Source organism: Chelonia mydas, chromosome 2, assembly GCF_015237465.2.
Source record: "Chelonia mydas isolate rCheMyd1 chromosome 2, rCheMyd1.pri.v2, whole genome shotgun sequence".
In the NCBI taxonomy this organism is placed as follows: Eukaryota; Metazoa; Chordata; order Testudines; family Cheloniidae; genus Chelonia; species Chelonia mydas.
The window spans coordinates 238541256-238613344 of record NC_057850.1 but is presented as its reverse complement, the minus strand read 5'-3'; positions in this window follow the sequence as shown (position 1 = coordinate 238613344).

Genomic DNA, 72089 nt, shown 5'->3' with positions numbered 1-72089 from the left:
GGGCTTGCCACTTCTGGACAGAAAGTTTGCTGATGTCTCTGAGCTCCTGCGCATTTAGCACTGAGCAGCTGCAGCATTAGTCAGTGGAAGGGCAAGACTCAGAAGCAGGATGAAGGAGGAGCAGAAGTACCTGGCTGTGTGGGACTGGCTCCACCCAGAAGCCCCGCTGTGGCATCTCTTCATCTCAGTCTCTTCTCAGGGTAGTGCACCTTTATAGGTCCCTCCAAACTCCAGGGAGATGTTCCGAAGGCCTAAATCATCTCAAGATTAGTCAGATTTTTTAAAGGATTGAAATACAGTCAAATGTGTGGACGATTATTCTTGTTAGACAGCTCCCAGTCTTAAGAGACTACATCATGTAAGTCAGGATAAGCATATATACCCAGTGTATGCAGTTATCTCCCAAGTTTATTAGCACACAGCCATTAAGCATCAGATGTTATTTGTCCTGAGTGGTCACTTTGAGGTTTTGCTGTACTACACCAGAAAGTTAGAATTTCTGATACTGAAAGGTAAATGGTGGGACATAACTTATTTGAATACACAGTGCAACTCATTATGCAAAATCTAATTTATCCATCTTAATGTCCAGTTTTAAGTGGGACATTCCTGGGCAGGACTGCAAAAGCAGTCTTTGTCTTAGTTGTTCAGTTCCCATAAGCCATGTCTGTCCAAAATAACCACTGTATATTTTAGGATATTTAAGTTGAACTTAGTCATATCATTGTATTGTTATTGATTGATTAATCTCTTAGATCGCAATGGTCAATAAGGGTTTCCTAAGGACTACGGCATAAGAAATATTATCAGTATCATTAGAATGAAAGACCCAAAGAGCATACGAAAAGCAATTGCAATTATTCACAAGGTCCTTTATTAATTCACTAAGCAGATAAACAGCTGATACAAAGTGAGTGCAAAATGCTTAGCCCTGGCATCACTCAGATCTCACATTTCCTGCTGGGGAACCCTGGAGTGTCAGTCATTATCCTCCTCATTGTCATCTTCACCATCACCACCAGCGGTTGTCTTGCTACCATATCACTGTGCATTTCCCCCAGCACACAGGCTGGACAACACCTTTTATCCTGAGTTCCGTTTACACCCACTAAGGCTCATACATATGCATAAGGTTTCCAACCCTTTTTTCCTAATCCATACTTCCATACCCCCTAATTAAGGGGTAACCTGTTTTTCATAGGGAATCTCATTAGTTCCTTTTTACTCAGTTACCATAGCAACTTGTGGTCAATTTAGAATTCTCCAAGATGTTATAATCTGTCATCTTGTGGTATTAACTGATAGATTCACGGAAGATAGGCATAAAGGGGCCTTAAGACAGAAGAGAATCAGGCTAAACTGCTGAACATGAACTTTTACTAATGCTGCGTTCTAAAAACAACTGGCATTTAAGATATACTATGAAATAAGTAGATTTAGCTAAGCTTCCACCCTCCTGTCCCCATCTCCCGCCAAGTACCAACTAAAACTTAATAGTCTGCAGTAGATTTTCATTCCCGGGAAGATTCTATTTTCCATGGCTGCAGTGGCAACATCACGAATCTTTGCATTCATTATCTCCCCACAGCAAGCTGACTTGTGTACGGTGACTCACTGACGCCTCAGGTCACTGAGTAGGAAGGTTTCAAAGACCTGCTAAGGAAGCACAGTCTCTGTCAGGAATTTTTGATATAGATTATCTCTACCTTGTGCAGCTGAGCTGCTGACAAAGTGATTTCACAGGAGATCTCTCTATATATTTAGAAAGTGATTCACTCAGCCCTTGGTGACAACAAGCATTGAAGGCACTCATTTTTGTGGTGCTCTCTATTCCCTGGTCATGCAATCAGCCATTAGCTAAAGATTTTCTAACTTAAAAATCTCTAATAGATGGCACTGTGAAATTCGAGCTGCCAGGATAACAATTAGAGTATGTCTACACTGCTATTAGACAGCCATGGCTGGCCCGTGCCAGTTGACTCGGGCTTGCGGGGCTGTTTAATTGTGGTGTAGAAGTTCAGGCTCTGGCTGCAGCCTGCGCTCTGGGACCCTCCCACCAATGAGGATCCTAGAAACCAGGCTCCAGCCAAGCCCTTTAGCATGAAACCCATGAACCTGAGTCAGCTGTCACGGGCCAGCTCCAGGTTTTTAATTGCAGTGTAGACGTACCCTCAGAGGTCCTCCAAAAGGCTTGAGGGTATTGCTTGGATGTTCATCTAAAGCTTTTTGGTTTTTTCCACATCACTTTGATTTAGAAATCAGGCTCCAAATCTCACAATATCAGATTTTAATTTGCAGTATTGCCTGGCTCCAGTCTAGCCCAATACGTTACAGAAACAGTTTCTCTCTTATGCTACTTTGTTACTTCCGCTCCAGGAGTAAGCTGAAACGAGGAAGTGCAGAGGTACCTGAAGTTTTGTTGGTTTGTTTTTTAAGATGTGCTGGTAATCTCCAATACTACCTAAGAGACTGCCCTTCTCCCTATACAGCATGACAGCTCTTGGGTAATATTTTCAGACGTCCCTAAATGACTTAGGAGTGGAGTTGCTCAGAAATTCTCCACATTTTTCTGTTGGTGAATGCTGCTTTGCTGAAACTGAAATGTTCCAGTAAGATGGTTTGACTTTGATGAAAGTCTGACAGAAAGCGAGCATGCTTTGAAACCTGCCTGGTTTCCTGCCCTCCTGGATCTACTGCAACTCACCTGGCAGGCTGCTGTTGTACTGGGAGCACAAAAGTTCTATACCACGTTATACTTGTATAATCACAGCAGTACAATCCACCCTAGTGTGAACACAGTTATACCCAGTATTAGTGAGCTTATAGCAGTATAGCTATTTCCACAGGGGATGGGGAATAAACTGTGTGGTATAAGGAACCTTTACAGTGGTATAACTATATTAACTTGTAATGTATGCAGGTGCCCACACACAGCATCTGATTGGCACAAGCCTGTAACCAATTTTTTTCAAGCACTTCGCTGAGGAAATATGGGTACATAACTGCCATCCAGTCATTAGAAAGGCTAAAAACTCCTTTGTAATGACGTACTACGATGCTGTATATTTAAGGGACTTCCATGACCTCCCTTACTGTAGTATCTGAGCCCTGTGAGGAAGGAAAGTTCTATTATCCATATTTTACAGAGTGGGAACTGAGGCACAGAGAGAGTAAGTAACTTGCCTAAGTAGAGTAGTTGTAGTCATGTTGGTTTTCCCAGACTTGAAGAAGAGCTCTGTGTGGCTCAAAAGCTTGTCTCCCTCACCAACAGGAGTTGGTCCAGTAAAAGATATTACCTCACCTTAGGTCTCTAGGTTGCCCATTGTCACATGGGGAGTCTGTAACAGAACAGAGAATTGCACATGGGACTCCTGAGTTTCAATTTAGTACTCTAACCACTGGACCATCCTTGCTCTCCGTTCAACAAACTGATAAGAAGTTAACTACAGTGGGTACTTACAGACATGTTTTTCCTTGTGAAGGCTTGTTTCAGTGCTTCAGCAAAACTTTCTGGTAATCCTTGGTAGCTGTATGTTATGATGTTGATCTAATTGAGCATTAACATCATTATTGTAGTTTTGAGGTCCACTGTTTCATACCAATGGTTCTGGCATGATCTGTTTTTGTTCCTGGTCTGTTTGATGGCATGAGACAGCATAAAGGGGTGGAATGTTTACCATCCATCATGCTCAGAGGGAGGATACAGGCAAACCACCGATACAGTGTTTGCTGCTGCAAAATATTCAGGAGCGCCACAGTCTCATCAAAATGACCCAGAAGGTCTTTGCCATAATTATGATTGTTATTTCAGTCATCATCTTCAGCAGTGACCTAGAACCACTTATCCACAGCCAATAGATGTGTTTCAGAATCTGTTCATCTGTTACTAAATAGCGTTTCCTTGCACAGCACATTTTCCTGTCAGTAGACAGCAGTTTGTTTCCCTTTTCTTCAAGCAAGTGCTACATCCTTTCCTCTCTGTTGGGAACATTTTCTTCCCTAAAAAACTTCTGTTGCTAACTCTCTCTTTCTCTCTCTGGGAGGCTTTAGGACTACATACAGTCCAACAAAGTAAGTGGATTTGACACACCAAATCCTCCTGAAGCTAGAAAATTACTTCTTTATACTTCAGTTTACTCAGTTTCTTTCTGAATCAACTGTCCAACTTCTGTAAGGTTCTGTTTTAGATGGCAGTGTTAGAGTAGAATATAAATAGATCCTTAAAATAGATTCATTTTAAAATTAATACACCAGTTGCATGCCAGCAATAAACTTTTTTATACTATGTTGTTTCCTATTGAAAGGTTTGAGATACTTGCTGAAATAAACCATTTTTTAATATAGATTGCAGGACGGACATATCATATAGGCTTAGATCATACTATAGGTGTGACAGGTTCCCTTTGGGTTGCCACTTAGAACTGGGGTATCAATGAGCCCGCCTGGCCCACCAACCTGGGTTCCCTTTACATTGTACTGCTATGCAGCCTGTCGAGTCCTTCCCCAGGATTCAGATTGCACTTAACCAGCACACACACAGGTAGGGACACATCCAGCTGCAGTTATACACACAGATGCTGAGATCAGCTCTGCATGGGCAGGCTCAGCTAAGGCACCTGCCAGTTGCTAAGGCACAGCCCTCCCCCTGGAGTGTAAATCCAAAATTATAACATCTTGTGCTGCACAGGGAACCGTAAAGCATAAGCTCATGAAATCTGCCCCCTCCCTCAGTGTGGAGAGAGAGATGCAACAGCTTTCTGCCCCAAGTTATAATTTCCACACACTGGTTTTAGACAAAACAAAAACAAGTTTATTAACTACAAAAGATAGATTTTCAGTGATTACAAATGATAGCAAACAGATCAAAGCAGATTACCTTAGTAAATAAACAAAATCGCAAACTGAGCTTAACATACAAAATAGGTAGGATATGAATTAGCAAATTCTCACCCTGAGTGATAAACAGGCTGACAGATTCTTAGGGCACAAGCTGCCTTGGCTTTCCCAGGTTTTCATACACAGGCTAAAAATCCCTCTAGCCTGGGACCAGCACTTCCCACAGTTAAGTCCTTGCCCCTCAGGTGTTTCCAGGTATGGTGTTGTAGGACGATTGAGGTACCAACATCATTTCCCCCTTTTTATATCTTCTTCCCACTTGCTGGAAAGCTCTTTTGCTGTGATCTGGGTCAAACAGTTCTCACTGTGTAGTGCTATCTCTGAGAGATTTCTATTGTATACAGTTCCTGGGGTAATCCTTGTGTTTGTGTGCTTTTCCTCAATGAGCCATTAACATTGTTTGGCTTTTTTTTTTACTGTTGTACCTGAAAGGCTGCTTGTGGGTGTTTTCAACCTCAGAACATGTTTCAGTAACACATACATAGCCAAACTTCATAACTTCACATACAATGATAGCACATACAATCCAATGAGATATTAATGTCTAGCAGATCAAGACTTTTAGAATGATACCTCACAGGCATACTTTGTACAAAGCATATCCTAATTACATGATAGTGGTGAATATTGGGGTGCCAGAGTGTCACAGTAGGTACATCTACATTTACAGTGGTGTGTAGAGTAGATCAGCACAACAGCCAGGCAACAGGAGGGGCTCAATAAGTGAGTTGCATCCTGCCCCCAGTCACAGAGAGAAAACATAACTTGAAGTTACCTGATATGCACATCAGGTTTCTAATGCAAAATAAAATTAAATAGACTTGTTATTTTAAAAAAAAATAGAGAGGTATATTGCATGACCTCTGTATCATAATGGGTAACCTAAACATGTACTTGTCAACACAGAAAGTGGAGGTGTAAGCAATTGATGTCATTCTGGACCAAATTTTACTGTCAGTCACATCTACTCACATGTGAAATTGACAGCAGAATTTGACCTTATGTGCAATATAGAGTTGGGATTACTTACTTTGTAAGCAATTCTGGGACAAGGACCATCTTTCCATTATGTGTGTGCACAGTGCCTAGTATAACTGGATCCTGATTCTTGACTGGTGGTCCCTAAGCACTACTCCAGTGCAAATAAATATGTTGAAAATAAATGAATCATTCAATAAATAAAGCCAAAGATATAATTGAAAAATGGAGAGAAGCAGTTTACTGAAGTCTACGGGTCTGCAATTTCTACTTAGTGTTTCTGGTCTCAAATTTCCCAGACAACAATTTGAGATAATGCATTTGAAAATTGTAGAACCTCTTTTTCGTGAGGCTGCTAAAGACTCTGAAAAATAAAACTCTCATTTTGGAGGGTCTAAATAGAATGCAATTACTGCACATACACATGAAGCAGTAAACAGAATCAAGAAGTAGAAACTAAAAAAATATACATTGTGATAGAATGATTGTAGTAAATTGATGGATATTTTGATTTTACCATTGTTTAGCTCTTAAGACTATCATGAAGCCAAGTGCTATTCACAGAAAGCTGGGGTACCATGTAAATAGACAAAGCAGACTATGGCCAGGGTTCCATTTCAAATGGCATATAGTGCAATAAAACAAGTCAACACAGTGCTGTATATATTTTGTTTTCTGCACTACTTTTACTGGAGGAAGAATACATTTGACTGCTATTATTATTTTAGGAATAAACAAAAAAAATATGCCATCAAATTATTATTCTGTATAGTGGAAATAAAGCTATTTGAGGGAAAAGTAAGTGACTTGCCAGTGATCAACTGGTACACATGATATTAATTAAAATATTTTGTCTTGGACTTAAAAGGTTTCTTCAAAAGTGTATAACTTATTAATTTTCCCCCAAGATAGATTCCAAGGCCAGATGGGACTGTTATGATCATCTACTCTGACCTCCTGTATAACACAGGCCATAGAACTTCCTCACAATAATTTCTAGAGCAGATATTTTAGGGAAAAAAAATCTAATAACGATTTAAAAGTGGTCAGTGATGGAAAATCCACCACAAACATTGGTAAGCTGTTCTAAAGGTTAATTACACTCATCATTAAAAATATACACCTTATTTCCAATCTGAATTTATCCAACTTCATTTTCCAGCTGTTGCATCATGTTATACCTTTTTCTGCTAGGATTGAAGAGCTCATTATTAAATATTTCTTTCCCATGTAGGTATTTATAGATTGTAATCAAATCACCCCTTAGCATGTTCTTTATTCAGCTAAATAGATTGAACTCCTTGAGTCTATCACTATAAGAAATCTTTTCTAATCTTTTAATTCCCGTGGCTCTTCTCTGAACCCTTGCCAATTTATCAGACATCTTTCTTGAACAGTGGATGCCAGAACTGGACGCACTGTTCCAGAAGTGTTTTAAACAGAGGAGTAAAATAATTTCTCTACTACTAATTACTATTCCCCTGTTTATCCATTCAAGGACTGCATTAGCCCTTTTGGCCACAGCATCACCCTGGGAGCTCATGTTTCGCTATTATCTGCCACTACCCCAATTTTTGTGTCATCTGAAAACTTTAACAGTTGTTGTGGAAAACGAGTCACACCATCTGTTTGGTTCAAACAGTCTGAGGTCCTTTCATCTGAATACAAGCATGCAGGGAGAAGGAGACAGAGATGGCCACATGCAGGTGCCACCCTGGTCTCTCTCTGTCCTGCCCCTATAATACCAGTCTTACATAGTTTTTTACATTCAAGTCAAATGATACATTTCCTTAATTTTTTATCACTCAAGCATTGTTAATAAAGCCTTATAAGGAGCCAAAGTAAACAGTTTCATAATTAGCACTGTGCTGACACGCTTTGTTATTGACAAGATCTGCGGTTTGCTTGTGGCAGCGTTTTGTCTAGGGGCTTTTGCAGGTTTGGTGGGGGCGGGGGTTGCATATCCTGGACATCTAGGGACTTGAGCTAGGCTAGAGGTTGGCCTAGTTCATTATCTGGGTCAAAATACCATGGCCCAGATTATGCAAATGCTCTTAGCTTAAGCTAAGTCTTACAGGATGCCGGCCTGTAGGCCTCTTGCGTTACTGCTCTTGCCTATGCTGCATATAGTGCATAGATCTTGTCACAGGGTGGGGTGGGGTCAGGTTCAACACCAAGGTTAACAGCAACTTCCCCCACAATTCCCGTTTTGTGCTTTTAGCACAACTATTAGTTGTAAACCTTCATTTTTATCAAACCTTGTATTTTTTTATTTTAAATTAAATGGCTTAGCCTTTGCGGTTTTAGTTGCATGCAACGACAATGCATGGTTAGGATGAATATGGAAGGTGCTAGTTTTATTACATCCTTTACAATAACGATAACATAATCCTAAACTAAACAACAACACTAAAAGCATTAATATTCCCACTGTAACAATATGATGGGGTTGTTGTATAGCCTTAATCACAGAACACAGTACATTATACTTAGTACATAAAGTAGACACTTTATAGTCTGTATGGAAAGCATGCTTCTTAATTTGATATATATTTTTGGAGCATATGAATTTTTTCTTGTAATTCAGAATATTTTTAACCTCTGGTAGAATTGAAAGCAAATTTTGGAATCTGTCAGGTACTAAATTAGTCCAGTTAAAGGGTATTTGGAACCTAAGGGCTAATTGTAGAATTTTATCCACAGGCCAATGAATGATATGATTGCCTGCGGCTGTAGTGAGATTAAAGTGTACATCATTCAAGGTAGTGGTCTTAACATGCACACAGCTATTATTAGCTTGGAAAAGTAGGTGTCCTGTCAGGGTAGTCCCGTGTCCCATACCCTCCCAACAAATGTTGTCATGAACAGTGACAACCTCTCCTGGTTTTAGTTTACGTGCACAGTGAAGTTGAGGGGGTTCTAACGGCCAGAGTGTCCACTGGCTTCCAATCCATACCCAAATGTCGGGCGTTATTCCGGGAGCACTGACTACAAATTGGTTGGGCATACCAGGTAGTTCAAGTTCCCAAATGTCTCGGTGAATTATCCAATCCCACATGCATCCTCCCTACGGACCTGGCAGGATTCGGTAGGTGGGAGCCCATACCGCTCTGACTGGCCCGTATGCTTGGAAGGAGCACTGAGAATGTCTGCATTTCCACTTAGAAAATCTCCAAGTATGTCTCCACAGCCACAGATCAGATGGTACTCCCGAGGTGACTGTAAGGGCAGAGGGCCACACCTGATGTTCAAGATCCCTCTGAATGGCCGTGAGCTGGTCATTCAGAAAATCCTGAACCTCTGAACGAGCCTGATCCCACTGCAATGCCTTTCCAGCGTTGGTGATACCCAGTACCATCTCTGTTAACAGCTTTTGGGGTCATTGAACTAAGGGCTGAGATAACGTATAATTCACCAACACCAGCCTAAACCTGGGCTAGCTGTGCTCCAGTAATAAGGCCCATGGCTTTTTCCAACTGTCCCAATTTTTTCCTCATGTTGCTGGCCTTTATGGATATTCCAGATTGCAGCTATACTATTTGCACCAACCCATAGGTATCCAGCCAAGTCCCTCTTCTTTCTAGCAGAAACTCAGGTCCGTTGCTGTGCCAACCAAATGGCAGCTCCTTTTGAGCAATTAGGATATATAGAGGTAATCTGAAAACTAGATAAGGGTAGAGTAAATTTTATCGTCCCTAGTGTAGCATTAATTACAGTCCATTGAAACTCCAACCCATTTCTCTTTGATGAAGTATTATACCACATTTGATGGCTGAACACCCTTATATACTCTTGAGAGGCCTCAGCATCAATAGCATAGGATGGGGTGTACTGCAATATGGTACAGTTTAAATTATTAGTTATTGGGACATTTTCAGTACAGGTAATCTTTTCAGCAGCAGAACAAACTTTTTTGGGTATTTGTTAGATTATTCAACAGTATTATTTGTTCCCCCCCCCCCCCCGGTCATTGATAAAAGTTATATAGCATAGGGCCAAGAACCAATCCATGCAGGACCCACTAGAAATACACTCATTCAATGATGATTCCTCATTTACATTTTGTGACCTGTCAGTTAGCCATCTTTTAATCCATTCAATATATGCCACATTAATTTTATATCATTCTAATTCTTAAATCAAAGTGTTGTGCTGTAACAAGTCAAACACCTTGCAGAAGTCTTAAGTATATTATATCAACACTATTACCTTTATCAATCAAACTTGTAATCTCATCAACAAAGATAGGTTTATAGAAAACAGATTCTGTCGAACTATATTTATTGGCATTAGTTATATTACCCTCCTTTAATTATGTATTAATTGAGTCCTGTATTAGCCACTCTATTATCTTGCCTGGGATTGGTGTCAGATTGACAGGCCTATAATTAGCTGAGTCATCCCACTTACCCTTTTTTAAGTATTGGCATAACATTAGCTTTCTTCTATTCTTCTGAAACTCTCCCAGTGTTCCGAGACTTATTGAAAATCAACATTAACAGTCTAGCAAGCTCTTCAGCCAACTCTTTTAAAACTCTTGGATGCAAGTTATTGTGACCTGCTAATTTAAAAATGTCTCACTTTATTAGCTGCTGTTTAACATCCTCATGATATACTCATGGAATGAAAAGAGTATTATGATATGACTACATCATCTGTGTTTTTCCCCTTCAAGTACAGAATGGAATTATTTATTGAACACTTCTGCCTTTTTTACGTTATTGATATTTCCACCATTTCCATCTAGTAACAGACCAATAAAAATGCTAGGATTTATTCCTAATATACTTAAACTCCTTCTTATTGTTCTTAACACTTCTGGCCATAGAGGTCACCTTGTGTCCCTCTGTTTTCCTTATCATTTTTCTAGAATTCCTAGCTTCTGATTTATATTAATTACTATCAATAGCCCCCTTTTCCCATTAGTTTTTATAATAAAATCGCTGCCTTCACTTATCTTGTAAATCAAGTTGTTTTTTTTTTAATCAATACAGCCCTCTTCCTTGATTGTGGCATTCTAAATTCCCAATTATCATTCATATTTATCTGTTTAAGTTCTTCCTCCCAGGTGATTTGGCTCATAATTGTTTTCAGCTTTGTGAAAATGGCCCTTTTAAAGATATGAATATAATAATCTCACTGGTCTGGAATGTATTCTGTTTTCACATTATAAATATGATCATGACTTGATTACTTGTACCTAAGTTACCATTAATTTTTAGTTCTGTGATCAGTTCCTCTATCTGTTAAGACAGTGTCTAATATAGAATTCCTCCATGTTGCAACACATTTAGAGTTAGGAAATTGTTACCTATAATATTAGGAATTCCAAGGGTGCTTTAGTACTGGCACCATGAGACCTCCAGCATGTGTCACTCAGGCTGAAGTGCCCTATGATCATGCAGGTTTTTTTCCTACATACTATGGATAGGTGCATAAGGAGCCAGTGATCCTGTTTCTAGTGTGATTTGGTGATCTGTAGGAGACACCAACTAATATCCCATCTTGTGGTTTATCTGTTAGGACATTGAGTCATAAGAATTCAAGATGAAGACGAATAAGAAGTGTGTAGGAGTAGAGGTATATTAAGATGTTGCTGTCTAACATTTATGGCAATTTTGGCTCCTTAACTAGAGAAAAGGCAGGAATGGCATTTTAGCCATGTCTGTTGGTTTAACCAACAATTTGTTGTGTTCACTAACAACTGTATTGGTTTTACTGACTACATCTACTGTATATTTAATTAAGTGAAAATGTATAATGTTGGGCCATTAAATAGGTATTGTTCAGGCATCCCTTAGGGTCTTGGTTTAAGATCCCTCCATGATTTCTAGAAGGAGAACACAAGACAAAAGCTATGCTCGAAGGGGAAGATATCGAATTCTTAGTCTTAATGAATAAATTATTTATAAAATACTATATGTTGTAAAATTGAATATTTTGCAAGTTTTATTGAGCTATTTTAAGTTTGAGTTACTTAAAAATTCCTGTGAAATTAATTATTTATCTTCAACGAAGGACCTTGGGTTTGCCGAATATCTGTTTTCTTTCAACCACTATGTTTTCACTAAAAAATGTTTCATTTGCAGTGGTACAAGCAGTGTTTTACTGAATTCACAAAAAAAGCCATGGGAACAAATGTGTTTCTTCAGATTCATCATTGCCAAACTAATTTGTATAAAACCAGAACAAGCCCTAACCTTTGTCCTTCCCTCAAACAAGCCAAAACTAATCTGTTTTGAATGGTCAGAAATTCCTGTGAAATTAATTATTTATCTTCAACGAAGGAACTTGGCTTTGCCAAATATCTGTTTTCTTTCAACCACTATGTTTTCACTAAAAAATGTTTCATTTGCAGTGGTACAAGCAGTGTTTTACTGAATTCACAAAAAAAGCCATGGGAACAAATGTGTTTCTTCGGATTCATCATTGCCAAACTAATTTGTATAAAACCAGAACAAGCCCTAACCTTTGTCCTTCCCTCAAACAACCCAAAACTAATCTGTTTTGAATGGTCAAGATCCAGGCCAGATTTTTAAAGATATTTAGGTGCCTCAAGAAGTAGATAAGTGTCTAGTAGGCTTTTCAAAACCCCCCTAGGTGCTAAATCCCATTGATTTATATGCATCGTTACGTACCTAAAGATCTTAAATTCTAGCCCCCAGCCTGCAAAGACCCATCACTTGTCAATAGCTGAGAATTTTCTCTGTAATGTGCTTGAGTGGTCGAGCTTTTCTTTTTCAGAATAAGTCTTCAAGGTGTGGCTGGGCGCCCACTGGCTTTATTTGATAAAGGATACAGGAATCCCATCACTGGGACCCGCTGAATTGTATTTTTATGGTTGGTTCCGTTCAGGTGTTTTGCAGTATGGTGTGTCCATTTTACAACAAGAATAAGAGGAAAATACAGCACATAGGAAATAAAAATCTTAAACGCAAGGATAACAGGGAAAAGCAGTTGTTGGAAGTATAAGACTTTAGTTGAAATCAGTGGCCCTCCTTAGGTTGTAAGATTGGAATCACAACCAAAGGTATAATGGGTGATACGAAGGACAGCACTACAGCTGAGAAAAAAATCATGTGATATCTGAAAGAAAAAATGTCATTTTCAGTTTATGTTTGAGGGGGAAAGTTTAAAAAAAACAATTAGTTTTGATCTGAATTTTTAATTTGACCGTTTTTGAAAGATAAACATTTCAATTTTATTTTTTATCCCTTCCTATTTTCTTTTTTCAATACTGGATGCAATAGAATGAATGAATGTTTTCCACCTTCCTTTTATTTCCCTTTTCCCTTTCCCACCCAAAGATTTGCGAAGTTACAGTGGGCGGGGAGAGGAAAGAAAAATGTCAGGGAAACCCCATGGACACGATTAAATTTTATAGCATTCCGTGCTAAAAATGGAAAAAAAGGAGGGAGGGGGAGAATGAAAATTCAAAAATTTCACATTTTGATTCGTAAAAGCCAAAGCTAAACTTGCATTTACCCAAATGTATATTCTGCCGTGAAAAAAATGTGTATTGGGGAAACTCCATTTTTCAGCAAGAAATTTGATCGACAAATTTTCACCACCTCTACCTGTCACAAATTTACTGGCTCTTTCAGGGCCCTTTCCTGCCACATTGAAATCAATGGGCATTTTGTTATTGCATTCCCTCAGAGCAGAATTCAGCTCATAGATTAATTGACTCCAAACAATTATATATCCCCAATCTGGAATTGGAAATGTTCATACAGACACACTTTGGAAGGGTTTAATTGCAAAATTGATTTTTCTTCAGTTGAACTGCGTTGTGGGGAGTTGGTTCTATTGCTAAAGAGGGATCTGGGATGAAGGACTCTTGGATTCTGACCCGTAGCTCTGATGCCAATTCACTATGCTGAACATTCAATCTTGGTAGAAGGCCAATGCAAGACGTGTTTTGAAGCCTATGAGAATTTAAGTGGTGCATAGTCTCTGTGCTCTCCTTCTTTGCTATAGTGAGTTTTAACCTGTGTGACTGTGGGCAAATCACCTTAATGTTCCTGTCTATTATTTTACCCATGTAGCTATAATGCACAATTGTAAAACTACTATTATTAATTTGTGTTTGCAAAGCATTGTAAAATTCTTGGGTAAAAGGAAAGTACTATTCATTTTAACAATGGCTGTTTTAGAAGTTTCCCTTTTAGCGGACGTTGTTCACTAGGTTAACCTTAAAAGCAATGTTTTACTCTGTGTTCAGAATCAGAAAATGCTCCTACCTCCATCAAGGGCAACTTTTAATATGGTCCTAAAGAAGCAGCTAAAAGGCTGTGATATTTTGATACTTAAAAAAAAAAAAAAAGCTAGAAGAACAAATGAAGAAGAGATCAGCAAACTTCCCTTATCCAGCAGAAAGGATAAGGTTATTCAAGCTTTCCTATCTACAGCAGAAGACGATTCTTTGCTTTGAAGTCTAGAGAGCATAAGAAAGAAAAGAAGCATCTGCTCTCCAAGCAACCGCACTTCCAATAAAAAATCAAAGAAACTAAGATTGCAAGTATCCACTACGGGTTTAGAGACGATAATTCTCACCCTGAGAGCACTGGCAGATTTTGCTTTTCTTGTTCTATTTGTATTTTGGAATCAACTAAATGTAAGGTGTCAAATTCATCCCTAGTAGATCGCCAAATGTGGCTTCACTGGAGTTACACTAAGGACAGATTTGGCCCACTAACTCAAAAATTATACCTAATTATACTGAGTGCCCACTGATGTAGCCTAGTTCATTCCAAAGGTCTTTTCAGACTGGATATGGATGTTCACAATGCACAGATTATAAAGTCAGAAAAGACCATTGTGATCATCCAGGCCAGGGATTGGCAACCTTTGGCACCCAGCCCATCACGTAAAGCCACTGGCGGGCCGGAACAGTTTGTTTACCTGCAGCGTCTGCAGGTTCGGCTGATTGCAGCTCCCACTGGCTGTGGTTCACCATTCCAGGCCAATAGGGGCTGTGGGAAGTGGCGTGGGCTGAGGGATGTGCTGGCCGCCACTTCCCGCAGCCCCCATTGGGCTGGAACGGTGAACTGCAGCCAGTGGGAGCTGCGATCGGCCGAACCTGTGGACGCTGCAGGTAAACACACCATCCCGGCTCGCCAGTGGCTTTCCCTGGTGGGCCGTGTGCCAAAGGTTGCCAATCCCTGATCTAGGCTGACCTCCTGCATAATTCAGGGAAGCCGATGACCAGTGATAATTCCTGTTTGAAGTAGATCAGATCTTCTAGAAAGACATCTAACCTTGAATTAAATTACCAGTGAATGAGACTCTATCACCACCCTCGGTAAACTGTTCCAATGCCTAATTGCTTTCACTGTTAAAAATCTGCACCTTATTGTACCTAATTTAAATTTGTCTGCTTCAACTTCCAGTCATTGGATTTTGTTATGTTTTTTTTCTGCTAGATTAAAGACCCTTCTACCAAATTTTTGTTCCCTCATGTAGGTACTTACAGACTGATCAAGTCACCCCTTGACCTTTTCTTTGATAAGCTAAATAGACTTGGCTCCTTGGGTCTCTTACTATAAGGCATGTTTTCCAAACCTTAAATCATTCGTATGGCTTCTTCTGGACCCTCTCCAATTTTTCAACATCCCTCTTGAATTGTTGACACCAGATCTGGACACAGAATTCCAGTATTCACACCTGTGCCAATCACACAGGTAATATAACATCTTGATATTCCCCTGGTTATACACCCAAAGATCACATGAGCCCTTTTAGACACAGCATTTTAGCATTTTGGCTACAGTGAAAACAAAATTCTACATAAAAGGTTAGACAGGAAGTGAAGAATACTGTAGAATATCCAAATGAAATTGCAGAGGGAAGTTAAGTAGGTAAAATGCAATTTTCCAAGAACACATTTCAGACAGTTCAGCTGTTCTAACACACCCTGGTTCTTATACAAGTGCCATAGAATCTTTAATGAGCTCAATTTGTCAGATGTAAGTCTTTCCTCTGAAAGACAGCGCTAGTAAAAATAACCCACAGAACAGACAAGAAGATTATCTTCATCCCTTTGCCTTCTTTTCTCATCCCTTCCCATGCACCTTTGTGTTTCCCTCTTCAAAGCTCTTTCTTACTTTTTGGCTTCTCATTTTTTCACTTCCCTGCAACATCAGCAATTGCAGATGTTACTTCTGCTCCTGCTGTGAGAACAGATGATACCATAAATTATCAGATTGTAGGAGAAGGGGAAGCAGAATAGCTGAGAGGTAGCCTAAGGTTCTTCTCTGATTGATGATAATGCTACAACTCCTTCCTACTGCCCTCCCTTCCTAGCGAGCATGGGGCAATCATCAAGGCATATGGCAGTCCTATCTATGCCTACAGCACCTAGACTTTGGTAGTAATGCTGAGGCATAGGCTCACTACTGACAACTTATTGAATCAAGAAAACCTCTTTTTGTCACTCTCCATGAAGTGTTCCTTGGATATCTCCTGTGGAAGTATTAGCTTCGCCTAATCCAGTTTAATTTGTGAGATTAGAAAGACAACACTACAGCTGGAAAAAATTCATGTGATATCTGAAAGAAAAAAAGTCATTTTTAGTTTATGTTTGAGGGGGAACGTTTAAAAAAACAATTAGTTTTGATCTGAATTTTTAATTTGACCATTTTTGAAAGATAAAAATTTCAATTTTGTTTTTTATCCCTTCCTATTTTCTTTTTTCAATACTGGATGCAATAGAATGAATGAATGTTTTCCACCTTCCTTTTATTTCCCTTTTCTGGGAGGAACTAACGTAACAGGTGGGGCTATAAGTTTGCCTGTGGGTGAGATTTCAGTTACCCCATTTTATAAATATTTATCAATACTGTTTTACTTGTTATATTTCTATTAGCTCTAGGGAAAGGCATTGAATTGACAACTCTGGGGAGTCTCCTGTGCTGGTTTTGCTTTGATGTTTGTTATTGTTTGATTCTCTTCTTTTAAGTCTTTTCTCTTATTCTTGTTTCCTAAAGTTAAAGTTTGTCACTAAAACAACTGACACATGCATATAGCTTGATTTTGGAGCACAGAACTCAGACAGATGCCACGTACGACAAGTGTTGGGCATTTTACCCTATATTGTTCACTGAAGCTAGTTTATCTGAGCCAAAGTTAATACATTTCCATTCAGACTAACACATAAATCACGTAATAAAGTTTGCTAAAGCAAATAAGGCGTAGTTGTGTATTTTAACTTGATTACTCTGGGAAGTACATAAATTGGCTCACCCAAACTAGTGATGTCTTCATTCTATTTAATTCACTGGTAGATTTATGCTTTCTGAAAGAGGCTTGTGGGATAAGGAAGTGAGTATCTTGGTGGGAGAGCATATCAGTCCTGAGTTGCTAACTGCCATCAGCTTTCATCAATCTCATAGGATAGGGCCCTGAGCTGCTTTGAACGCATCATAGGACAGTGAATGACTTAATGGGCAAATTACATTAGCACATGACTAGCCTGGGCCTAGTTCCTTGTTCCTAGTTCTCTTGTTCCTTTTCCTTTATCTCATCTCTCCATTCTCTTCTTATCTTAAATACAGTTATCTAGTACCAGCAGCTGAAAGGGGGGAAATGGACTTGCCTCATGCTCTGTTAAACTGGGAAGGTCCATTTCAGAGAAAGTGTTTCTAATCAGGGCCATGATTTGAATCTATTTTACAAGGAGTGAAATATCTAGAGCATTTAGACTACCAATTTCTCTCTCAAGAATGAATAATTTTCATAACTGTATTACTAGAGCAGTGAAGTCAGATCTAAATCCCTTCCTACCATGGAATTGGAAGATGTAGCCACCAGGCTTTAACTTCCCATCAGGGGCTCTTTTTCTGCTACAGAACAGAGAGTGCAAATACATATTAGAGCATCAGGTAGGATGTTACCCAAATCCAGAGTGGCGTGGAGTGGCACATGGACAGAATAGTGTAAAAAATGACTTGTAATTAGCTAACTGAATCAAGGGGTAACAGAGAAGGGTGCCCCAGGGGTATTTTACAGAGTATTAATTCTTCAGTTGGAGCTTACATATCATGGTGATGGGTGCACTAATATTGTCTAGCTAGAGAAGGCCAGACACACATCCAATGACAATCGATGCCATTCCACTGACCTCACCTGAGCTGTGCTAGTTTACACCAGCTGAGGACCAGGCCCCTAACTAGATAGAGAGAAAAAATAATATGACTAGTACAGCTGAGCAAAACCTGGATTTTCCACCCAGCAGGAAATTCCACTGTTTTGAAGTTGGCTAGTTCTGAATCTAAATGAATTATCAACATCTTGGAATTTCCTAGGAAACAAAGTATTCTGACATAATTGGTTTTTGGTCAATCAAAGTTTAAACTAAAAACTTGTTTCAGTTTTTCAACCTTATCAAACCGAATGATTTCAATCTTATTATGAATCATTTCAATGTTTTTGCTAAAACAAATTAGCCAAAATTGACACATTGCTGCAGAAAGTTTTGATTTAGTTGTATCAGCATTTTCTGATATAAAATGATTGCACTGAAAAACTTTTGACCAGCTTTAATAAATGGGGGAAAATTTTATTTCACTTTTGCTACTTTGCTAGGAAGTTCTTCCTAAAAAATCTCCAAAAATAATATTAGATATGAATAAAAACCAGAAGGGAACATAAACAGTATAGCAATTCATTACTATTACTAGGTGAAATATTCATACCTAGCCATATAATTCCAGATAAGCTCTCTTCTTCTGTATTAGAAGAATAAACTATCATTTGTACAGGTAATTGAAACTGCAGATAGTCTACGATGAAGTTTGATTGAACAATGCCAATGAAGATAAAGGAAAGGTTTACCACCTACCCATCTGTGGCAGGCCAAACCAAACAAATTGGTTGAAACCATAGTAAAGAACAGAATGATCAGACACATAGATGGACATGATATGTTGGGGAAGAGTTGTGATGGCTTTTGTAAAGAAAAATCATGCCTCAACAATCTATTAGAATTCTTTGAAGGGCTCAACAAACAAGAGGCCATGGGTGATATAGTGTACCTGGACTTTAAGAAAGCCTTTGACAAGGTCCCTCACCAGAGTAAGCACTCATGGGATAAGAGGGAAGGTCCTCTCATGGATCAGTAACTGGATAAAAGATAGGGAAAAAAGGATAGGAATAAATGGTCCAGTTTCACAGTGGAGAGAGAGGTACATAATGGGGTCCCCCAAGGATCTGTACTGAGACCAGTGCTGTTCACCATATTCAGAAATGATCTGGAAAATGTGTAGAACAGTGAAGTGGCAACATTTGCAGATGATACAAAATTACTCACGATAGTTAAGTCCAAAGCTGACTGCGAAGAGTTACAAAGGGATTCCACAAAACTGGGTGCCTGTGCCACAAAATGACAGATGAAATTCAGTGTAGATAAATGTAAAGTAATGCACACTGGAAAACATAATTCTAGCTATACATATGTTAGGATATAGATTTTCAGGCCTGTCTCTAAAGGCCTATTCTTTAAGAATGTAGGTATATGTTTATCATTTAGCTAGTTATAGATGTATAAAAGAAAGAATCAAAATTACTGTCTGCCTGTGTAAGGGCCTTCTCTCACTGTGACAGTCTGAGGCCCTATTATTAAGCTAAGGCCTTTGGCTAAGCAGTGGGAGCAGCCATAAACTGGGAAGCGACTGGGCACATCCTCACATTCCAAACTAGTCATATTGAAATAAGGCAATCTGGGGCTGTCAGAAAGGTGATCTGATCTATCACCTCCAGAGAAAGGGAAGAGCCTAGAAGATGTAAAAGGAAATTTAGGTTGATAGTTTTCTTTTTTGGAAGAACTCACTTATCAATAGACATAGTTGGGAAACCCTTATGTCTTTATAGATGTAGTTGTGAAATCCTCACTTCTGTATTGTTGTGTCATTATAGTTCCCACTTTGCTATTGTTTATTTGCATGGTCTCTGTCTGGTTCTGTGATTGTTTCTATCTGCTGTATAATTAATTTTGCTGGGTGTAAACTAATTAAGGTGGTGGGATATAATTGGTTAGCTAATCATGTTACAATATGTTAGGATTGGTTAGATAAATTTCAGTAAAATGATTGGTGATGGTATAGCTGAGAATATTACTGTATAAATTAGGGGCAAACAGGAAGTAAGTTGGGATTTGAAAATAAGGAAAAAGGAACTTGTATTTAAGCTTGCTGGAAGTTTACCCCAATAAACAACAAATTGTTTGCACCTTCGGACTTTGTGTATTGTTGCTCTCTGTTCATGCGAGAAGGACCAGGGAAGTGGGAGGGTGAAGGAATAAGCCCTCTAACAACATACAAAATGATGGAGTCTAAATTAGTTGTTACCACTCAAGAAAGATCTTGGTGTCATAGTGGATGGTTCTCTGAAAACATCTACTGAATGTACAGTGGCAGTCAAAATAGCTAACAGAATGCTAGGACCCGCTAGGAAAGGGATAAAGAATAAGACAGAAAATCTCATAATGCCACTATATTAATCCATGGTATGCTCTCACTTTGAATACTGCATGCAGTTCTGGTCGCCCCATCTCAAAAAAGGCACATTAGAATAGGAAAAAGTAGAGAGCAGAGCAACAAAGATGATTAGAGGTATAGAACATCTTTCTTATGAAGAGAAATTAAAAAGACTGGGACTCTTCAGCTTGGACAAGAGATGACGGAGGAGTGATATGATAGAGATCTATGAAATTATTAATGGTGTGGAGAAAGTAATAAGGAAGTCTTATTTAGCCTTCAGCTAACACATGAACCAAGATTCACCAAATGAAATTAATAGGCAACAAGTTTAAAACAAACATAAGGAAATACTCATTGCCAGGGAATGTTAGGAAGGCCAAAAGTATAACTGGGTCCAAATAAGAACTAGATAAGTTCATGGAGGATAGGTCCATCAATGACTATTAGCCAAGATGGTCATGGATGCAACTCCATGTTCCAGATGTCTCTAAATGTCTGACTGCTAGAAGCTGGAACTGGACAACAGGGGATGGATGACTTGATAAACTACCATGTTCTGGTCATTCCCTCTGAAGCATCTGGCACTGGCCACTGTCTGAAGACAGGATACTGGGCTAAGTGGATCATTGGTCTGACCCTGTGTTGCCATTTTTATGTTCTTATTATGTTAACAGTAAGCTATGACAATAGAGCTTTCTTCCCAAAAATAATCAAAAATTGCTAACAGGGCTTTCTCCTTCCCAAGTTCTTTCATGAATTAATGCATCCCCTCCACAGAGGGTCAACTTTAATGTCCCTTTTCTGATAAAATAGTAACTTTAGTGTGCCCCTCATCCCTCGAGGAGTCTTCTTCAGTCTTTTCCAGTTCAAAAACAACCAGGCCAAGACAAACTTAGTTCCTTGTCCCTCTTCTTGGATAGGCCATCAGTCCCACAAGCTCCCACCAAGATTTTTGCCTCAGCTGCAGTTGACCTGGTGAAATATAGGAAAGAGTTTCATGAAAATTTTGTCCCTCTTCTTTTTTAATAAATTTGGAAATTAGAAAAATTTCAATGCGTTCCATAGCTGGTCAACAAACAGAATGAAGTGTTTGTGATAATTTTGGTAAAAAACTGTCCGTTTTTTCATTGGAAAAGTTTGAATTTTGAAAGTTTTTGACTAGTTCTAATTTGCAGAAGGCAGAGTTTATGTAGCCCCTTCTCCCAGAATGCCTTCCCTATTCCAGGACAGCATGCTGGCTGCTCTGGAACAACATTTCCTAGAAATGCCTCAATCCTGAGGAGAAAAGGGGAGCCCACCCTACTCTTGGAACTCTGGTGTCAGGCACAAAGCAAAGTTAGTAACTGGGGTGTCTCTCCCAAACCACAGACTATAATTTGAAGACAATGTCTCCCTCAGCAACCATATCTCTGTGCCACAGGGAGTCCCCAAAGGAAAACTCTGGAACAGAACTGTGCTGGCCCTAAAGAATTTCCTCATTAACCTTCAGGGGCTAATTCATGACATCGTCTAACTATTGAGACAAGAGAGTTGAGATGCAACATATGTTAACAGCTTAGATAATGCTTATACCCATCCTTACTAAAGAATGCAATTGAAATAATCATACACCCAAAAATACTTTGTTAAAATGACATCTTTATAACAGGGCATATAGCAAACTTGCTTCTACAACAGTTTCTTAAAGGTCATCTCTATTACTGCAAATTTCTGAAGTGTGAATACAGTAAATATGTTTTGGTGGGTTTCCCTGAGAGTATGCAGCATTTCAGAATTACTGTACAATGTGTTAAGATTTATGTTCTCCATTTAAAAAGGACTCCTGATTTCCTGAATTCTTGTATGAATACAACAAAAGTCATCAATCTAATTAAACAACAGCACCTTAGGGGGCCATGCTAACCAGAGTGAAATGGATAGCATAGCAAAAGGATCCTTCAGGGAGTGAGTATAGTTGTCAATATTACAAAGATAATTAGCTCCAGATATATGCCAGAGTAAGTCTTATTTTGTCTTAATCTGTCAAATTAGGCTACTAAAGTCAAGTCATCTACTAATATGCGTAAAGGTACCATTGCAAGAAATAGGTATATCAAGAATGTCCAAGTTATGACACTGAGATCATGGGTCAAATCTAATCCCTTTTGCAAGCCTATGGAAAGTTATTTTTCAAATAATGTATGTCCCAACCTTCACTTTATAACACTGTAGAAGGAATTCAAATATAAGCATGTATATGTTTAGCATTGTTCCAAAATCATTTTTGGAAGTCTCTGGATAATCTCAACCACTGACACAAATTTAACTACTGCTTCTATGCCACTGATTCATAAAACTATCTCTCTAGTCCAGACACACAGGCTATCCCCACTCTACTCATCATTTCTCACTGATTATCAGGGTGTTGACTTCCATTTTTGATAGGCCCATGGTGCCAGCCTCCATCGCCCACTTGTTAAATTTTCAAGCAAATACCTTTGTGCTTTCTCCCTGGCTGCTTCTCATGCTTGGGAGAAGCTCCCAGTAAACATCTGCAAAGGTTCTTTATTATCCTCCTTCAAATTCTTCCTTAGAACTCCCCATAGGCATGATGCCAATCAAAAAAAAAAAAACTGGCCAAAAAAAATTTGTCACATCATGCTGACTGATATTGTTTCACGATTTCTTTGTCATTCCTTGGCTGTCTGTATCCATCTGTTGCATCATTTTATACTTAGACTTGAAGCTCTTTATGGCAGGGGCCCACTTTTTTGTTCTGTGTTTGTACAGTATCTAGCACAGTGGGGTTCTGGCGCAGGACTGGGGCTACCAGGTACGATGGTAATATAAATAATAAATAATATTTTCAGGAAGACAGGTGAGAAGTCAGAAGCCCCATATTCTCTATCATCCTGTTTAAACACCATCTTTCTCTTCATAGGCCAAAGCCAGTACTCCATCTGACTCCGCTTGTCCTGTGATAGGCTGGTTGACTTGCCTTTTTTCAAGACACTTATTCTTAACAGCCAACAGACCTTTGTTGTAATTTTAAACATTGGTACGCTATATTTATGGGGACAGCATCTCAATCTGCATTCACGCTACCAGAAAAGCATGTCTGTTTTATCCAGTCTACATAAATTAGCATCTGCTGACAGCCATATGGATGTTTCAAAGACTTCGGTAGAGCATATTAATGTCTCACCAAATTAAGAAGATCAAAATAATAAGATTTTAGTGCCAGCACTGAACCTCTTATAGTTCTTTGAGATGGTCTTAAAGAGATCAGTCAGACAATATTCAAAGTTACTTAAGTTCCTTATTCCTCAGATCCTTTCTGATCTCTTTCTTGGTTGAGAGTGAAACAAGACTTGATTTGCTGTTTTTTCCTCAATTATGGCAGTTGGAATGTATTGTCTTTACACTCATTATACTTCTCTCCCCCACTCCCATGTCCAGCTAGAAATGTCTTTCAGCTGAATCATGTTGGTGGAGGAAAATAAGATAATTTATAGCTGAGAAAAATATCTCTGACAAGAAAAAAATGTCTTTGTCAACTAGCGAATGGTGAAATTCACAATAACTAGCATTGCTTGCATTATTCAGTGATCTGACTGAGATGGAATCAGAACAGGGGCTGATTGGGTATACTTAACTCAGCACTAAATTAATATGGGATTTTCAAAGGAGCTCAGCATTGGCCTAACTCTAATCCCATCAAAACTATGATTTTTTTACCATTTATTCCAGTGGGAGCAAATTAATGCTGATACTGAGCATTTCTGAAAGTCCCACCATACCGTATGACTAGATTCCAGAAAGGTCTTCTCTCTCATTGCTGAAGCTACCATAAATTACTATGATTATTACTCGATCCAAACATTACAGTTAGGTAAATACTAGCTCTCCTTTGGCTCTTTTATAGTAAATATTAATAAACAAAAGCTACATTTAGTGACAGTTAAGGTTGCATTAGGACCGACCTCACCACTCAAATCTTTGAAAGCATGAAAAGAACAAGTTATGGAAAAGGGTCTCCTTGCCTCTTCAGATGCCTATGGTGCTGCTGATAACACATTTCAATACCCCATACAGTATTCACTTCCACCTCCAACATGTGCTGAAAACCAATACATACCCCAACTTCAGCCCACTCGTTCTGTGATGCAAAACCTTGATGGTGACTGTGACAAAGAGGGTAATTTGTGATTCACATCTCTGTGTCAGCAGCTCTTGTCAAGCCTGACAAACTCACTACACCTAACACACTGTTGTCATAATCTGTATCTAAAAGCTATCATGTAAGATATCATTAGAAAACTAATAACTCCCTAATCATTAATAGTCTTGTGTGATGTATGTATGTGGTGTATATAAAGAGTTAATATGTGCTAGAATTATGTTCCTAAAACGTGTTTGGCAAGCAATACATAAGCCCAGTCTGTTTCTTCAGTTCACCAGGTGGGTATTATAGTTTTAAGAACGCTCGATAGAGATCCTGTAGGTGTTTGCCTCTGTCTGAGGGATCGGCGCAAATGTGGTTGTATCTTAGTGCTTGGCTGTAGACAATGGATCATGTGATGTGGTCTGGATGAAAGCTGGAGGTATGTAGGTAAATATAGCCGTCAGTAGGTTTCCGGTACAGGGTGGTGTTTATGTGACCATCGCTTATTATAACTGTAGTGTCTAGGAAGTGGACCTCTTGTGTGGACTGGTCCAGGCTGAGGTGATGGTGGGGTGGAAATTGTTGAAATCTTGGTGGAATTCTCAAGGGTATCCTTCCCATGGGTCCAGATGATGAAGATGTCATCAGTGTAGCGCAAGTAGAGTAGGGGTGTAAGGGGACGAGAGCTGAGGAAGCATCCAGGAAAGTTAAGAATCCTCTAGTCTAAGAGTAGAAGTAACAAACTGTGTCTCCAGACTGAGCTTTGGGACAGGCCAACAGATTCTTTCCCATAAGGCATGTTTAGGTCTCAGACTGTGGTTGGCACAGGAAAAACCTGAAGACCACCGATGAAAAAGGAAGCTAAAACAGCAGGCAGATAGGCAGGAATAGTTATGCATTATTTTAAGTCTTGGCATGCTAATTACATACCATATTGATACAAACACAACAACTCGCCTTCTACCTAAAGTTTGTGGTGTGGTGTTTGGTTTCTTCTGACCCAATCAGTCATTCTCAAAATCATCTTAAAATTTTTTTTTTAAAGTCCCAGAACAACTGTATTTATGTAAGCGTCACTGGTACAAAAATATTGGGTTTAGCTTTTAGCAACATAGATCCATGTTCTCTGGTGAGGCCGAGTTATGCTGAAAGGCTGCTCAAATGATACCCATCTGCTTAGAGCCCTTAAAGGCTGTTCCCATAGCCAGGGGATAGCTGGAGCACAAACACCCCCTTATACCCTAACCATATTCCCTATGCTGGATGCCAGGAGGGATAGAATTTATATTGAGCAGAGGTTCCCAAACTTATTTTTTTACTTGGCAGCTGTGCCAGCTCCTTGACATTTTCCTTGCAGAAGGTAATCACAGGGTGGCATAGAGTCAGGTCCGTTGCTCTATATCATTGGTTTCCAGAATGAGGCGCACTCCTCATTCAGAGAGGTGCGCCCCTTCTCCATGGGAATCACACAACAAATTCCTCTCCCCCCTCCGCAACTCCCACACATGCCGGGACAGAAGTGATTCACTGACAAGAGCTGGTTGTGCACACCTGGGGCTGCAGCTGGGCCTGGCTAGCTCCATCCTGGGAGAAGCTCATGCCAGCATGGTGTGGAACGGACCAGGGCTCCTTACCCTCTGTCCTCATTGCCCAGACCCTGTGACTCCCACAGGCTTCAGAGGGTTTAAAATATGCAGAGCTGCAACTGGGTGTCTGGGCAGGGGCAGGGCAGCAGGGGGAGAGTGCACAGGGAGCCCCCAGTAGACAGGGAGTCAGGAGGGGGAGTGAAGAGCAACAGGTTGCTGACCAGGTAAGGCAGGGCTAGTCTGGGCAGGGCTGTGCTCCCCTGACCACAGGGAACACCCTCTGCAGTGCCCAGCCCAGACATCTGACCAGGCACAGCCCCATGCCCCACCTCACACCTCTCTGATAAGGGGTGCGCCTCATTCTGGAAACCAATGATATAGAGCAACGGACCTGACTCTATGCCACCCAGTGATTACCTTCTGCAAGGAAAATGTCAAGGAGCTGGCACAGCTGCCAAGTTTTCTGTGGCTCCATGTGTGGTATTTTGTGTAAATTATTTGCAACCATGCAAATCAGATAATTAAATCATCTGCATATTTTTCAATTATCTTGTATATGGCTAAACTTCAGCTTAATGTTAATACAACCTGTCCCAAGTATTGGCAGGAGTAGGACGTGGGGGTGCACAACGCCTGGTAGCTATAAACTGGAGACAGACAAGGCTGAGCGACTTTCTGGACTTTAAATGGAGCACCACAGCAGTCTCTGTTAACAGAAAGGTGCAATTGCACACCTTTCCTGCAGCCCCACAGAATGTATGACTTTCAGTCTCAGGAATGTGCCATGGGGTGGCCTATAGGTCTGAGTGTTGGTCAAACTGCAAAACACCCGGCAGGGCTGAGCTGATTACACCAGTTTTGCGGCTGCTTTGCACAGCACAAAGTAGCCAGAGAAAGGGCCAGAATTCAGCCATGCATCTAATGCTAGTGGGTGGAATATGGTGGTCTTGATCAATATGGTTGATACTCTTTGTGAGTATAAGCAAATACTTTTAAAAATTATACATTTCCTTAATGGCTGTGATACCAATGAGACGTTCTAAACCTCAACACACTAACACTGGAAGAGTACGTTCAAATTCATGTGCTAAATAATCTAGGCTTCTCTGGCAGGACTTAGTTGTGAAAATTAAAATTGCATAAATCTGCTCATGTTTTTGTAGATAAGGGAATAATTCTATCACTCACTGTTACTGTAATAAAAGCCAAATAATAATAAAAAAGCCTGCACCATACCTTATTCTTTCCCGTTCTGAATCTTCTGCATAAGCAATTATTGTCGGGGTGCATGAAAGTCTAACTATGAAAGCTTCGAGCCTGAAGATTCATTTGCACAGACAAATGATGTTTGTAGCATGTAGCAAGGTAGATAGCAGCATTGGAATTGTATTTTGGTAACCAGCATATTGTTATAATTATAGCATCTAGAGACGTCAACTGAGATCAAAGCTCCACTGTGCTAGGTACTGGACAAACACGTAGTAAGAGACACATAGTTGCTGACTTGAAAAATTTACAATCTAAATACACAAGACAGAAAAGGGGGTTGAAGCACAGAGACTTGTCCAAGGTCACACAGGAGGTAAGTGGCTAAGCCAGTAATAGAACCCAGGGCACCTGTCCTGCCACATTGCCCCTCAAATGAACGAGAATGCTGCCTATGCTGGGGATCTTATCTGTGTGTTGACTGGCATGCTGGAAAGGTTAACTTTTGGTTAAACTACTGAGAACATAAATGGACAAAATCATTCATTCTGATTAATTTGGTATTGTCTGAACAGTTTCTGTAATAAGCAAAAATGCAGAGGAAGACTTAATTTTTTTATATGTTAGTAATATAGCCATATACATAAAATATACACAAAATACTGGGTGTATAATATGACCTCTGTTTTGGAATCTTGTCAGAATATGAAACTTTGTTCTTGAAAAAACAACATCCTTATTATATATGAAGATTTACCTTTCAGGATTGCAAATTATGTTTAAGGTTAAAGAATCCATTTTCACTGATACAAGTCTTCTAGACAACCAGAATGTGCCTATAAAAATGGCACAGATACTAGGGAATAGTATTCTGATGCAAGTACTGAATGTTAGTACTTATCCTTCTGTAAATACAATATGTTCAAATATCACATTAAACCTGATCTGATTCAAGAATTGTGCAGGGTTAAAACTGTGCAAGGTTAAACAGAAAATAAGTAATATTCCTCTTTGTGTAAACTACAGACACAAATATATCATATCAGTCATCAGCAGAGTGTACATTGTTACAGCTGCCCCTCCAACAGCTACAGAATATACCTGTAACCAACATTTGCCCTTGTGACTTAATTTTACAATATGAAAAGCAGCTGGCTCTTGATCTCCTCTAACTTTTTAGTCTCTTGCTCCCAAACGTAGCATTTCATGGTAAGATATGTCTATACCTTAGGCAGCAATTGATCCAGTTGATTTATCGCTAGTCTAGACATGATAAATCGACCCCCGAGTGCTCTCCTGTCAATGCTGGTACTCCACTGGCACGAGAGGCGCAGGCGAAGTCGACGGGGGAGCATCAGCAGTCGACTCATCGCAGTGAAGATACCGCCGTGAGTAGATCTAAGTACGTCAATTTCAGCTACGTTATTCATGTAGCTGAAGTTGCATTACTTAGATTGATCCCCACCCTGAGTGTAGACCAGAAAGTCTGGGCCTGGTCCTCATCTCATTTACAGCTGTGTAAGTGAGGAGTAACTGCTGTGATGTCACTTGAGTTACACTAGTTTGAAAAGATACAACTTAAGGAAGAACCTGGCTTGGGCTGGGTGCATCCGCACATGCTTGGTAAATCTAATAAAATGTATCCTGGATGGATATATTTTGCCTCCAGAACTCTGAGAACAAGGACAGGAGTAAAGAAGCATCTGAGGAATAAAGAAAAGGGAAGGGGCAGTTCTCTTTTAGGTTAAATGTTATTACTTAAATGCACATTTTTGGGGAAAGTGATTTTTTTCCTGTTTCTTTAAAGGCTGAATCATTGTTTCAGGCCAAACTCCCACATATGTCAATGGGAGCTCAGCAGGAGGGAGGGCCTCAGGATTTGATCGCGAATGGTTTATAATTATGACTGCTAACTCACTTCTCCTTGATCTTTAGGTTTCTCTCTGTTCTCCTCCTGCAGCCTTTGGTGATATTCCTTTTCATGGAAGAGGATACCTCTGTCCACACAGGAATCTGTTCAAGGCCATGGGTGGACAATTAGGTACCAGAAACTTCTTTAGCTTCTCTCCCTAGTGGCTGAGGGATTCTCATACCCTTGAGCCTGTCTTTGAAAAGTTACCCATACAACAGTAATCTTTAAAACAGGACTGTCAGGACATTGTACCTTCATCTGAGCCTCAGGACTAACCATGCCAGCCTCCAGGCTGATTAATAAACTCAGCTGGGTTGCAGTAGGCTCACCTGATTGGCTGAAAGAAGCCAGGAGGCCTGCTTTTAAACTCAGTGGTCCAACCAGTTGCTGGCTGCTCAACATTTCTGTCTGTAGTTGTGATTGCTCTTGCCCCTGTCCTGTCCTGTCCTGGTTCCTAGTTCCTGGCTCCAACCCTTAGCTCTGGTTTCTGACTTCAGCTCTGACCTGGGGCGCCTGAGACCCACTCAGCCTGGATCCAACCATTGCCCTGCACTGCTGGTGCCTGTCCCTGCAGATTTACTTAAAAATGTAGAAAATGGTAGTAAAACAAAAGCAATGGTTTGCGTGACCATACCTCACTGGAACTCTTTGTAAAGTGAGGGAGGCTTCCCATATCTTCATTATAGAGAAATGAAGAACTTACATCTCTAGAAATCAGCTCCCTCTGATCACCCTTAACACACCCTTACTTGCTATATACAGGGAAGCCTCTCTATCCCTCACTTGCTTATCAAATGCTGGGTGTTAGAGTTCATTATCATAGCAGGGTGAGATTACGCCGCCACGGAGCATTTGATTAGGAGTACTGTCTGCAGGAAAAGCCAGTCTTTCTTCCCCACACAAGGACAGTTATACACTAATAAGCTCTAAGAGGTTCCTCTGTGCTTCCAGTCTCCAAGTCCACCATTTCAAATGCCAGTTTGATCTACATGTCCTTAGATACTCCTCACCAGTTGAGGTGATTGACTTTTGATTTGCATGTCCATTGTTCTTGGTTATAAGTATTAGGTCAGACCTGCATGCCTGTGTATCTAGTTTCTATTTTAGCTGATCACAAAGAAGCATGGATTTGCTCCTTTTAAAATCCTTTTTGTCCCTTTACCCTTGCTGTGAGATACAAATTATTGACAGAATCCCAGACTGTCTTTCACAGTGACACATAACAGCAAGGATGGGTTCAAATAAAGTGAGAATTATCCCAGATATTCACCTCATCTTCAAATCTTTATCATATACTTTGTTTTAGCATGTAATTCAATGTTTCATTTCCTCTGACCGTGTGATTATAACTAATAAAAGGAAATATTTTTAAATAGCAGACAGTCAGATTGTACAGTTTGCTTCCACAGATAGTCATTGAGACAAACAGTTTAGGGAAATTAAAACACAGAACTAAACACACTTGATAACCCTGCATTTATATCACTGGCCTTTAATGAAATTGATTTATTAAGGTTGGATGTGTACTAGCTTACAACCTGCTGGAGATCCAATATTCAAAAACAAGATCATTTTGATTTTAGTATAGCCTTTGAGTAAAATGTACAAACAACTAAACATTTAGATAAAGGTATACAAGTTCCCCCTTGCAAGACTTATACTGAATGTAGCAGGTTCAGTAATCTGGTCACCGCATTTACATATTTCCAAGTTAAATTCTGTATTTTCATGATAAATGTTAGTGTGTCATTTCTTACCATGATTTGTGGTGAAAAGGGATGTGTCAGTCTTCTGAATGTGCCCTGGTTTAATACTTAGGGAACCAATATGTACATCGTTGTTCATGAATGATGAAAATAATGTAATTTGATTGATATAACTATGATGCATTATAGTCTTTAAGTTATTAGTAACATGACCATTAGGCCTTTTTGTTGACAGAAAATGAATTAATTTGGTCATTTCACTTCCTTTTTGAAGTTTTTTTTTTTGACAATGCTGCAGGATTTATCCAATATAACTCTCATCAAGTCAGAATTCATTTTCAAGACAGCTTACAGAGACATTCAAAGAACTGTGAAATAATGTAAAATTCTCTGTTATTGGCTCTATAAAATAAGTTGATGTAAAGAGTCAAGGCATCAAGGGATGTAAAAGGAAGAAATTCTTCAGTGGCCTATATACCAGTGATAGAAGCCTGGATAATAAACTAGCAGAATTAGAAATACTCACTTATGAAAAGAAATTTGATATAATTGGTATTACTGAAACCTGGCAGGATGATTCACATGACTGGAATGTTAAAATAATCCGATACACCCTATTTACAAAAGAATGAGGGCAGAAAGGGAGGCCAGGTAGCACTCTTTAATGCAATATCATTACCTACTTTAGACTTATTGACAATTCAAAAGGACAGGATCTGGAATGCTTACGGATAAATGTACTAATGGATAAATCAAAAGATAGGCTAACGGTGGGAGTTTGCTATAGACCGCCAAATCAAATGAAGGAATAGAATGAGCAGCTCCTTAAGCATCCTTCTATCATGTAAATAAAAAAAAAAAAGAAAAATCTCATTCTCTTGTGGTATTTGAATCTGGTGGATATAAACTAGAGGTTTCATGCTACCACAACAAATCTTTGGAGATTCTAAAATTTATAAATTACAGTCTTTTCTAGACATGAAGGTACTTTAACCAACTTGGAGTAATTCTATAGTAGACCTATAAAAGTGAAAACAACGAGGAGTCCTTGTGGCACCTTAGAAAGTGAATTTATCACTGAACTAAATATTGATGGTTGTCTAAGTGGTAGTGATCATGATGTAATTTCATTTGCTATGTGCAAAACAGAATATAGTCCCTTCTAATAATATATATGCTTTGTACCTTAAAAGGGCCACTTTCCCAAAGCTGAAAAGAATCGCAAACAAAACTGAGCGCGAGGAAATATTTAAAGATAAAATGTGAATGACAATTGGGAACATCAAATAGGAACAGATGGATTATTTTACCTCTTTATTTGGCACCAGTGTGGTCACTACTGGAATAGTGTGTCCAGTTCTGGTGTCCACAATTCAAGAATGATGTTGATAAATTGGAGAGAATTCAGAGAAGAGCCACAAGAATGATTAGTTAGAAAACATGCCTTATAGTGATAGATTCAAGGAGCTCAGGGTATGCCTACACTGCAATTCAACACCGGCAGATGTCCCATGTCAGCTGGCTCAGGCTTGTGGAGCTCAGGCTACAGGGCTGTTCAATTGTGGTGTAGACAATCAGGGTCGGGCTGGAGGCTGCAAGGCTGACACACGTCAGCTGTGGATGTTTAATTGCAGTGTAGACATACTCTCAGTCTATTTAGTTTAACAAAGAGAAGGTTAAGGGGTGACTTTATTACAGTGTATAAATACCTACATGGGGAACAAATATTTAACAGGTTCTTCAATCTAGCAGAGAAAGATATACAGTAAAAGCTGTTTTATCCGGCATGTTGGGGGGAACAGGGGGTGCCAGTAAGTGAAAAATGCCAGTTAAATAAGAGGGAGGGAATTTGGGTGTGGGAGGGGTGCAGAGCAACTGGTTGGGGCATGGGAGGGGGTGCAGGGTGCCAGATCCGGGGGGCACTCACCTCGGGTGGCTCCCTGCAAGTGGCAACCTGCCCTGGCAGCTCCTAGGCACAGGCGTGGCAGGCGGCTCTGTGTGCTGCCCCTGCCCTATCCCAAGTGCTGGCTCCGCAGCTCCCATTGGCTGGCAACTGCAGCCAATGGGAGCTGCAGGGGCTGCACCAGACTGGAAATAAGGCATACATTTTTAACAGTGAGAGTAATAAACCATTAGAACGACTTACCAAAGGGCATAGTGGATTCTCCATCACTGACTAACTCAAGATTGCATGCTATTCTAAAATTTTGGGAAAGTTCTATGGCTTGTATTAGACAGATCTGACTAGAAGAGAACCCCCCCTTCCCCGAGCAGTTAGGAAATTCGGACATTTGATAAGAGAAACTAAAGATATCCATGGAAAATCTATGACCATAGGGTTAGGAACAGTAAGAAAGAATTCTTTAATTATATCCTGAACAAAAATAATCCTAGCTATTGTGTAGGTCTGGTACTAGGCAATGATAGTAAAATTACCAATCATGATGCCGAAAAGCCAGAAGTTTTCAATATCTATTTCTCTTTTGTATTTGGAAAAAAAAAGCAGGATGAGGTATTCATTAAATCTGGTCAGAAAAATTCGGATGGAATGTTTCTCCATTGCAAAACGCAGATTTGTGGAATGTTTTGATTTCAATGACATTTGCATGGAAGCCAGGCAGGTTTTCTGATCAAAACCTGCCTGGTTTCCTCTCACAACTATCTGCTTCTTTAGCAGCCTGCCTGGTAGGCTGCTGCAGAGCTGGGGTTCCCAGGGCTTCTGGATTCCTGAGGAGCACATTTCATTTCCATGGCTCTGAAATGAGTTAAAACAGACTCCCAAGTGCCACGAAAAAATTAGAAATTTTGGGCTTTTGTCCTGATTTAGGATATTTTTTTTTCAAAACCCCAATTCTTTTCCCCCCAGGGAACTGGGATTCTGTTTTCTGGCTGGCCCCAGTATTCATATCTTACAGCAATAATTAAATTAAATTATGGGCTTGATATAGAAATTATACAGGAGGTCAGACTAGATGGTCATCATGGTTCCTTCTGGCCCTAAAATTTGAAAATAGAAGTTATTAGTGACATTATAGTAAGTTACGTCATTATAATAAACAGTTGTTTCCATGTTCAATGAAGGACTTTGGTTCACTTGTGACATTTGTTAGCCAGTCCCTTTCCTCTACACAAACTGATGTTAGGAAAGAACTCGTTTGTTACTAATTAGAATGTGGTTACTCCAACAAAGTCAGCTTACTGAGCAAACTGTAGTGGGCAGGGAGAACTAGGAGAATACTTTATGGAGACACAGGTTGAGTAATATATTTCTTTTATTTACTTCACGATTTAGCTCTGGCTTCAATACAGATTCCCCCATCACATCATAGTTCTAACCCCTTGATCACTGTAGTAAATAGGAATTTTTTCATTGACCTCCAGGGGAGTACAATCTGGCCTTATATTGTAATATTTCCATATAGAGACTCTAACTCCTGTATGCACATTCTTCTAGGGAGCACTTTCTCCAATACATTATGACAATAGAACAACTGTCAAAAAAGGCTGTTCAGGATGTCAGTGTGACTGTCCAAATAGAGATTAGATAACATGCTCATAGGAATAACCTGCCCTGGGTGCCTGTCCTGTCCTCCTTCTCTGTTACCTAGCTAATATTTTCATTTATGGGACCTGACTTTGAAAGGTGCTGAATACCTTCTGCATGGTGCTGGGTGTCCTTGACATGCACTGACTACAAAGAGAGGTGAAGATGCTCTTCAGAGCTACATAGCACCTAGCAAGATCACAAGAAATGTTGTACATTTTCTTTGACAGAACCTTTCTCTTTGGCTTTGTAACTTTAAAAAATCATGGGAGTAAATTCCGGCTGTATATAGGGGCCATAAACCGACTATGGAAATTTCTACCAGCTCAGGAGCACCTTTGTGTTTGTTTTGCATTTGTGGCATGCTTGGGTTGGAGTTGCTCTAATTTATGCCTGGAGCATAAAGTGGCTTAATACCCCTTGGCTGCACCCATGTGCTGGTGAGGCCAAGCACCAGAGTCATCCCCACATTCCTGTCACATGTTGAAATGATTTCAAAGATTGTGGCATACTGACTGTTGCTGTAGCCTAGGGGAGTCCGTCCCCAGACACTCATTGGTCTACTGTATAGCACAGAGATTGAATGGCACTCTCAGGGTGGCCAGCAAAGGACTATGTCAAATCACATGACATTACAGGCTTTACATGCTACACCAGTGTTGCCAAAATGTAAATGTCAGTTTCACCAAGTATCTGTCAAGTAGGTTGATACACCCATTAGTTGTCACAAGATAAGGGTTCAGAAGAACTAAGATACATCAGATATACTGAGGAGCTACAAAAGTGTTTTGTAAGCAGGTAGAGTTCCCATCCTGCTCCAAACAAGTGATACATACACTGGATCCACACTTACACCCTTCAGCATAAATGAGATGTAGTTAGCTGTTCATGGTTCACATTTTTTCACCTTGGTTTGTTTAAGAGGTGACATCAGCCTAGGATCGTAAATCTTTAGATGCCCATAAAGATCAGATAGTACGGTTTAAGGGCATATTTAAGATGCACAAGGCTATTGCATCATTAGTACATGTGTTAGCACAGAGGTTATTACTTAATGAAGACAAAAAGCCGTAAAAGTTTAAGGGTTCTTAGTTCCCTTTCACTGTGAATGTTCTTTCTTACAGAGGTGACCACAGGTATGCATAGGGCAAAAGTGTGACTCTTCAACCACTGTCCATGGTAGCGGGCGTGTGAGGTGCATTGTCCAAAAAGGAGCTCCTGGGAACATTGTGACTGATTCTAGCTTTAGAGGAGCAGAATGAAGACTGGCCTCTGCCTCTCCTGAGCCCACTCTGAGAGGCAGCCCAGCTCCCCCAACTAGTGCAGAAGAGGTGTGATCATGGTTAGCCTTGGGCTGTGATTGTGACTAGCTCCTGTTTAGTGCCAAAAAGGAAAGGAACTTCCACTTCCTGTTATTCCCATTTGCACACCCAGGCAAGGTTAATCACAATCTAGAGGGTTCCATGGCTGTAATTGAGAACTAAGTATGGACCAAAAACTCCATCTCAAACAGAAATAAATTGCATTAAAAAGATGTTTTCAGCACTAGAGAAACAGGAATCTGGGTTAGGGACAAGTGAGCCACTTTGGACAAAGAAAACTACCATAATAATCACCAGAGCCTACTCCCTAAACTGAAACCATTTTTAATGTATTTAATTTTTGTGGTTCAGAAAAATGTAACATTTTTTTCACCCTAATTTTTCAGTTTGGGCCTCAATACTTCTGGGTTCCATCCACAACCAGAATTGTTCTCCTCTCTCTCTCTCTCTCTCTCTCTCTCTCTAATATAAAGTACTGGTGGCTCTCATTACTGTAGTAGCTAACCTAACTAGAGACAGGAAATACTGAATTTTACAATTTTACAGGGAAGTCAGTTGGGATAAGCTTCAAAAAAGCATCTGAAATATTTAGAGCTTATCTGCACTCAATCAAAACCTCTGAGATAGCTCTGGCTAAACAATCCACAAAATGATTCATGTTTTCACAAATAAGTGCAGGGTTTGTAAATCTTCTGCCAGCTGGTTAACAGTTGCAACAAGGGTGGGGTTCAATATATCCAGTGCCCCTCCTGACAAATAACTAAACTGGTTTGAGTCATCACTCAGAAAAATTAACACACCCTTCCTGGGTGTCCTTAACAGGCAGAACTTCCCCACCTGCAAGCTCTGCAAGACTGTGTAAAAACAGGGAAATCTTTTTTTAGGGGAAAGAGAACGCAGTTATATCCTTGGGAAAACACAGCAATGGCATATATCAGGGATCAGCAACCTTTGGCACGTGGCCTGTCAGGGAAATCCATCATGGACGGTTTGTTTACCTGCAGCGTCTGCAGGTTTGGCCGATCACAGCTCCCACTGGCCGCAGTTTGCCATTCCAAGTCAATGTGGGCTGCAGGAAGTGGCGTGGGCCAAGGGATGTTCTGACAGGAAACGTCTAGGAAGATGCGATTAGGTTTATCTCTTTTTATTTCTTTATGGCTTGTGGAGTCTGCTGTGCTAACCCCAAATGCTTTTGTTTTGCTTGTAACCATTAAGCTGGATCTCAAGAAAGTTATTCTTGATGCTTAATTCCTGCAAGTTTTTTTTTTTTTTAAATCTAGACATTTACTGATCTACTTACATATCTGGGATTTCAAATGAGTAGTTTCTAGGTATGATACCAATGATTTTTCATACCTGGCCCCAAGCTTCTTACAGCATAGTTGCTCCCTGTCTGCCTCTCCCCGAGAACAACCACAAACAGACAAAAGGGAAGTGTTTTCCCAATTTAAAAAGTTTTAGCCTTCCCATTGGCTCTTTAGGTCAGGTGCCCACTCCCTTCCTTTTACTTATGCAGAGCAGGGAGACTTTTTGACCTTTACAGGTAAAGCAAGTAGAAAACAGCTATTAAGAGCGATTTTATAGCCAACTGGCTGGCTGGGTGTCCATAAAAAGAAGCTCCCCTCCTTTCGTTTATCACACCCACTAACTTCCAAAACCCAAATTCACATATAATTATAGCGACTTCCCAAGTGTCACTAGAAGAATTGTGGGTTGGTAGCCTCTATGGCAGCTCTTTTCCCTTTTCACCAATAGAGGGAGTAGGCAGTTCTTTCCCCTCTGGAGCTTCTGGTCTTAGGGTTTTCGTATAATTTATGGTATTATTTATCTATTGCTCACAAATATTTGGTAGGCCAACAGGTTATATGTGAAATTGTTGACAAATCCAGAAAACAGTATATGTTTTAAAACAAATGATAATTCACCTGAAAAATGGTATTCATTATTCTCTATCTGTCAGACACTCCACTGGTGAAATCTTGGCTCCGTTAAAGTTAGTGAGAGTTTGGCATTGACTTCAGTGGGCCCAGGACTTCACTGTAGATTAAAAAATTTCAGTCATGCAGACAGAGAGTAGAAATTATGTCATGTGACTTGGGTGACCAATCGCAAACTACAAATAGTGAATAGTGACTAGCCAAAGTGAACTATTCATGAACAATCTAAAAACTGAAAACTATTCACAAACGTACAACAATCACATTAGAAGAAAACAGAATCAGTTTTTGGACAGTTCATAAACAGTGAAAAGGGCTAACTTCTTCAGATAATTTACTCACTATGAATCAAGGTCTTCACAAATTCCAGAATAGGCACATTTTGCGATGAAGAATGATGGAGTACAAGAAAATTACTATAACTGTTAAACAGTAACAAACTACTTTAAACTCTGAGAACCATAATTACCTCAGCAGCCAAATTTGCCTTCTCTGCCATTTGAAATTGCTATGGGGAAGTACTATCTAATCAAATTCCATCTGCTTGCACAGGATGGACATGATGAAAGGTACATCCTGAAATGTTGTGTTAAAAATCTGCTAAATGTCCATTCCCACAGCAGAAACATTTGAAATCTATGCATAGAATGACCTCCTAGTCTCCAGTATGCAAGGTCTTCATTGTCTTCTTATTCAAATCCCTCCTAATGATTCACTTCTTCTGTGAGGCCCAACCACATTAGCCCATGACAGTCAAATGCCTTTTCAACGCCAATCAGCCTCCCAATACATGTTCCCTTATCTGTATGTGTCTTTCACATTGTAAACGCCTTGTGGCAAAGACTGTTTCTCTTTTACAGCACCAATCACATTCCTGGCACTTACTAAATAATAATAAACATTAATAATTATCTATGAAAATTCATTTTAATTTGGAAGAGATTTTGAATGTTGAAACATCACATTTTCCACCACAAATTGTCGCCACTGTGGAGTGTAAATAGACCAATCTTTGCATCCCCTGAGTGGTTATACCTATCGATACAGAGTTATAGATAGTAACTATTATAGATAGTAATAGAACTTCCCAAACCAGGGTTTTGTGTTAAATATAGTGAAAAAAATTACCTATAGTAAAACAGGTTGTAAAGACTATGCAAGATAGAAGTACAGGGAGACAACAGCATAAGTTAAATTGGATTGTACCTAAAGTTTCAGTGTAAATCCAAAATCCTGTGTAAACCCACTAGTAGTTTATAACCATAACACAAATGTCAGATTAAATTACATTACGAAGTGCCTTCAGTACCCCTCCATGCTGAACATTTCATTGTAATTAATTTTATTAATTATATAACAATGCACTTACTAATTACCCAGGGGAGGCAAATACTGCTACTAATTATAGCATCATACCTTTATCTGTTAAACATTTCTGCGAATACTAACAGTAAAATCTCCATCCAGGTATAGAGTGTAAAAATTTCATCCCTTGGCAATCACTTGCATTTTGTCACTAATATACAAAATGGCTGGGGTGAGTTATAAGAATCCAATGAAACTGACATGAATATTTGAAAACCCACCTTAGTGTATATTTACTAAGGTGGAAATTTCAGTGCAAGTATAATTATAGAGCACACACTTCATCTAAAGCTCAGGAGTGGTACACACAGCAAGACCGTGCTGGGTTCTGAATTGATTTTTAAGGTATAAAGTTTCATACCTAGGTACAGAGAACTGCAATACTTAAGCCAGGATATCACAAATGCATTGCTCACAATTATTAATGCATTTATCCTCACAACATTCTGGTGAGATAGGGAAGTGTTATTATCCATATTAAGAAATAAGGAACTTATGCACAGGGAAGCTAAGTGACTTGCTCAAGATCACACAGGAAGGATGTGACAGAGCAGGGGATTAAATCCACATCTCCAATGGTTCAGGCTAGTGTCTTAACCCACTGGACCAGCCTTCCTCCCTCATCAGCTATTATTGTCACATTTCCTGAAGCCTCTTTGAAGAAGGTAGGGGGACAACGATCTCTGGACAATTATATTGCAAAGAAAACTATAAATGCAAACTGCATTACCAAAAATTTAGCACAAACAACTTTGTTGAAGTGGGCAAAACTGCTACTTTTCAGTACTTGAGTATTTGCATGCAATCCCTGCCAGTATTCTTGCATTTCATTCAGAGAGAAATTGTACTATTTCCACTGGCACACACTGATCTTTTGCTGCACGCTTGCTGAAATTTAACAATGGGCAAAATTAAACTATGTTGTGCAGTTCACAAGACTAAATTAGGTTATTTTGGCAGAATATTCTGTATCTGAATTTTATATTATCTTATTTAGATAAGCTGTTGCCAGCGGGGGAGTGAGGTGGGAGGAAGTTTTGTTTCATGGTCTCTGTGTGTATATAATGTCTTCTGCAGTTTCCACGATATGCTATGCATCCGATGAAGTGAGCTGTAGCTCACGAAAGCTCATGCTCAAATAAACTGGTTAGTCTCTAAGGTGCCACAAGTACTCCTTTTCTTTTTACGAATACAGACTAACACGGCTGTTACTCTGAAACCTATTACAAAAAAGTGGCCCAAGAAAGCCACAGAACTGTGGATGAGGGTGGTGAGTGTTCCAGTCCCCATTATTTTACATCGGAAGGGGCGCACATGACTCACTGAGGCTCTTGGAGGTCAGTTCAAGACTATGGTCTTGGTGCTTTTAGCCATTATAACCCTGTTGATTTAAATATTCTGTCATGTATTGGAACTCCTACACTGAGTATTTCTTTATAGAGGGCAAGTTACACAATGTTCTTGCCCATTGTTCTTGCCTGTTGTTAATAAAGTTAGTTGAAGACTGGCTTTGTATAAGCCTCCCACTGCGGCTTCTTGCAAAACAAGCCTGAAGATGTTACATGTCCCTTTTACCTGTCTTAAAAATAACTTCACAACTATTCATTTTTATGGAACAGTCTGGGGTGGAGGCAGGGTAGGAAGTCTAGCCATCAGCTGCTATACTTTAATTTGGGCAATTGAACATTATGCAATGGTTTGGAAATCATGAGAATTTCTGCAAAGTACGAGGACAGCTGTAATGTCAGGATGACTAGGCAGGTGGCAAACTGAGACTACTGCTTTTATGCAAAAATAGACTTTTTATTATTATTATCTAGTTTTCCACTTGGCTTTTCTATCCATCTATTGTATCTTGTTAAAAACCTCTTTGGGGGCAGGGACTGTCTCTTACTATGTATTTATACAACACCTTGCACAAAGGGACGCCATAACTTGATTGTGGCTTCCAGGTGCTAATATCATACAAATAACAGCAGTGGGTAAACTAATTTTTGGCCAGTTCAGTTTCTGTGTCTTCAAATTCATCAGTTTCTCTTTCCCCCATTTTAAAATGTATAAAGGCATAGAAAGCCTCTACAATAAACTGCATTTGTGGTCTCAGGAAAAGTGTCTTTTAGACCTTTTATAGAGCTATGAGAGTTTAAAAAAGCTTCTGAGGCTAGTCAGCTCTCTCATATTTATTTTCAAAATGCATTCCACACTCACAAGCTTAGACAGAGCTTAATTACAATCAATGGAATAATTAAATTGAGGAAAATGTGCAATAGAGAACAAAAATTAATAGAAAACATATGCACAAGTGCACCTTTGGGCAAATGCATTTTAGGCTGCACAAAGTTGTCATTTCGCCTCTCAAATCACCTCCTTATTTGCTCCTGTGAATGCGTGGGACACAAACTAGATTGTAGACACAGCTTGTAAGTTCAGATCCTGAACCATATTTTAATATTTTACACAATAGTGCATTGTGGTCACAATAGCCCTCTTAGAATATGTGAATCTGAGTACTGCTAAACTTTCACAATGCATTTCAAATCCTGAAACTGCTTTGATCCATTTGTAATTTAAGAGCTCTCTCTCTCTGCAAACATCTTATAATCCATACATTTTAAGGGGATTTATAACAGTTTGTTCACCAGAGTTTGACTCACTGGTGAACAGTTCTTTGCAGCTGTATTATTTGCTGGTTCCAGTCTAGTTGCAGTTGCCAATGGCTACGATTTCACTGACCATAGCACTCTGATAAAAAATAAAAAGCACACCCAGAAAAGTCTTCTAGAACAGGTAGTTTCAGAAAGTGAAATGGCCTCTGAGTCTTATCATGCTCTTTTTTTAATTCTGAATCCTTATCTCTTGGTGCACCTTGCAGTCCGAAAGCCATGAGTCCAGTAATAGAAAACCTGTTTTTTTTATCTGTTTCTAGTATTTTGTGATGATGGACATGTGTGGGGAAAAAACATCACATACATTTTCAGGTTACAATTAGAGAAGCCTAAACAGTTTGAACTCATCTTCAAGTTTAGTATACATCTAACTTTGGAAGTGTTAAAGGGCCATGTATTGTACTAAATTATGGAAACTGAAATTTTTGGGTATGGATTTAGCAACACTAGAGAAATTCCACATAGAGAAGGGGCCAAATTCACATTGATTTAGAGAGTTTACACTGGACATTTTACTATAACTGACCAGTTGTAACTATAGTTGCTCAGACACAACAGGAAAATCTGATAATGGGACAATATATATGATTCTAGATTATAAAATATTTAGATATAGGCGTTATTTGCTATGAAGTCTAGAAAAAAACAATACAGCGAGAGAGAAAATTTAATAACCCTGCCTTTAACAGCGGTTAGAGGCTAGTGTCTGAATCATTTCTTTCAGGCAATGTTTACCTGTATGATTCAATCTGGATTCGTGAGTACAGAAGATGTGGGTTCAGAAGTCAGGTGCTGTAAATTATCATTTATTCTCTCTCGGTAAAATGCAGTTAAACAAGAATATATTCTAGTATGTCCTGCTATTGATGTTATTAGCTATCTGTACTGCATGGAATTATTTTCATGCAAACAAAACATTCAGGTTGAATTCTGAAGTATCAAATACCTACATTAAAACCTGTGTGTGTAAATGAGACAGAGAAAGAATAAAGAGGACTTTTGCCAAGGAGCCACAGAACCTTTAGGGCCATATTTCACTCCTGTGACATTTAGACTAAAGTAAGGGTTGTGCACAGTTGCCTTAGCCCATGGGAGTTTCTGGTGCTGGGCAAAGCCAGGAATACTGAGGCAGATGAAAAACAAAAAAAGAAAGAGCCAAACATTTTGAAACCACAAAGAAGGTTTACAACACCATCACTTCTTTTGATCCATGAGTAGCACACAGGCTCATTCAATTGCAGTTTCTCTTTTTCTGCTTCACATGGCCTTCCTAATGCTACAGCTAGCTGGCTGCTTGCCTATCGAGATAATCCAAAACCGATTGAAGAAGTCAAAGGAAGCCTTTCCACTGATTTCAGTGGGCTTTTGATCTGGCACTACCAGAGGAGGAACGTGTCAGTATCACTGGTGTCACTGAGAGGAATTATTAGCATTTTGGAAGGATCATGAACCCTCTACTTCAAGGCCAAGCTCTAAATAATGGAGGTTAGAAATAAACTTGCCCCATGGGCAAGCTATTTCATGACTGCCTTGTGCAGATTCTCAACCTTTCCTCTGAATCACCTGCTAATGACTCTCGTCAACTGGGGACAGGGTACTAGACTAGATGGAATACTGGTCTGATCCACTATGGCTATTCCTCTCTCTCTCTCTCTCTCTATATATACATGTGTGAGAGAGAAGCCTGGGCTTGGCTGTCTTTTCTGGTTACCTCTGAGTTTAGTATTACACTAATTAGCACAATTGTATAGCATAATAGTGAGTGCAAAGCCAGTATGCATTTTGGTTTGCAAACTGAGTTGGAACTGTATATTTTCACAGGCTCTTCTGAGTTTTCTCATCCATCAAGCCAGCCTGGGTGAGAGTTCATGGTACCACCTGCTCCTTCTAGCTGCTGCTTTTTCCTGAGTCATACGGGTGCAATCCGTCAAAGCAACCATTTCATAAAAATATCACAGAACTAATGTAGACTGCCAGCTTGATAAAAGCAGCTGTAGCATTGACTAACACAAAGACATAACAACCTCAATAATGGCTGCAGAGCTCAAAAAGAGGCAGAGAAACAAAAGAAACTTTACAACAGGGGAAAATAAATAGGCAGCATACCTTAGAAAAGAGCACAATTAAACATTAGCTCAGCCATATTAATTCCCAACTTCTCCCCTCAACATGAACTAATATATTAGCTATTTGGACCTAGTTATTTTGCTGTCAGGTTTTAATTCTTAGCTATATTTGAGACCTTTTCTGTGCACATGATAATAGCAACAAAGAATCCAAGTGGTCTTCAAGAATGCTTCGGTTTATCAAGTTTCTCTGGGCCCCAGAATAATTCCACGAGTGCACATGCAAGTATCAATGATGATTCTGAACCACTGCATTACACAGTTCATTGACACCATTAGTGCACAGTGTATTATCCCCGGGAGTTCTGCAGACGTAATGAGCTCTGTCAACCTAAAATGGACCAAAAGGGTATGAGAACAATGACTTACTAAAAAGCAAACAGATTGGGGAAAGGAAAGTGGAATGAAATAAAGCAAGTGAATGACCTATGTGAATTGATGTAGTGGCTTGAAATTTCCCAGGTAAAAGACACAGTCCAATTACTAAATCTTGATCTTATGTGTAACAGGATGGTCAATTTGTTTGGTCAAATTCAGTGAATGTTAAAGTGTTATAAGCTTCCAGACAAAAGGATTGGAGGTGACATCAAGGTGGATAATAAAGTCACCCAGAGCACAGATCATTGGCAATTTAGCAATTAGCTCTGTCAGCACCTCTGGATGATCTGTGAAAAATCTTAAGTTTTGAGTTAGCCAATATAATAAAAATATTGGAATAGAGAAGGTAACAGAGCAGATAAATGTGTTTAAACACTAAATATTGCCTTCTTACTACAATTACACAATGTAGAGGAAAATGTGTTTTCATGATAGGTTGTTCTCTAGACAGCTTATTAATGTTCTGGCAGGTAGAAAAAATATTTTTGTTTGTAACAGAGGCTTTTTTCCAAATCCCAACAGATCTTAACACACACTACTGTCAGGTTGGGGATGGGAATGAAAAAAAGTTATTATGCAAATTGTACAAACAACAAAATGAATGAAAATAGAAACAATTACCAAAGCCTGAGAAAAGCAGTACAAATATAAAAATTGAAATAAGGCAATGGGAAAGGGCAATTCAGTTCACAAGAAATAAGTCCCTGCTCTTCTCTATAAACGTACAATTTAGAGTAGCAAGACTCAAAAGAAAGCAAGTGATCCTGGCAATTACCGTCCTGTGTATCTACATTTGATGAGTGTCATAAAAGGCAGTAAAGCTAGAAGGAGTCTCTAAGACAAAAAAGTCTTGACATGTCTTGTCAAAGTGAATCCAGGCACATATTCAGATACAGGGTAAATGTGCATTTGCAGAACGCTAGCAGTCTGATTCATACTCTAACAGCTCATGCATGACTTCTCGCACTGCAGTTGTGAGTTGACAATCTAGTGGTCATTTTTAAGGAATACGTCATTGAGATTCCAGGCTATTAAAGTCTTTAAATACTAGGATTGAAGCCAGGATGCAGATCTGGAACAAAATGGGGAGTCAGTGGAGCACAGTGTGATGTGCTTTCATTGGCTTTTTTCAATCAAAAGGTCAGCCTCTGTATGCTGAATTGTTTGGAGTTTCCACATGGTCTTCACCCCAAGCCCCACAAAGAGTGCACTGGACTAGTACAACCTCAAAGTGAAAACCATATGGATTGCCATGGTAAGGCCTTTGCCAAAAAAGGAAGAGGGACAATCTTTTGGCTAATAAATAATATAAAAAGACATTTCTTGAAGGTATTTACATATCTATGGTCTCTGATTAATCTAACAGGACCCTGACACTGTGTACAACCTTAGCAATGAGAAGGCAGATGACTTCAATGGAAACGGAAGTGCGTGTTCTGGCAAGCTCCTCAGAAATGTTTCCCTCTCCCTACCAGCATCCCCTCCATCTGATCTGGGCTGAGCTTGCGTTAGATGGGGAAGTCCCGATCACTTGAGACTTCTAACACTAACCTGGACTAGATAATATAGACTATGTCTACCCTTAGAGCTATGGGTGCGATTTCCAGCTTGTGTAGTCACGCGTGCGCTAGGTCTCACCGAGCTAGCTATGTAGCTGCAATAGCACAGGTGCAGCAAGTGGCGGCATGGTTGAGCCACCCTCACGGCTGTCATGGCTCCGTTATCTTTTTTAGCCCGCTTGCCTGGTGTGAGTATGTGTACGCAAGCTGGGAATCCCTAGCTTCAAGTGAAAGGAACATTCTGGCATTGGCAAGGGTTGGGAGAGGGACCGAGTAGTTCAACAGGTCTTTTTTATCTCTAACTTGTACAATTCTGTGAATTCAACCTCATCTTTTCAGAAAGCCTTATAAATGAAAGTCAGCAGATGACAAAAGCCTCTGGACGCTAAGTATTACAGGACAAAGGGAAATGTGAGCGTGCGAAAGCAGAAATGAGAAGTTCCGGATAATTAAGAAGTCAAAAATTCTTGAAGTGCTACATCTACAGAAGCCACAAATAGTCCAAACAGTACTATGTACTGTAACAGAAATGATCAAAATACAATGAGAAGCAGCTGCGCAATCTAGTCACATCGGCATTGTTTCTTCAGAGACCTCTCTCTCTCTCTCTCTCCCGTGCGCATGTGCTCCTGCTCGCTCTCTCACTCTTAGTTCAGTAGCATAAACACTACAATTCCTTTTTTCTTTAAATCACTGAAGTGTTAAATAATAGATACACAAGAACTCATATTGTTACAAAATAATTTGACATAACTCATACCAGCAAGCACTTCTTTAGCAGACTCACAGGATCTAAACAACAAAAGAACCACATAAGCTCTCAAGAATGAGCAATTGCTTCCCTGTGACAATTTGATGGGAGCTGATCTACAAGAATGGGTGGCACAATTGGCTCTGAACACATGCCAAAAAATCCCCCCAAATACCTGGAATCTCTTTGGAGGGTTAATTCCAAAGGCTTCAGAATTATTTGTATAGCAAAGGTCCATCAATTCTTTTTTCTATATATTTGTGGTCATGTTTAAAATATTATTACTGAAAGTCATATCTGAATCAATAAAATGCCTCCAGTCATTTGAGTCTGTTGAAGTTTAAACTGGGGAAATAATCTGTCTTCCTTTCTCAGCCTACATTTTAAGATATGTAATTTTCAAGATTTGGGGCATTTTTCATTGTACAGTAAAGAGAGCTTTTGCTTATGAATATTCTCCTTGTGGGATACACTATGCAGCCCATATGATAGTGAATGATGCCACTTTTATAGAGAGACTCAGTTTAGGAAATGTTATATCCAAGCCAAATGCAAGCTGAGATTTTCTATACTGCTAGACAATATCTACATCATCCTATGTTTGAATGATTTTCTTCTCATTTTAGCCATGAAGCAATCCTTTATATGGGTTCTAAGAGCAGGTGAGTACCTGTCAGGATCTCTCCACAGATTACAGATTCATTGTTTATTACATTTTCATTATTTGGGCCTGATCCTTTGATAGGTGATGAAGGCAAGCGATACCTGGCCTTTTTGTGTGCTAAGTTTGCATTTTTATTGACTGCAGTGCATTCAGTCGAAATCTGTTCAGGAAGGTCATTGTTGTGCAGTCAGTAGAGTCCCCTTATTTTTTTGTACTTGCGATGCAGAGTTATCTGGTAGGTGGAAAAGCAAGTCAGAATCTGGATTCTTGGCTTCTGTTCACACCTGGGCTGCTGACTCCTTTCACTTTTCTGTGTCCCAGTTTATGTCTGTAAAATGGCAAGAAAACTATTACCAATCTCAAGCCCCAATTCTACCTTTAAGTCATTAGCTGTGCAAGGAGCAGGAGCTGAGCAGCTATAGCAGCCGAGTGGAGACGGCTTGAAGAGTTATATCTGCACAGCGCAAATGTAAGCAATGTGCCCCTCAGACACTTGGAACCTGTTCAGCTCCCAGCACATACTACCCTCTTTTGTTAAAAATGATGACACATGCTCCCACTGAGCTTGTGGCCAGATCTTAGCGAATACACAGGGAGCAGGACTCTGAACCCTTTTTTGTCCACTGTGTTAGTCATCCCCTTTGCACTTGGTGGTGCATATTGTTCCATCAGTTCATAAGCATATACCACCATTGAAATCTACAGGGAATTTTGCTTAAGCATCAGTGGTGCAATATGATCCATTGTGACTAGTGGCAGTACAGTGTTTGGAATCTGGGCAGGATGCTGAAGGCGAAAGGATAGTGTGACAGACCCAGACCAGTGGGATACAGGAGTCTGGTCCTATTGGGATCCAGGAAGTGGGCGGGCAAAGCTCGCCCACCGCTAAAGGATCCCCCCCCAGCCTAAGGGGGAGATCCACAGGACCTGGAGGCCAAAAAATTACGGGGGACAACTAATGAAAAACAGGGACGGGAGTGCGGTCAAAGGGTCAAAAGAAGGGAACCGGACGACGACACCGAGCAGAGAACCCCAGACAGCGCCCACCGCTCCTCAAAGGCGTCAAGGGAGTCGGTGGACGCTGCCCAGAGGAACTCTGCCTGGAGGCGTGAACGGACGGAGGATCGGAAATAGGCCCCGCAGTCGCAGGAGACTCCATCGGCCAACCTCCTCACCCTGGTTTTATAGATGGCCACTTTAGCCAGGGCCAGGAGGAGGTTGACCAGGAGGTCCCGCGACTTAGTGGGGCCACGGACAGGGAGTGCGTAGATAAGAAGGTGAGGAGAAAAGTGCAACCAAAACTTTAATAAAATATAGGTGAGGAGCCGGAATAGGGGCTGCAACCTGGCGCACTCCAGATAGACGTGCCCCAGGGTTTCCCTCACGCCGCAAAAGGGGCAGGTGTCCGGGATTGGGGTAAACCGCACCAAGTACACACCCGTGCTCACGGCCCCGTGGAGGAGCCGCCAACTGATATCCCCGGCGGGCCTCGGGAGTAAGGTGGAATAGAGGCTGGCCCACCGGGGCTCCTCACCCTCTAGAGGTGGCAGGAGGTCCCGCCACTTTGTGTCAGGGCGGGACGCGAGGGTGAGGACATGAAGGGTGTGGAGCACGAGCGTGTAGAGATGTTGTTTTGGCGCGGTTTGGAACCGGACCGGCTGCAACTCGTGCAGCCGGCTCACGGTGAAGGGGCGGGGGGGTTGGTCAGGTCCACGGGGCAGGGGCCCGATGAAAAGGTCCGGAGGGCCTGGGGTGGAGGGTGGGCGGGGCGCGCCCTCTCGCAGGACCCGGTCGAGGTAAACCCGAGCAGCGGGCGGCAAAGCGGCCCTCACCTCGTGAAGTACGCGCAGGGCAGTACGAGGTCTGGAGAGCCCCATGCGCTGAGCGATCGTCAGGGGATCCAGCCAGTCTCCCCGGTCGTAGTCCAGGAGGTCTCCGACTTTGGTGACTTCTGCCAGGACCAACCTCTGGCGCACCGAGGGGGACTCCGCCGCCTGCACACGGAGGTAGGGGTTATGTAGCAGGGGCTCCACGAGGAGATCTTCCCCCACGGAGGCCGCCACGGACCTGGTCGCTGCAAACAGTTTCCAGGTCCGGAGGAGGTCCTGGTAGAAGACCGGCAGCCTGGAGAGGTCTCGCGGAAGACCCCTCGGATGGAGATAAAGGAGCTGCCGGTCATATCGGAGCCCTCGGAGGCGGCGCAGGAAGGCGTGCGCCAATATGCTCCACTCTGGACTACCTGCACCATAAAGGAGCCTCTGCAGGGCTTGGAGGCGGAAGACATGGACCTGAGTGCGGAGACACTTCAGGCCCTGCCCTCCCTCCTCCAGGGGCAGATGGAAAACCCCTGCAGAGACCCAGTGCAGTCCTGACCAGAAGAACTCCAGAATCAATTTCCGGAGGTTGGCCAGGAAATCCGGGGCCGGGACCAGGGTGTTGAGCCGGTACCAGAGCATGGACAGGACTAGTTGGTTGAGCACCAGTGCCCGCCCTCGAAAGGACAGACACCGGAGCAGTCCCGTCCACCTCCGGAGCCGCTCTACCACCCTGCCCTCTAAACCTTGCCAGTTCTCCGGCGGAGACGGATGCGTGGCGGAAAGGTAAACGCCGAGATAGAGCAGCGGACCCGCGCTCCACCGGATGGTTTGAAGCGCGGGTGGGAGGGAGCTCGCCTGCCGCCAGTCCCCTACCACCAAGCCAGAGCTCTTGACCCAGTTGACCCGGGCGGAGGAGGCTGCCGAGTACACAGCCTGGCAAGCCTCCACCCGCGCTAAGTCGCCCGGGTCCTGGACCACGAGGAGTACATCGTCGGCGTATGCCGACAGGACCAGCCGCAGCTCCGGCTCCCGTAGCGCCAACCCCGTCAACCTCCTGCGGAGGAGACAGAGGAAGGGCTCGATCGCCAGAGCGTACAGCTGACCCGAGAGGGGGCACCCCTGCTGTACTCCTCGCCCGAAGCTGACCGGTTCGGTCAGGGTCCAGTTGAGCCTGACCAGACACTCTGCGGAGGCGTACAGCACCCGGAGAAAACCCACAAACTGGGGACCCAAGCCAAACGCTCGCAGAGTGCCCAGGAGATACCCGTGATCCACCCTGTCAAACGCCTTCTCCTGATCCAGGGACAGGAGGGCGAACGACAGACCGTCCCTACACCCGAGTTCCAAAAGGTCCCGGACCAGATACAGGTTGTCGAAGATGGTGCGGCCCGGGACGGTGTAGGTCTGGTCTGGGTGGATCACGTCCGCCAGCACGGACCCTAGCCGCAGCGAGATGGCTTTCGCTATGACCTTGTAGTCCGTGCTGAGGAGCGAGACGGGATGCCAATTTCGTAAATCGCGGAGGTCCCCCTTCTTTGGCAATAAGGCGAGCACGGCTCGCCTACACAAAAGAGGGAGGACCCCGCTCTGCAAAGACTCGGCCCAGACGGTAACTAAGTCTGGGCCGAGGACGTCCCAGAATGCGCGGTAGAACTCCACGGTCAGCCCGTCCATGCCCGGAGATTTATCGGTGGGCATGCGGCGGAGGGCTTCCGAGAACTCGGCCAGAGTGAGAGGCAGCTCTAGCCGGTCTCGGTCGCCCGCGCTGACCGTCGGGAGTTCGTCCCAGAGCACTCTGCAAGCATTAGGATCGGTCGGATCCGGGGAGAAAAGGCCTGCGTAGAAGGCTCTGGCCCTCCCGCACATCTCCACCGGATCCGTGAGGGGGGTGCCGTCCTCTGCGAGGAGGCAAGTGATGTCTGGTAGAAGGCAAATATATTGGCCACTGGATGAATAGTTTTCTGTTCCCTGAGTGACCAGAGCAGGGGCTGCCCTAGAGCAATCAAGAACCTGCTAGAACCAATTAAGACAGGCAAGCTAATCAAGACACCTGGAGGCAATTAAGAACTTTCTAGATTCAATTATGGCAGGCAGGCTAATCAGGACACCTGGTTTAAAAAGGACCTCCCATCAGTTAGTAGGGGGGCGTGCCAGGAGCAGGAAGTGAGAAGGTGTGCTGCTGGAGGAATGAAGAGTTCAAGTGCGATCAGGCTTCAGGAGGAAGATCCTGCAGTGAGGATAAAGAAGGTGCTGGTGGGAAGGCAATGGGGAAGTAGCCCAGGGAGTTGTAGCTGTCACGCAGCTGATACAGGGAACATTGTGGACAGCTGCTATCCACAGGGCCCTGGGCTGGAACCCGGTGTAGAGGGTGGGCCCGGGTTCACCCCCCCATCCCTCCAACTCCTGATCAGACAGAGGAGGAGTTGAACCTGGTCTGTGAGAAACACCAGAAGGGAAGGTCTAAATTGGAAAGGGATCTGCCCTGTCCCCGACCCACTAGGTGGGACACAGGGACTGCGGGGATTGTTCTCTGTTCCCCCAATGCTGGCCAGTGATAAGGTTAGCTGAGTGGATGGCAGGTTTGAGCCACTAGCAAGAGTAGCCAAACTGAGGGCTACCGTGAATCTCTGAGGCAAGCAAATCTGCCAATAAGCGCAGGACCCACCAAGGCAGAGGAGGAACCTTGTCACAATAGGAAAAAAGGATCCCTGAGCTCTCTGACTTCCTTCCAGGAAGAGACACATTTTGCTCCTTATTATTTCTAAAGAGCTTTAAGACCATCCAAGAAAAGGAGTTTTATAATTGCAAATTATTTTCATCTTAAAAGTACATATTATTGATTGTAGAATAGTGCACAACCATTAATTCTCAAGATATGTTCCAAAAAGATAGGTAAAGACAGATCGTTAGCTGGTGTAAATCAGCATCATACCAATTTATGTCAGGCAAGTATCTGGCCTGGAGATTCAGCCAAACATGTTATTTCTAACTTGTGATAGTGGTAGTCACTTATTTCTCACAGTGCTTATAACAAGCATATACTTTATGATGATTTGATATCTCCAAAAGCATTAACACTCTGGAGAATGTGACTCAAACTACAAATGCTTTATGTGCATGTTCACATCTAATGTTTTTATTTTAGCTCATTCCTATCAAAACATAACATTAGCAAGAATGTCTGGTAATGGTGATTTCCCAGCACTGTTCAGGTTATGGGACACATTCTCCCATTGTGAGGCTGAAGATTGTTTCTGCCTAAGAATAACAAGTGTATTCTCCATAAATTTTTTAAAGATGGGGCTGTATATTCTTACTAAATTACAATAATAAAAAACCTTGATTGCATCTTCCTGGAATATCAAATATAGGGTATTGTCTGCCAAGCCTTCATCATTTTTATAATTCTGCTACTGTTCATTATATTCTGCTATAAATATCTCAGTGGTCCCCTTAGTTTCTGTTCAAGTATTTTAAGTTTATATTCCAGTTCCAATAATTAATAGTCCAAAGGGGTTGTTTCCCGTGTATTTACGATAGCCCATAGTAACTGAGTGGTCATTTATAAGCGTTCAGAAGTTTTTCACAGGGGAGAAATCATTCAATTTCACTCTCACTCTTCTGCTTAACTTGAACTAGTTAATTTTCATTTAGTTTCTTTCAGAAGCCTTGTTTAACGATTCCAGCAGTTAGATATTTTCTATGCTTTCTGTGGCTACACATTTGTTTGACAGTCCCTTTATAGTTTAATTAACTCTTTAATCCTGTGGCTGCTGCTTCTGTTGTCAGCTCATATCTGGAGCAATGTTTAAATAGCTATGAGTGATCTGCCAAAGTCTGTATTCACATGCATAAGTAAGTTTTGTTAAGCTGGTCTGTGTGCTGGTGATGCATTGGGTGTTTACACTTTGGCTTCATATATGGTACTCCATTTTATTTAGGGCTGTATTGTGATGCTGCTGCTCAAGGAAATAAGACCCTGGCCCTCTCCTAGGCAACCACATGAGTGCCTCCCACATACTGGATTCAGACTGTGGGGGAGAATGGGAGCTACACATCTGGTACTCCTTCACAGGAAGTGGGCAGGGAGGCACTGGAAAACGGTGTGTGTGTGTTGGGGGGGCTTGGCTTCACCCCCCAACCCCACCCCAAATGCCCCAGCTAGAAGATCTGATTGGTGTGAGGTGAGTCGTAAGCTGCACCTGTAAAGGCCTGCGGGAAGTTTCTTCCCATCCACACCCTAGAGCAGTGAAGCTCTTTGACTTCCCAGAGTGCTGCAATGGCAGGCAAGAGTGGTCCTTGAAGTGCATATGAGCTCAAGCAGCCTGGCAGTAATTTCACTGGTTTAGCTGAGGCGGTTTCTTTCATCCATTTGCTGAAAGTTACAAAAACCTGGGCAAATACTGATTTTTAATCCCCCCCCCCCCACACACACCCCCCCAAAATACCCAAACACCCACTGTGGACAGGGCATGAAACGAAAGACATTCTAAGCTTACGGGCACTCTTGCAAGCATTGTATGCTGGGACCTATGGCCTCCATGGGCTGCACCTGCAAAATAAAGCCGCTAACAACTCCTCCATTTGGTGCAAATTAAGTATTAGCTAAAGGTCTCCTGGCAAATTGCCACAGTGGCCCTCAGCTAGGCAAAGTTTGGGTGCCCCTGCATTTGTTCCAATTAAGGTGATATTGGGTCAGATCATTAACATCTTATAGATACGTGGGCACAAGAGTTGCAAGGACAGAGCCCTTCATGTTTTATTTTCTTATCCCCCATATTTTTCCTACACACGTGTAAGAAAGATTTTCTTGGAGTTCTATTTTGGGGGATTACGGAGACGCTCACACACAGGCATAGGCATTAACTCTGCCAATGGACTGAAAGCCTCCTGTCCAGGTGAACAATCCTGTAGAACACTTGGCAGTAACAGAAACTACCTCAAGGTTATGCCCTAGCTCTTTTTTTTTTCTTTTTCCTTTATGTCATCTGCAACAACTGTGGACTCTGACATTTAGTTAATTAAATTTGCCCACAATATCCTACTTAGTTGTGCAATTCCTCTTGAGGATGTAATTTTTGAAGGTAGTAGGCAAGAAGAATGGTTAACCTTGATGAGTCGGTTTCCCACAGTAGTATGTTATTCAGGAGGAAAAAACTCAGGAACTTTCATCTATTGTATAAATAATAAACTGCAAGACAGTGCATGGACATGGAATATTTAAAGAATAGCATTACATCTCAGAAGCCTGATAGCAGAATGAAATTAAATGAAATTATCACACAATTGCAACTGCTGCTGCACATCCTTCATGAGGCTCTTTCTATTTCCATTTCATTTTAATAGTGATGTTTTCAGATTAATTGATATTTAGATGATTATTTCTAAATCTGTTCTAAATTATTTCTGGTGATTTCCATGATGTTTTATAATAAGCTGAATATTTGTGGCAGCTTTCATAAGCTTTTATTCCGATACAGTACACTTCTAAGTTAATTTTTTAGAGGAAATGTGATGCAGAATTGGATCCAAATGGATTAATCTGTATGTGTATGAAACTGCCATCCTTACTCATGTTAAGTAGTACCCAGCTTTTTGAGTGTCCCACTGATTTTAATGCAATTATTTGTGAAGGAAAGTGCTACTCACTTAAAGTAAGAATGGCAGAATCAGTTGCCATGAAGTGAGATATTTCCTTTTTATATATTCATATCTTTTAAGGTCAGAAGGGACCATTCTGATCATTTTGTCCTGTGGCTGCCAAATTTTTAGAAATTCTGCAGCTCCTTTATTTTAAAACTTTGTAGCTCACCATGACCAAATACCATTTTTTTTAACTGATTCAGAACACTAGGTTCAAGAGGGACACTGAAGTTCAGATGGTTTTGTGACTTTAACTACATAATCTAATCTGATTCAGTCCAGGTTTTTAAAACTATAATTTGAAATTATGGATTTTTTAAAAAAAATTTTTTGGCGCATTCAGACCTAGCCTAAGATTTTAGTGAGAAGAATGGCCAGTTTTGAACTGCATAGTTGCATAATGTTTGTCTGAGTCTCTGAACATCACCTGAATTCACTGTGAAACAGAAGCTGAATGTGGTCAAAGCCCATCTCTTTACATAGCATTGTAAAACAATGTATGAAATCATTTCCCAAGTTTAAACCATTTCTGTGCTTAGTTTTCACAGAAATCATTGCTGAAAGCCCAGACTCACAGAGATAAATGGAAGCCGCACTTTCATAGCTTTATCACTGAGTCCTTCATACTCACCTTTAACAGAAATCCAGAATTTCTGGTTCGTTAGACTTTAAAATTTAGTTTTCAGCATGTGATCACTTAACAATTCGAAGAGATTTTCTTCAGATGAGATCCTTATGTTGGAATGGTGTCACCTGTTACCTAGAACACATTTAGAACCTCTCAGTAACTGGAGATTCATAGAATCATAGGGTTTAAAGGGACTGCCAGGGTCTTCTAGTCTAACCCCCTGTCAAGATGTAAGATCTGTTGTGTCTTCTTCAATTCCCGTAAAATATTCAGCAAAATGGGAATACTCTCCAGACAAATGAATTAATATTTGGTCTTTAATAGCACTTTTACTCTGTACTTTTAAAAAGTCTGACACCGGAAACATGTCAGTTATTCTCTTTTCAGTGTGGCATCTCTAGAAACAAAGCTTCTGCATGAATCCCCCAATTTTCTTTTTCATATCTAGTATATTTGTATTCAGGGACAAGATTGTTTGTTCTCCAATCATAACTCTACACATGTCTATTACTACTGGAAGAGAAGGGTCTCTCCAATGGGTGTGCTCGTTGGCATTTTTCAATTCTCATGACCACAACATAAGATGCTACTAAGGCTTTTTAAGGAACAAGACCAGTGGTTCCCAAACTTGTTCCACCGCTCGTGCAGGGAAAGCCTCTGGCGGGCCGAGCCAGTTTTTTTACCTGCCGCGTCCACAGGTTTAGCCGATTGCAGCTCCCAGTGGCCGCGATTCACCGTTCCAGGCCAATGGGAGCTCCTGGAAGCGGCGGCCAGTACGTCCCTTGGCCCGCAGCGCTTCCAGCAGCTCCCATTGGCCTGGAGCAGCGAACTGTGGCCACTGGGAGCTGCGACTGGCCGAAACTGCGGACGGGCAGGTAAACAAACCGGCCCGGCCCGCCAGGGGCTTTCCCTGCACAAGCGGCAGAAGAACTTTGGGAACCACTGCTTTAGACAGTTTAAGGAACAGTTGCTTCTTTTTGCTTCTTTAATTCTTGTTTCTGAAGGGAAAAATAACCGCTCTTGCTTATGACCTCTGGGTGTTTAGTTTCTAAATGTCTGTCTGGTTTCCCTGGCCTCATACTTTCATTTACTAACACTTGAAAACAAATGACACATTGTGGTTGTGGACTTTCTGCAGTAATACTGAGACATGAAAATCCAAACATAATGCAACTCTCATTGTATTGTCTACTTTTCTTCTTTTGCTGTTTAACTTTATTAAAATCATCATAGTCTTCAGCTGAATGTGTGCTACATGTAGGCTCGGTACTTGGCAAAAATCATTACCTTATAAAGATGAGACTCACCTTTTTCTCCATCAGCCGCCTTCCTCTATTGGCTAGTGCTGCTGCTGTCACTGGGAGCCTTTCTTTGCTCTTCACTTCAGCAGGGGGCTTTCAGCTAAAGGCTTCCGGTTGAATGCTTCCCCTAGCAGGAAGTCTCTCTTCTACAGCCTGCAGGAATGGGGGTGGGAGGGGAAAGGAGCCACAGAGAGACTCCCAGGCCTTGCAGCAGCAGGACAAGGTGCAGATGAATAGATAAGACACAGATGATATTTAAGCCTAGTTTAACAGTGTCTTAATTTGGAAAAAAACAAAACAAGAATGGCCATATTGACTTATTTTATTTTTTTTTCCAAATCACTCATAGTTCCTCCATGAATCCTTCATAGCTCCCAAAGGAAGCCATGGCTCACAGTTTGGGAAACACTGAATTCTAATCTGACCACCTGCATGGCACAGGCCAGAAAATTTCACCCAGCCATTCCTGTATTCTAGCCTAATAACTTGTGATTTGATCAAAAGATAAATGGCATCTCACTTGTTAGAATTAACATACAACAAAGGAAAAATAACCCCTCCTTTGAAAACCCTACTCCCAGTAGCCACGAACCAGTATGCACTGAGGTGTAAAAATTGCACTGGATTTGTTAGCATGGAAAAACTAGGAGGGCTTGCACTAATATCAAGATGAATGAATGAGTTTGGATAAAACAGGAACTGAACTTCAGACTAACTTGAACACGAACTGAATTAAACATTTCTGGAAGTTCAAAAATGTTAAATTACCATTTTAAAACTTTTTTTCTTTTATTTTGTTGCCTTTACATTTTCAGATGTGGGCTGAGATTGAAAGCCTAATTGTGAAAATTGGGCCTCAATTAATCTCTAATTGTAGGCATAACTCCAATGACATAACAGCATCTTATACCATGGTTGAATTTGGTTTGTGGCATTTCCAGAAAGAGAAATTCCCAACCAGAAATAGAAGTAACTGTAACCCTTGCAAAATTTCCATCCCAAATCTCCAGGCTCAAAAGGTTCTGATAGTTTGGACAAGTCTCCATACTTATACGTGCTTATTCAATGACAACCTCTGAATCTTTCCTTAGTTCACCCATCGCTTATATATGTGAACATCTTCTAACTTAAAAACTCACACAGAACTTTTGTTTCCATTAAATGAAATAATAATAACTCCATAAATGGAGCTAAGTGTTCATAGTATTATAATGATGTTATGTGGCATTTCTGATCCCTGAAATGGATTCATAAGTGAAACCTCTAGAATTTCCATCACTGAAAAGTTCTTGCATGAGAATTGTGAGTTAAAGTACTGCACTGTGTAGTGCTTAGTGTAGTGAACTTCTGCTTGTGTCTTATACTTACTTCCCTTCCAGAGCAGCAGTTTGATATATAATGCTACACAGGAAAAGACTCAAGAGGTGTCACACCATAGGCAGTGACTTACTGCAATGCATATATACATGCATAATGCATAGAAAGTGAAATAAGGGCCAAATCTACTCCTGACTTAGCACCTCATTTAAAGGCATTAGGCAGCGGTTGTAAATCAGGGTAGGACTTGGCCTTAAGAGTGCAGCAGTAAAATTGGATGGACATTATAAAAAGTATGTCAACTTGTGTCATTAATTTAAAGGAAACATATGAACTTTCTTTTAATCAGTGGGTGCCTGCTGAAGATATGCAGGCCAGTAGTCACTCTAAGTCTGAAAGGTTTCAGAGTAACAGCCGTGTTAGTCTGTATTCACAAAAAGAAAAGGAGTACTTGTGGCACCTTAGAGACTAACCAATTTATTTGAGCATGAGCTTTCGTGAGCTACAGCTCACTTCATTGGATGCATACTGTGGAAATTGCAGAATATCATTATTATATACACAGACACCATGGTGTCAAAGCTTGAAGTGTGTGTGGGGGGGTGTGATATAATTTGCATTCACTCATTAATGCATTAATTTAAAATGCAATTTAGATGCGAATTGATGCTAATTAGCCCAGCACTGTTACTGTTGTGTTGCACTGTTTTTGCAAACAGTGTAACCTTTGTAGTGATAAGATATCAGGGAATACAGTGCATTTGAAATTGGGGAGCAATTCAGTTTATAATGCCATGTATATGGCACTTCTCATATTATTATAGCTACTTCTTAATTAGAGCTGGGTGAATATAGCAAAGAAAGTGAATTGTGATTATTCTTCAAAAGGGTATTCACACCCCTTTTTATTCATTAAGGCTTTGTCTACACTTGGAGCTGGGGATGTGATTCCTAGCTCGCACAGGCATACTCATGCTAGCGCTCATCAAGCTAGCATGCTAACAATAGTAATGTATCTAGGTAGCACATGCAGTGGCGAGTGGTGGCATGGGTTAGCCATCCCAAGTACAAACCTGCCCACATCCTGTAGATACATACTTGGGACAACTTGCCCATGCCACTGACTGCTGCTGCCCATGCTACCATGGCTACACTACTATTTTTAGCATGCCAGCTTGATGAGAGCTAGCACACACATCTATACGAGTTAGGAATCATACCCCCAACTCCAAATGTAGACATAGCCTTAGTGTGAAAATTACCCCTATGCATCACAAGTCCCATTTTGAGGGCTTAAAGGGAACTTAAGTGGTGCATAGGTCTTTGGCTGGCCCTCTGCACACATTTGAATTTCACCTTTATTCTCATGTTTCAGGTGAGTAAGTTTTTATTTATATGGTGAGACTAATAAATAGCAAATACTTACACTGAGTTCCCAAACCTGCTATAGAATAAAGTTTTCTTGTATAAACTATTTCTCAAACAGTTGTGAGTGATAAACCCATAAAATTACATCACAATCTGTTCATGGATTAAAAAAATAAATAAATTCATCTGATAAATTGTACCCAGTGAACAATGCGGTCAGCTTTATTGTTAACGTAACAGGTTAAATATAAAGACAAAAGGAGCAGTATTTTTATTAAGCGGTCTGAGTGTAGAGTTGGCTCATGATCTGTGTTAATAGCATCTCCATAAAAATGCTCAGTCAAATTCCGGGCTTTGTGCCAAATGTTCCTCTCAGTTTCACCCCTGCAACACTATGTGCGTGGTGTAACTGAAAGCAGAATTTTGCCCTTTTTGGTGAAGCATTATAAAGAATTTGAAGAAATGTAGGGCCCGATTTTTCCATTGCTTGCACCTTGTGTAGTCATTGATATCTCGGCAAAGTATGTGAGGATATTATCAAATCAACTGCTATGCCTGGGTCAGTTGAAAGAGAGAGAGAAAGCTGCATGTTGGCAGTATATTGCAATCTGTCTTCCCATAAAGGGCCTGATTCAAAGCCCATTGGAGTCAATTGACTCCTAATGGTTCCCGTGGCTTTGGATCAGGCACTGACCTCCCTAAATATGGAGCAAGAGGAGTGACAAGGTAGATTTCTGATGAACCCCATGTGGGAATCCCTGACGGAGCTGATAAACACTACGTCTTTACAGGGGATGCCCGGCCTTCAAGGGGCATTAACTCGAGTTCTATTAAATTCCTGAAGAAAAAAGAAGGGTGGGGGAGGAATCATTCCCACTCCCCAGGTCTGTGGCACTTAGAGGTGACATGGACTATGTCCTTACTTTCTCCAATAACTCAGTATGCCTTCTACTGGTGATTCATTGCCCATAGCGGAAAGTTGTGGTCTCTGCAACTTCTTTCCGATGACATGGTGAAGTTGTATGTCCAATATTCCAAAAAATACTATTGCCTTATTGAATGGCTGCATGATTAAAATAATTTTAGGGCATATTGCAGAGCTTATCCCCCACTCCTTTTGCCCCCCTCAAGTATTTGTGGGAGATGATATGGTAGGAGAATTTTTCAAAGGGACAGGGGAGTGGCAGTTTTAAATTGCCTAGCTTACTGGAAGTGTTTTTCCTTCAATTGTGTTGCTGCGCCATATTTTTAAGTTACCTCAAGGGTGCCTAAATGTTATGGATGAAAGGAATTAGGAGAGGTTCTATCTATCATTAGTAGGGCCTGCAGGCATGTCAGCAGGACTATGAGGTCTGAGGCATGGAAGAGAGATGATAGACCTAAATGAATTAGAATGGACAAATACAGTAGTGCCAAAATTCACATGTGCCTCCATTTAGGCCCAGAAATCTGTATTTAAGTAGCTGTGTAAAAGTTGCCTCATTTCTATCAACCTGTAAGAGCTTAGCACCTCTAAATATTGACCACACTTATTTAGGTGTCAAAATAAGGATTTAGGCAACCAAATGTGAACATTTCGGTAGCTTGTCTTCACCCACCAAAAGAAGCAGAACTTGAAGCAACTTCACAAGTGGCACCCAGGCTTAAAAACAACTTGACCACACTCAAAATGACCTGAGGACTCCAGATACTGCTTGAGATTGCCTGTTCACAACAATGGGAGATTTCAAATAAGGTGATAGAGGTACCGATTATCGGCATTGAGAGAGGGGTTTTTGAGCAAGGTTTTAACAACTGATTCTTTAAAAGATGACTGCAGATCAGTTGTATAGGCCCGCCTTTGTTTAACAAAACCAGCACAGTTATGTTGTGCCTGCTAGCTCTCTTGAGCGCAGATTGTTGCATTTAATCGATTCCTGCAACTTTCCTTCTTTAACAGTTGCTGGAGCATTCCCAGTGGTTTAGCGGAGTCATCTTTTGTGAAAGTTAGTAGGAAAATGTTTTCTGAAATTCAGATAAAATTATGTGCCTTGCTTCATCTGTGCCTACCAGTTTAGTGATATACACTTAAAGAACTCGAGAAAATGTGTCACACAGCAGTAGTGAAATGGATCTCTGTGTCATAGCTCCCACAGAGAGGAGCTCCACAGTAGTCATTAGCAGTACAGAAAACATCAAAGATAACAACTGAGACCTGAACCATTTGCTGAAAAAGGGAATCAAAGCCCAATGGCTCTACCACTGCTGGCTATTTCAACACAAAGCAGGCAGTTTTAAAAAACAGTCAGTAAGCATTAATATAGTATGATAAGTGGCAGTGAACCATCTGGGTATTAAAGGCACTTCCTGCCTTATGAGTAGGACTGGGTTTCTTGTGAATGTAGGAGATTTTCATTTTTCATAAAAGGTCATGATTTTTGTCACCTGCAGTTATGCTGTTACTAGTGGCTATTCTGGACACCGTGAGGGCAATGCAAACAGATCTAAAATTGCTCAGTCCACGTCAAGGAGATGTGAATTGGGACCACAACCTCAGAGCACTGTGAAGTCGGCTAGTGTGAAACTATACCACGTCTCCTGTCCTCTATCCCATATGCAGATAATCTTTCTTTCATGATCATGCCTGAAAGATGAGCACATCCTACTGCATCTGTGTTTCTAACAGCATCCTAACAACCGTGAATAGGCCTTTAAGAGAAAGTTGCAGCTGGTGTAAATCGGCATGCCTTCAGTAAAGCCAACAGAGCTGCACCAATTTAGGGAATCTGTTCCTTTGCTGCATCCCAATTCCTACACTGCTACCTCTGGATCTTTGTGAGGATATGTGATTAAAACTGTAGCAGGAGGCAGGTAAGAGGGCTGGGGAAGGGTCTCTCTGCAGTGAAGGAGAGAGAGGTTTTAGGCATAATTCCATTTACCTTATTCTAATTAAGGTCCTTGTTCAGTGTTAGAAACAAGTGACTCTTTTTGTGGTTTTTTTAAACTCTTGTTACGTGACATTTTTGCCATGCCAATTTTTAAATCATTTTAACTTCCCAAGCATCAGTTTGAGTATGATCATGTAGCTAATAATATTCCATGTTCCACGCTGGAAAATTATCCTTATTCACTCGGCCTATTGCTAATATATAACTCTTTGCTGATTTAGGGCTTGTGTACGCAAACATTTAATTAGTGGCAAGCTGGGATATGAATCTCACCCACACTAGCCCACTGAGGCCTAACTGTTCATGTGCTCCTTGCCACTGGGCATTGATAGTCTCTTAATGCGCTTTGATCTAGTCCTGTTTCAAAGCTGACCAGATCAAGCCACACTAACAAATGTCAGCAGGGTGCACATGACCAGTTAGACCATGGCAGGTTAGCACAGGGTAGATTCACACTCCAGCTTCCTGGGGGCTAATTGTTCATGTAGACAAACCCTTAGTTACAAAGGCTTGCACTTAGCAGAAAGAGGCAAGTGCCATGTTAGAGAGTAGGTGGACTGTAAGAATAGAAAGATAGAATTTGAAGATGGTATACATGTAAAGAAGTATCCTTAGAGTAGAGAGTCTATTGTCTAGAACAGGCCTGATGAGACATCAGCACCCTCCGGAATAATTGACAAGAGCAAAGGGCTCTTTGCGTACCAGAGAGAGCTGTGATACACAGCTGTTCAAGCTATTTTTATCTTTATTTGTACTATGGTAGCATCTAGAGACACAACAAACATCAGGGCCCTATTGTGTTAGGTGCTGTAAAACTGATGATATAGTATGAGAGAATCCTTGCCTGAAGAGTTTATACCTCAAATAGAGTCAGGAAGTATTATTATCCCCATTGGAAACTGAGGCATAGAGGGATTAAGTGATTTGGAAGGGCTGCACAATAATTCTGTGGTTAAACCAGGAACTGAGTCCAGATCTCTTAAATCCCAGTCAAATACCTTCATCACAAGACTGTACGTCCCCTGACACCCATGTGCTTTGGTGGAGTTTTAAAAAATAAATAAAAAAAATCACTACATACAAAGAATTCTTTTAGAGGTAACTTTTCGTGAGCCTGATTTTTTTTTAGCAAAATATAAAGTAAAATATTAAAATGGTACAATGAATGATCCCCAAAATATATTTTTCTCCTCCCTGAAAGCCAAAGCTAATAGCAGATAATAAGAATCCAATGTGTGTCTTATTGTTAGCTGTCTGAGTAAAAGCCATTCCATTTGCCCTCCAATCATTTATTTAATCACAGTTTTGAGAAAATTGCACATGTTATACTGGCTTGTTAATTATGTCACATATAACACAATAGGCCAAATTTTTGAAAGAGATAACAGGTAGATAATTTTTCCCTCTGGATTTTACTGAATAAATGTAATGCCTAATAATTACTTGTGTATATAAAGGGGTTATGCCCCGCCCCCTTGGGCCATACTCTCATCTCAGTTGTTCACTGGTGCAAAAGAGATCCGAGTATGTCCCTTCTCTCTTTTGCCCTGTATTTTATTATTTTCAGAGAACCTGATTCTGCCATTCTTATAAGAATACAATTCCATGATTTGTCCTAAGAAGACTAGAAGTCAGCCAGACCACAGGTGCAAAGAACTCTGTAAATAGTGAGTCTGCAAACCAGTTACCTCTTTGTGCCTATCTTAATTGGCCAAAGGTTCATCCAATTATCACTTAGATATTATTCATGCTGTCTGTGTGGGCCTGATTCTTCCATACTTAGTCACAAAAGGACTAGAAATGGTAGGGAATTTTTTGATGAAACTTTTTTTCATCAGAAAATACTATTTCGTCAAATCTGAAACTTTTTGCAGGGATGTACAGTTTTGATGAACAGCTCATCAGGAAAGGTGTCTCAGGTCCAGGATGGAATTTCTGATCAAAATGAGAGAGAGAGAGACAGACATAGACACACTGACCAGGGACTTGAAGATGGGTTTCACACATCCTGGCTGACTGCCTTAACCACAAGGCTATTGGCTATTCTGGGGAGGCTCCCATTTTGGTTCTTTGCAAACAATTTTGAAAAGCCAGAGTTTCATTCTGTTGCTGTGAATTGGACCATTTTTGAAATCTCGGAAAGTTTCACAAGACTGGAAAACTGTTTCCCACCTAGCTCGAAATGGGACTGATCTAAAACCCATTGAGGTCAATGGAAAGGCTCCCACTGACTACAGTGGGCTTTGGTTTGGGCCCAATATTGTTGTCTTTATAAATGGTCTTACACTTCTAAAATTTATTTTTCTTTATCTTAAAATAACTGAACACTATTCTGTTGCCACGTTGCACCTTTGCTGCTGAGAAAGATAATGACATTTTGCATCATGTACTGACCACAGTCCACATGAATAACTCTTGTTGACATCAGTGAGAGTTGCATACACACATCTGGACTGCTCACCCTGCTCTGCTACCCAGCTGAGTGGAACAGTTCAAGTGAAATTAACAAAATGTGAAGTGCTATCAAGTTTGTTAATTTCACTCTGCCTTTTCTGCTCCACCCGCACCAACCCCGCTGCTTGCTCTGCCCATTAGCTTGGATGCAGGGAAAGTACACAGAGAAATTAAAGTCTGTTAGTTTCACTTGAAACTGCACCACTAATATGGAGAGAGAGATATGGTAAGACAGCAGGGGCCTGAGAGAAGCAGGGTTGTGAATGTAAATAAGAGGGGACAAGGGATTAGGAAGGAGGAGGAGGAACAAACAAGTCTGGAAAGAGAGTAAAGTAGGGAATGAGCTGGGGGGCAAAGAAATCAGCTACAGTATTAAGTGCTGAGGGAATCGGCCAGAGAAGAGGAGAGTAATCAAGGGGGAAAAAGAGAGAGGAGAAAGAAATAAGATAGAAACAAGCTGAAAAGGGCAAGAGCTAAAAGATAGAGCTACTGCAATAATAATAATTCATTTTAAAGGAGAGGACCAAAAACAGAGGGAAAATACACAATTAAAAGGAAGAGACAAAATAAATGTCTGTGATGAATGCTTTCGGGAAGAGGTAGTGCATAATGTAAGAGCCAGTGTGCATGGGGAAAAAGGGAATGGGAGGTGGGAGGGAGGGAAAGAGTAATGAATGGTCAGATGGCTTAAATTAAAAAGAGAACAAACACAGCATAAGACTAGTTTTATTTAAATAGTGTATTATCAATTTACATGATCTTTGACACTGGGTGAAATATGTAACTAATTTAAAAGAAAATATATAAATAACATTAAATAATAGTAAATGACAAAAATACTGCTGCAACATTCATTAAAAAATAATATTAAAGGATAAATAGGGAAAGTTAAGATCGTGGGCAGAAGCTGAGCAAGATGCCTTTCTTTCCACTCAACCCCTGTGGGGGGTACTTAGAAAGAAGCAAAAAATAAAGGCTTAGGAGTTTTTAATTTGTGTGTGTGTGTGTGTGCCTGTTAGTCTGGCATTTATTGGCATTTCTGGAGGGATCTATTTCTTGTTTTATTTTCATTGTGCCTGGAATAGACTTGAAGCAATTTTTAATTTTAAAGCTAGATTCTTCTGTCCTCCAATACTTACAAAGGGTTAAAAGACGCACTTTGAAGTGGCCAAGATAACAAACCATGAAAAATAAGAGTAAATATTCTGCATCTCAGGATTTATTACACAATTACACAGCTTGAGGCATTAGGAAAAACATTGTGAATAGCAGCGATTGTGCATGCTGGTGAGCAGATCTCAAAAAGCCTACCTATTTATATACCCTGTGTTTGTACAGCATAATACATGAACTACAGAGTTAATGAGTTCTGAACATTATAAGTGTGTGCTAAACTGTGGGCCACCTTGGTTCCCATTAGCTAGAAAATACCTTTACAAGGGTGGGGGAGTGGAAGAGAGCTTGTTTGTTGCTAGTAGTCCCTAAGGAAGGGGAGCTGGGGAGCTCTCCATAACTGTAGCTTGGAGAATGGCACCATTCTCTCAGGCTTGCCTGCACTAAGGAAAAGGCATGTTCTTATCACAAGTTAACTAACTCAAGATAAAAAGAAAAGGAGTACTTGTGGCACCTTAGAGACTAACCAGTTTATTTGAGCATGAGCTTTCGTGAGCTACAGCTCACTTCATCGGATGCATAGCATATCGTGGAAACTGCAGAAGACATTATATACACACAGAGACCATGAAACAAAACTTCCTCCCACCCCACTCCCCCGCTGGCAACAGCTTATCTAAAGTGATCATCAAGTGGAGCCATTTCCAGCACAAATCCAGGTTTTCTCACCCTTCCTCCCCCCCCCCCGCCACACACACACATACAAACTCACTCTCCTGCTGGCAACAGCCCATCCCCCTTTGAAACCCCTCTTTATAATGCGCATGATAATCAAGGTGGGTCACCTCCAGCACTAATCCAGGTTTTCTCACCCCCCCCACACACACCCCCCCTCCAAAAACCACACACACAAACTCATTCTCCTGCTGGCAACAGCTCATCTTACAATGTGCACAGCAATAATCCAAGTTTAACCAGAACGTCTTGGGGGGGGGGGGGTTTGCAGGAAAAAAACAAGGGGAGACAGGCTACCTAGCATAATGACTTAGCCACTCCCAGTCTCTATTCAAGCCCAAATTAATAGTATCCAATTTGCAAATGAATTCCAATTCAGCAGTTTCTCGCTGGAGTCTGGATTTGAAGTTTTTTTGCTTTAAGATAGCGACCCTCATGTCTGTGATTGCGTGACCAGAGAGATTGAAGTGTTCTCCGACTGGTTTATGAATGTTATAATTCTTGACATCTGATTTGTGTCCATTTATTCTTTTACGTAGAGACTGTCCAGTTTGACCAATGTACATGGCAGAGGGGCATTGCTGGCACATGATGGCATATATCACATTGGTGGATGTGCAGGTGAACGAGCCTCTGATAGTGTGGCTGATGTTGTTAGGCCCTGTGATGGTGTCCCCTGAATAGATATGTGGGCACAGTTGGCAACGGGCTTTGTTGCAAGGATAGGTTCCTGGGCTAGTGGTTCTGTTGTGTGGTATGTGGTTGTTGGTGAGTATTCGCTTCAGGTTGGGGGGCTGTCTGTAGGCAAGGACTGGCCTTTCTCCCAGGATTTGTGAGAGTGTTGGGTCATCCTTCAGGATAGGTTGTAGATCCTTAATAATGCGTTGGAGGGGTTTTAGTTGGGGGCTGAAGGTGACGGCTAGTGGCGTTCTGTTATTTTCTTTGTTAGGCCTGTCCTGTAGTAGGTGACTTCTGGGAACTCTTCTGGCTCTATCAATCTGTTTCTTCACTTCCGCAGGTGGGTATTGTAGTTGTAAGAATGCTTGATAGAGATCTTGTAGGTGTTTGTCTCTGTCTGAGGGGTTGGAGCAAATGCGGTTGTATCGCAGAGCTTGGCTGTAGACGATGGATCGTGTGGTGTGGTCAGGGTGAAAGCTGGAGGCATGTAGGTAGGAATAGCGGTCAGTAGGTTTCCGGTATAGGGTGGTGTTGATGTGACCATCGTTTATTAGCACTGTAGTGTCCAGGAAGTGGATCTCTTGTGTGGACTGGACCAGGCTGAGGTTGATGGTGGGATGGAAATTGTTGAAATCATGGTGGAATTCCTCAAGAGCTTCTTTTCCATGGGTCCAGATGATGAAGATGTCATCAATATAGCGCAAGTAAAGTAGGGGCGTTAGGGGACGAGAGCTGAGGAAGCGTTGTTCTAAATCAGCCATAAAAATGTTGGCACACTGTGGGGCCATGCGGGTACCCATAGCAGTGCCGCTGATCTGAAGGTATACATTGTCCCCAAATGTAAAATAGTTATGGGTAAGGACAAAGTCACAAAGTTCAGCCACCAGGTTAGCCGTGACATTATCGGGGATAGTGTTCCTGATGGCTTGTAGTCCATCTTTGTGTGGAATGTTGGTGTAGAGGGCTTCTACATCCATAGTGGCTAGGATGGTGTTATCAGGAAGATCACCAATGGATTGTAGTTTCCTCAGGAAGTCAGTGGTGTCTCGAAGGTAGCTGGGAGTGCTGGTAGCGTAGGGCCTGAGGAGTGAGTCTACATAGCCAGACAATCCTGCTGTCAGGGTGCCAATGCCTGAGATGATGGGGCGCCCAGGATTTCCAGGTTTATGGATCTTGGGTAGTAGATAGAATATCCCAGGTCGGGGTTCCAGGGGTGTGTCTGTGCGGATTTGATCTTGTGCTTTTTCAGGAAGTTTCTTGAGCAAATGCTGTAGATGCTTTTGGTAACTCTCAGTGGGATCAGAGGGTAATGGCTTGTAGAAAGTGGTGTTGGAGAGCTGCCGAGCAGCCTCTTGTTCATATTCCGACCTATTCATGATGACAACAGCACCTCCTTTGTCAGCCTTTTTGATTATGATGTCAGAGTTGTTTCTGAGGCTGTGGATGGCATTGTGTTCTGCACGGCTGAGGTTATGGGGCAAGTGATGCTGCTTTTCCACAATTTCAGCCCGTGCACGTCGGCGGAAGCACTCTATGTAGAAGTCCAGTCTGCTGTTTCGACCTTCAGGAGGAGTCCACCTAGAATCCTTCTTTTTGTAATGTTGTAAAGGACACTAAACTTTCTAAACTACTACAGGCTACAAGGGGCCACAGCAATGGTTCCCTCAACCCACCCAGCAATATTGTTAATCTATCCAACTATACTCTCAGCCCAGCAGAAGCAGCTGTCCTACCTCGGGGTCTCTCCTTCTGCCCCTCCACCCCCTCGAACATGATACAGTTCTGTGGTGACCTAGAATCCTATTTTCGACGTCTCCGACTCCAGGAATATTTCCAAAATACCTCTGAACAACATAATGATCCACAGAGGCCTGCCTACCAACATTACAAAAAGCCCAGGAACCTATCCTTGCAACAAAGCCCGTTGCCAACTGTGCCCACATATCTATTCAGGGGACACCATCACAGGGCCTAACAACATCAGCCACACTATCAGAGGCTCGTTCACCTGCACATCCACCAATGTGATATATGCCATCATGTGCCAGCAATGCCCCTCTGCCATGTACATTGGTCAAACTGGACAGTCTCTACGTAAAAGAATAAATGGACACAAATCAGATGTCAAGAATTATAACATTCATAAACCAGTCGGAGAACACTTCAATCTCTCTGGTCACGCAATCACATGTCCCCTTGTTTTTTTCCTGCAACCCCCCCCCCCAAGACGTTCTGGTTAAACTTGGATTATTGCTGTGCACATTGTAAGATGAGCTGTTGCCAGCAGGAGAATGAGTTTGTGTGTGTGGTTTTTGGAGGGGGGGTGTTGGGGGGGGTGTGAGAAAACCTGGATTAGTGCTGGAGGTGACCCACCTTGATTATCATGCGCATTATAAAGAGGGGTTTCAAAGGGGGATGGGCTGTTGCCAGCAGGAGAGTGAGTTTGTGTGTGGGGGGGGGGGGGGAGGGGGGAAAGGGTGAGAAAACCTGGATTTGTGCTGGAAATGGCTCCACTTGAGGATCACTTTAGATAAGCTGTTGCCAGCGGGGGAGTGGGGTGGGAGGAAGTTTTGTTTCATGGTCTCTGTTTGTATATAATGTCTTCTGCAGTTTCCACGATATGCTATGCATCCGATGAAGTGAGCTGTAGCTCACGAAAGCTCATGCTCAAATAAACTGGTTAGTCTCTAAGGTGCCACAAGTACTCCTTTTCTTTTTACGAATACAGACTAACACGGCTGTTACTCTGAAACCTAACTCAAGATACAATCCTAACGAAGACAAAACTCCCCCACAGTTTTTAACTCAGCCTGGTACCTCATGTGAAAACTACAAGTTGCCTTGTCTCTATTAGATCACCTTGTATTAGATAGATCACCTCTACCACCTTGTATTAACTGACTATAGTAATTAAGAACAAACCTGTTTTTCCTAGTGAAGATGAGGCCTAAGGGACTTCATCACCAACTTTTTTTCCTGTATTGGTCATGATGGAACATTGGTGTGCAGTGTATAATGTCATGCCCAGGACATCGGGGGTCACCTTAAATTAAAACACGATATTCCATAGGTGAGTCACATAACTATGAGCTTTGTTAATCATGTCTTCCTTGCATATCTATCCACATAGCTCAAACAATAAACTCCCTAAGGATGGCCTGAACATATACTGCATTGTGTGTAACATCTGAGATGGATTTGCCAGGGTCACCTCCTTCACTGGTTGGACTCAGGATACTACACTTCACAAAGGAAAAAAAAAAGAAATAAACAAACACATGGAGGGAGATGTCACCTGTGTAGTAGGTTTGCTTTTCAGTGTCTCACTTCCAGGTACTTGTTGGTAGATACAAAAATACAAAGGCATAAACCAATCATAGCCATACTGACAACTCCCAGTGGCCCAAAACAATTACTACTTATCTCTGCGTATGGCAACGCTACAATGGAAATGTGTGTGTGCTTGTGACAGGTCAGAGAGGCTGAGGCTGGTCACTCCCACAGCAGAATATGCCTTACATTGATTCTAACTAAACACTATCAACATTTATGCAGTGGTTTTTAACAACTTGGAATTTTTAGCATTCACCTGGATTGAATAAATGTCACCTAATTCAATCAAAAATACAGTATGTGCTTAGAAATACATGCAAAGTTGCAAAAGCTGTGAAACCATTTTATGGGAGCAGGAAAGGGAGGGGTGAACACTTTTGGATGTATTGGTTTTTACTTTGGCCCCCAGAAGAGATCTGAAGAACTACTGTACACGGAAGCAAAAATATATCTCGAAGAATTATACTCTTGTGAGAAAATAAATTTAAAAATCATTTAATATTCCCCAGTCTTGGTCCTTTCCTCAAATCATGTATGAGAAAACTTAGTTGTGAGTGTCGCTGTTCAAGTGTTCTTCTTGACTTCTCTTTCCTTTTGAAAGTGTATCCTCTTTCCTCAGAATGACAGCCAAGCCTGACTTGAAGAGCTCTGTGGAGCTCGAAAGCTTGTATCTTTAACCAACAAAAGCTGTCCCGTAAGAGAGATTACCTCAGCCACCTTGTTTCTCCCATATTGTGGGACTGACATGGCTAGAACTACACTGTCTACTAGCTCTCCACCTTGTGGCTGTCTAGTGGAGACATTGTGGCTTTTTTCCCTGAGATCATCTGTCATTTTCTCCCTGCTAGCAGGATCTGGCCTCATATTCTGAAAATAAATTGCACCAAGCATTTTGGCTCACACTGATTTTAATCTCAGCCTCAATGGATTAGATTAAAATGAAACAGATTTGTGTATCGCAAGAAGGGGACAATGGTTCTCTGTTCTCCTTTTAAAAGGATTGGTTACTGTGCCCTTATAAACCAGCAGTCATTTTAACCCATTAGGCTCCCCACCCTGAATGAGAACACAGCTTGTTTTCGAATATCTTCCTTCTCCCCCTGCAAACAAGGTAATTAATAAAAATGAGGCATGTTCCCACCTGAGCTGTGGGATGAGTGTGACGTGTAATCCCTGCAGAGCTTTCAAGTCACCTGTGACACATCTTCATGTGAAATTCACACCATCTTTCTCCAGTCTGAGATGGTAAGGATTAGTGTGAAACTGAAACATCAAATTAACATATCATCCTCAACAGTGGGGGAGCTAATATATGTGTATTCTCTAGAACAGTGGCTCTCAACCTTTCCAGACTACTGTAACCCTTTCAGGAGTCTGATTTGTCTTGCATACCCCCAAATCTCACCTCACTTAAAAACTACTTGCTTACAAAATCAGACATAAAAATACAAAACTGACACTGCACGCTATTACTGAAAAATTGCTTACATTCTCATGTTTACCATAGAATTATAAGTCAATTGGAATATAAATATTGTACTTACATTTCAGCGTATAG